The sequence below is a fragment of the Malus domestica genome, chromosome 14 (assembly GCF_042453785.1).
Source record: "Malus domestica chromosome 14, GDT2T_hap1".
Classification (NCBI taxonomy): Eukaryota; Viridiplantae; Streptophyta; class Magnoliopsida; order Rosales; family Rosaceae; genus Malus; species Malus domestica.
In genome coordinates, this window is record NC_091674.1 from 5,839,723 (window position 1) to 5,908,615 (window position 68,893).

Sequence of the window (68,893 nt, forward strand, 5' to 3'; positions counted from 1 at the left end):
AGAAGAAGGATTGATCAAGTCAAGCTTTCCTATTCCTATTATGCAAAGGTTTCAACTACAAAGAGTAGTCCTAAACACTTTAGGACACCTTAACCTTATTCTAGAAGGATGCCGCACCTATTTCAGCAAGGGAACCCTTTTCCTTGCATGACAAGACCTTCTAGATGCCTTATCCCTTCACACACATCCTTGCCGTGCCTATCCCTTCTAGAAGACCCTAGTTCCTTGCCTTGCAAGGTTTTCTAGAAGCCTTAGCATTCCAGCCGCACCTTGTAGACCTTTTCCCTTGTGGATTTTGATTTCTAAGCCTTTTTCCTTGTGGATTTGGATTCTACAAGTCCATATCTGATTACCCTAGGGTTTTAAGTGCCTATATATACTCTCATTCACCCCTTGGCCGAATGACCACCCCCTATATTCACAATTCACATCAGAAAACTCATCCCATCCTTTGCCGCAGCCATCACTCATCATCCACCATAATTCCTGAACCTCAAACACCTTTGCCGCACCTTCCATTCCCCCTAAACACTAATATACCATCTCCTACCCATTCATCCATACAAATAACCCCTAGAACCTGACCTTAGACCTTGTGCCGCAGTAAAGATGAGGAGGAGAAGCTTGGACGTGCATGCCATTCAATTGTGGAGTGCTGGACGTTTTAGGTGTTGTCTTTCCTTTGATTTCAATGTTTAAATTTATTTGTCTTTGCTTTGTGCGTATGAGGAACTAAACCCCCCTTGGCTGGGGGGGGATTCGAAACCATGTTTATGCTTGCTATATGATTTGATTACTTCTAATTGCGTTTCATAAGTTGTGAATTCGATTTACTTATCTATATGAATTAAAACTAATTTGTGTGTGTGGGTTGAGAGTGCACTCTTAATTTTCATGCATAAGTTTGATGCTAGGATATAAGAGAGTTTCACCTAATCGTTATGAACTTATATTCGAAAGTAGTAAAGGTTGTTGATCACAATCGTGTTAAGTAAATTCTTGGCATAAGTTTCATGCAATTCATAGTAACAAGTGCCTCGCCAATGCTTATGATTTTCATAGAACTTAATGATCTTTGCTTGTATCTTTGTTATGCAATTCATGCAGGGAACTTGTGAGGAATGCTTTGGGTTGTCGTATGCAATTCATCCAATTCAATAACTTTAGGAAAATCTGAGGGTTAATTAGTGCAATTCACGGTTAATCTGGGGCATTGGGAATTCATGGTTTATTGAGAAGCAATTGGAAATCATTTCGTATGCAAGTGTGACATGTGTAGAGAAGAACCCCTTAGCTAGCTTTCCATCCATTCACTTTAATCAAATTCGTTTTAGAATCTATTCAATTTACAAAGTTTTGTTTTTGTTTTCAATTTTCGTCAAAACCAATTCCCCATTTATTTTGAAGTGTTAGATTAGCTAGAAATCAATTTAGTTTGTGTTTTTAAGTGCCTTGAGTCAAGTTATAACCTATTTTCGTCCATATTGTGTTTTGTGTTCAAAACTGCACAGAAAGTGTTTTTAAGGCAGTTTTGAGTGTTTCTGGGCTGTTTTGAGTCTTTTGGTTTGTTTTAGTGTTTTAGAGTTTAGTTTTGCATTCTTTGAGTCTAGTTTAGTGTTTTAAACTTTGTTTTTACGTTTTGAGTCAGTTTTCAAGTGATTTAGCAATCCCTTCTAATCCCCGGCCTAGAACGATCCCTACTTACATACTTTGCTACAATTGATAACAAAATGGTTTAATTTGTGTGCTTATATATTTCGCATCAATCATACAGCCATGAACCCCCCCCCCCCCGGTTGGATCACAGTCATCTCTTACTTCGTGTTAAATCCAAATGCGAAGCTATTGTTGTCCAAATCCATGATAAATACATTCGCTTTGGGTTTCCACAAGCTTCGCATTTGACGCTTGAAGTTTTCCTTGTTAAAGGGCTTTTGTGTTAACACCTTCCCCACCAAGAAAACTTTCGAAGATCTCAACGTCGACCCCTCATTCGCATCAACCACAAGTATCTATTGTTCATCTTATGTGATAGCAAATTGCCCAGAAAATTTGGAGACCATGTCTTCCATAGTACTCAGTCCCCTTGTTACCCACATGCAAGTCCACAAACAGCTCTTGAACACCTTCTCAACTAGTTGCGGTACTATCTGTCACACCATTCGTCTTCTGCTTCACCGCCTCTAAAGTTAGAGCGACCTGAGTTCATCGGCCAAAAACAGCCAACAAACTGATGCCAGCGCTCTCCTAGGGTTTCATCCTAGAAAGGCCCTTCAAGGCGTACATGATGAATTTTTGACGTGTAGATAACTAACAAAACGACAATATTATGTGAGTTAAACACACAACTATATATAATTTCCTTTTGATTACAAGATCCGAGATGATTCTGAATATTGAAATTACTTTTAAAATGACTTAAAACGATTTTGATAAAAAAAAATTTTAAAACCAATCATTAGTAAAATGTAAATAAATCTAGAAAAGCACTTATAATGTTTTTGAAACTTTTATTTTCTAAAGACATTTTCGATCATTTTAAGAACACCTTCAAACTACCCTAATTTGGTAATATGATGTCATGAATGTCATGAACCAAGTTTCGTCTTTTTTCAGGGACCATCAAATACCCGCCAAAATCCAGCAAACATAAACATCCTGCGAGACGAAATGAAGAAACCTCGGGCATTTAAACGAGTCGCCGCCAAACCCAAGAGGCCAATTCCATCCAACCGTCTCACTAATGAAGAAGACAAAACTCGGCCGATTCAATGTTCGGAATCGTTGACCGTCGCAGCGGTCAAACCCAAAAAACCCCAATCTCAACCTCAAACCAAATCCGACTCATCACTCCCAATCCCAGACTTTCCTCCCGAGAAAATGACCATCTTGCCCTTCTCATTCTTCCAAATCGACGCCCTAGAGCTCGCCCCACGTTTGCTGGGCAAGTTTCTGAGGCGAGAGGATGTTGTTCTTCAGATTACTGAGGTAATTTACCCATCAATTTTGTACTGTTATGTCCTTTTCCGTTTGAAATTAGTTTGTCAACTTTCTGTTTGTTTCCCGAGAAAATGAAGGAAATCGCAGTTGTGTGACTGAGCTGAAGAGCTTCCAAGTCCGAAAACGAGTTCACGTTGTGTCTCAAATGCTGAAATTTCCTGTCGTTTTCGAATAAAATGCATAAATCAAAATGGTTGACATAATGATTTGTAATCATGACGAGAGTTTAATTGATTTTGCATTGGTGACAGGTAGAAGCTTATAGGCCAAATGATTCGGTTTGTCATGGTCGATTTGGCATAACTGCAAGAACAGCCCCCGTTGTGAGACGCTGCTCCCTTTATCGGTTTTGTTCTGTTTTTCTTCGCGTTTTGTGATCTCAAAATGTAGATAAATATCGAAAAACATGAGCTCAAATTAATGTATTGTGGTTTGGATACAGTTTGGACCTGGAGGGCATGCGTATGTTTATCTTTGCTACGGCCTCCATACAATGCTGAATGTTGTTGCTGACAAGGAGGGGGTTGGGGCTGCTGTCCTAATACGTTCTTGCGCTCCAGTTAGTGGTAAATTTTCATAGAGATAGCCGTAATACCCTAACGATCACTTACTAGAGTTATCCTTATGTTTACCCTTTCATTGCATGTAATTTGTGCCGTTCTGTGAATTGAAAGCGAAGGTCTTATCCTGCTAACCAACCATCGTTATGATTATATGAAACCGATACCAGATTTTTTTAAATGGATCTAGTTTTTTTTTATTTTTTTCTAGTTTTAAAACTAGTGTTCAAGTTTTGGAGTATGTTGGGAATATGGGAGGTCAGTTGAGCAATATAATTTTGAGAAAAGAAACCGAAATAACGGGGGTGGGGAAACCATATGAGTGAGGTGAGCATTTTGGAGTGGTAACAAAAGTTCTTTTAATGCAGTCATGTGTGCTTCTTTGCTTTGGAAGAGAAATAACTTTAGGCGGTGTTAGGTGAAAGAATTGGACTTGAACTGCAAGTGAAGAGCTAGTAGCTTCCAAAGACTGCTGATTACTGTTTGAGATGGTATGGATTAGCATAGTTTTCCAAATGTTTACTGATAAGGGAGAGAACAATGTGCTGACCATCTTTCTTATATAGATGTCAGCTCTTCAACAACCTTCATTCCAACCCGAAACTTTTTAGAGGGACAAAAAAGGAGCGAGCTCTAGCATACTGCAAACTTCTTTTACTGGCAATGTGTATGACAAAGTTGTTTACGAAGGTAGTGAAAAGAATATGGGATAAGAGAGAGAAAAGATTTTTAGTTTCTCTGATTCACGTTTTTATTTCAAATTCTCTCTACTTTCTGGTGGGGAAAAAATGGCTCTTTTGTTTGTCGTCGTTTTTCTCTACATTTAACTATCTCATAACCAAGTGAAAAGAGATTCATCTCTCCCTCTTTCTTCTCTTTATCCATTTCTCTCGATGAATGCTATTCACAGAAATAATGAAAGTCATTACAGGATTGGAGACCATTCAGCAGCGTCGAGGTCAGAAAACTGATAAACCCGTGCTCCTTAATGGACCTGGAAAGGTCAGCATCGTTTTCCTTAAAATCTGTGTTAAGTTCCAATGCAATCTTCTGTTGGCACAAATTTTGTATTAGTGGTCGATGGTATACTTTGTTTTTGGATGGTTAGTGTAGGTGCTGTTGATTTTACCAAAACAGAAACCTATAAATTTTAACAACCTGCCTCATATGCAAATGTGCGACTATCTTTGTATCAAAATAGGCTGATGAGCATAAATATATTTCAATATAAATTAAAACATTTATAGTTGTTCTTACTCTCGGAGAAACTGATACACTTCTCTGAATTCCGTGTGCCATTCTTTGTGTTAGCGGTTTTTGAATTGTTAAGGTCTATATTTTTGTGTTCAGATTGGTCAAGCGCTGGGACTTTCTACCGAGTGGTCAAGCCATCCCCTTTATACTCCAGGTACGTATGGTTGGCTCTCACTCCTTCATCTATAAATCTAAACAAACTTGTTTAATTCTGAGATAAATGAATGGGTCTGGCTAGATGGTCTGGAGATCTTAGATGGTCCGGAGCCCGAAAAGATGCTGGTTGGTCCGCGTGTGGGAATTGATTACGCTTCACCTGAGCATGTCAATGCATTGTGGAGATTTGCAGTTGCAGGTACCTCTTGGATTAGTGCTCCTAAAAACACCCTCAGGCCACCTGAATCTTAACTTATGTTTCATGAAACTGTACAAAATGTCGATACGTAAACTTATCCCTGATCATGCATATGGCCGCTTTGGTAATCCGGTGTCCCTTTCAGATATGTGAACCTGAAATTTTTTTTGTAAACAACACAACCCTCGCCAAGTGAGTGCCTGGTTGGCTTGGGTCGTCCTTTTAATGTTTGTTGGAAAGGTCTATTAGCCATGATTGTTCGTAATAGTGTTTGCATTATGTTTACAGTTTAACTGACTGACGTCTAACCTACACGGGAACTCAGTATATTGATTCATTGCAAGGATTCTGTACCATATTGCTTGTTTTTTTTTTTTTTTTTTTTTTTTTTTTTGGCAAATATTGCTTGTTTATAATCTAAGAGAGAATTTACAAACCAACGAGAAATGAACGAGTGAGATTTAAAAAAATAGATTCATATGTCTCTCTCATTAATGTTCCTATTTACATAAGTTACGGATTTGCCCTAATAAAATTCTTCTCTACTTTTACAGCTTATACCATTGAAACGTGTATTGTCATGTCGTGTGGTAGCAACAACTTATAAACGAGACCTATTTTGGTATGCAATATTTTAATTTCTCGATAGTTATTTAAGTTAAATTAGTTAAAAAATCTATTACAAAACAGTAGATAGAGAGATTTGAAATATCATACATGATTGTTACAAAGAAATAAATATAAGATTTACAAGTAACAACATTTTAAGTAGTTATTTACGAACGTGACAAATATTCATTAAAACGATAAAAACTAAGAGAAATAAATATTAATAGCAGGAGAGAATTTCTCCAAGAATATAGGGTATGAAGTGAAATGAACAAGGGATTTTCTTTTTTGTTTCACAAACCAGTTCTTTTTTGAACTGACAGCTCACCCGGTTCAACAACGGAAATTGCAAAAAATAAATGCAGCCCAAACAGTTGTTCCAGATCCTTCTATTCCCCAACTTTATTGGGCCTCCCCTCAAAATTCTAGACCCTTCCATTCTCCTCAGTCCTCCCCATAAGAAATCCTCCAGACCAGACTCCTTCCCCCCGCCCCGTATTTCTCTCTCCTCTTCCATCCCAAACCCTCTCTCTCTCTCTCTCCTCTCTCTCTTTCTCTCTAGAGCTTTGAGTGTGATTCGTGATTCGATTCAATGGCGAAGTACGGCGAGGGCGACAAGCGGTGGATCGTGGAGGACAGGCCCGACGGAGCCAACGTCCACAACTGGCACTGGGCCGAGACCGACTGCCTCGGCTGGTCACGTGACCTCCTCAACAAGCTCCTCAACAACCTCACCGTCCTCGACGGCGAAGGCAACCTACACCTCAGGACCAAGACCGTCGACAAGGTCGACGGCGAAGCCTACGTCAACGTCCGGAAAGGGAAGATCATCCCGGGATACGAAATCAGCCTCAGTCTGTCGTGGGAGGGCGAGGCGAAGGACGGCGACGGGAAGTCCCTGCTGAAGGTTGACGGAGCTGTGGAGATTCCGTATATTTCGGATGAGAACGCCGACGAGGACCCGGAGGTTAAGGTTTCGGTGAAGGATGAGGGGCCAATTGGGAGGAGGATTAAGGAGGCGATGGTGGCGAAGGGGAAGCCGTTGATTTTGGAGAAGGTTAGGGTTTATGTGGAGAGTATGGCGAAGGGCGGGCCGGCGAAGGAGGAAGTCGAGGCTAAGAAGATTGCGCCGAAGAGTAATTCGACGGCCGCGGTGACTGCGGCAACGGCGACAAAGGAGGTGGTTGTGGAGAAGGAGGTGAAGAAGAAGGAGAGCAAGAAAGGGTTCAAGACGATTAATTTGACTGAGAAGTTCAGTTGCAGGGCGAAAGATATGTTTGAGATTTTGATGGATGAGAACAGATGGAAGGGTTTTACGCAGAGCAATGCGAAGATAAGCAAGGAGGTAGGAGGGCCGATTAGTATTTTTGATGGGTCGGTGACCGGTACGAATTTGGAGTTGCAGAGTGGGAGTTTGATTGTGCAGAAATGGAGATTTGGGAGCTGGCCTGACGGGATTGATTCGACGGTATGTGGCATTTGAAATTCGGGTGTTCGTGTTTGAATGTGTTGTCTTAATTGGTTTTGTTATTTGTTGATTGAGTGTTTGATGTTTGAATTTTGCAGGTGAGGCTTACACTTGAAGAACCTGAACCTGGGCTCACTGTTGTTAAACTAACACATACGGACATTCCTGATGAAGACAGGTTGGTTTTGTTTAAGCTTTCGATTAATGGGTTTTTCTTGAAAACAAATTTAGTGTTGATTGGATGGAGCTTAAATTCTAGGTTGATTTGGAGCTTGTGAGTTGAATTGGTTTTTTTTGATGGAAAGTTGATTGCCTTGATTTTATGTGTTTGGTAATGCAGATATGGGAACGCGACTGTGGTGGAGAATACGGAGAGAGGATGGCGGGATCTTATCTTCCAGCGGATAAGGGCAGTTTTTGGTTTTGGCATTTAAGATATTCAAGTTGGGTTTCTCTTGCAATTGTGGAATTTGTTGATTTTGGAAAGCATGAATTAAATGTTGGATTAATTTACAATGCTACCTATCAAAATCATTTTCTGAGTCTAATGTTACAATGTCTTGCACTGTCATTGATGAGCAGATTTTCGTCGTAATCTATTTTTTAGTCCTCTCAAGATTTCAATAACTAAAATTCTTTTGGCATTTAGTGTGAATTTTGTAGGATTTGTCTCATTGCAATGGATTGATTTCTTGTACTTGTACCATGCCCTTCAATTTTTGCTTTTTAATCCCAACTGTTTTCGCTTTTCATCACCGCGAGTAAAATAGGTTTGTTCCTTGATGCCTTGCAGAGAAGAGCTGTGGTTTTGAGATCTCTGTGGCGAATAACGTCACTAATGGTGTGTTTGTTACTTGTTTCAGTCTTAGAAAACGTTCATGCGAAAGTGCGAAGATTGGATTTAAGTTTTCACTCTCCTTTTAATACTACGTTGTCTAATCATGTGTTATTATATGGCAGTATGTTTCTTACTGGATGATTATATTGTTAGAAATGAACATATGCTATTGTTATGTTGTAGCTTCTTAACTTTATATTCGCAACTGATACAACAACAACAACAACAACAACAAAGCCTTTTCCCACTAAGTGGGGTCGGCTATATGAATCCTAGAACGCCATTGCGCTCGGTTTTGTGTCATGCCCTCCGTTAGATCCAAGTACTCTAAGTCTTTTCTTAGAGTCTCTTCCAAAGTTTTCCTAGGTCTTCCTCTACCCCTTCGGCCCTGAACCTCTGTCCTGTAGTCACATCTTCGAACCGGAGCGTCAGTCGGCCTTCTTTGCACATGTCCAAATCACCAGAGCCGATTTTCTCTCATCTTTCCTACAATTTCGGCTACTCCTACTTTACCTCGGATATCCTCATTCCCAATCTTATCCTTTCTCGTGTGCCCACACATCCCACGAAGCATCCTCATCTCCGCTACACCCATTTTGTGTACGTGTTGATGCTTCACCACCCAACATTCTCTGCCATACAACATCGCTGGCCTTATTGCCGTCCTATAAAATTTTCCCTTGAGCTTCAGTGGCCTACGACGGTCACACAACACGCCGGATGCACTCTTTCCATCCAGCTCGTATTCTATGGTTGAGATCTCCATCTAATTCTCCGTTCTCTTGCAAGATAGATCCTAGGTAACGAAAACGGTCGCTTTTTGTGATCTTCGCTAGATTGCTCCGGTCATTAGTGTGGATAAGTATATAAATGGATAGAGATAGGAAAGCAAACACAAGATGTACGTGGTTCACCCAGATTGGCTACGCCCACGGAATAGAAGAGTTCTCATTAATTGTGAAGGGTTTACACAAGTACATAGGTTCAAGCTCTCCTTTAGTGAGTACGAGTGAATGATTTAGTACAAATGACATTAGGAAATATTGTGGGATAATGATCTCGTAATCACGAAACTTCTAAGTATCGGAGTGTGGTGTCGTCTTGACTTGCCTTATCTGTCTCATAGGTAGATGTGGCATCTTCTCTGGAAGTACTCTTCCTCCATCCAGGGGTGGTATCTTTAACTGGTGGAGATGCACAAGGTAATGTATCAATTTCACTTGAAGCTTACTTGTAGTTTCAGGCTTGGTCAAGCGCGATACAAACCATGTAGTAGGAGTCCCCCAAGTCGCCGAGCTAGGGGGTCTGCTGAAAGAGGTGACAGACAAGGTAAGCAATCAGAGCTCCGACTGATTGTTCACCTTCTCCCCATCTTGCAGCAGCATGAAGGATAAAGAGAAGAAAAATGAGAAGAGATAATATGAGATACTTTTGCTTTTGAAGAAGTAACTTTCCACAGGCTTATTCTTGAACTGAGCTGGAGGGTTTTCTGGTTTCCTCCAGAGTATAAGGCCGACTGAAGAATTTGAGGGTCAAAACAAGTCCATCAAATCTAGAGTACGTTCCACCCTGCTGATATGGGATACTTTTGCTTTTGACAGAGTAATGGATGTATCGGCACGTGTGCTGTTACGCTTGTCTCCACATGCTTCCTTGTATCCTTCGCACTTGCCCTATTTGTTCCTCAAGCAGATGCGGAATCTTTCCTGGAAACATAAGATGATGAAGATGAGTACTCGAGAGCAATGCCAGGTAAGTAATCAGGTAAGGGGTTCCAGGCAGTCAGTTCCTGGCTGGAAGCTTGATTCCAAGTACTGACTGATTGCTCTCTTTCTCCTTGTCTTGCAGGTAAAAACAAGGCCAAAAGAAAAAACAGGGAAAAAGCATGATATGGGATACTCTTGCTTTTAACCCTGATGATATGAGATATTCTTGCTCTAGTATAGCTTGTTTGCAGAGGTATTATCGGGGGGAAAGAAAGCTGAATATTTCGAAAGGCTTTGTTGGGAGTGCCCTCTCAGATATGATGAAGGGTTGAGCATTTTTGCAGGTCTGCCTGTCCGTTGGGGATGGAGGTCGACATATATAGGAGTCTCCCTAACAACAAGTAGTAATGCTATTCCTTTACCCTGCTTGGTCATAGCACGGTAGTGGGAGCTGCCTGTTTCACATGTTTTAACTCTGTCAGAGCACTTTGAAAAAGTGGTCTGTGGTATCTGGCTCTCGAGATTCGGAGAACGATGCCTCTTCGATTTTTGAGAAAGCAATCATGCTGGGGGTCTGACTCTCGAGATTCGGAGAGCAGTGTCTCTTCGATTTTTGAGGAAGTAATCATGTTGGGAGTCTGGCTCTCGAGATTCGGAAGGCGGTGCCTCTTCGATTTTGGAGCAAGCAATCTTGTTGGGAGTGTTGTCTCGAATGTGAGTAAAGGTTGGACATGTTTGCTAGTCTACCTTGCCACGAAGCACAAAGGTTGACACACAGGGACTTTCCAATTATCCAGCAATGGTACTGTTCTTTTACCCTCTCTTCGATTTTGAGAAAGTAGTCATGTTGGGAGTCTGGCTCTCGAGATTCGGAGGACGGTGCCTCTTCGATTTTGGAGCAAGCAATCTTGTTGGGACTGTTTTCTCGAATGTGAGTAAAGGTTGGGCATGTTTGCTAGTCTACCTTGCCACGAAGCACAGAGGTTGACACACAGGGACTTTCCAATTATCCAGCAGTGGTACTGTTCCTTTACCCTTGTGGGTAATAATATGGTAGCTAGACCTTCAAAATTTATGTGTCTAAACTTTGTTAGTGCTGTTTCTTTGCTATTCTTTTACCTTTCTTGGTCAGAGCGATGTAGTGGGAGCTGCAAGCTTCACGTGCTCAACTTTGGCAGAGAACTTTGGCAAAGTGATCTGTGGTACCCATGAGTTATTGTTGCGTGTGGGAAGTGGGTGATTGAACAGTAAGATTCATGTGCTTTCTACTTCACCAGAAGTCTTCGACAAAATGCCCATAATTTCTGCAAAGCTGAGTGTGCGTGTGACAGGTGCTGACAAGGCTAGAAAAGTAGGTGCCTCTTCGATTTCTGAGATCGGCCCTCGTGGTCTCTGAGCAGCCCAGCTTTTGAGAAAGCGAGCGCCTCTTCGATTGATTCGGAGAACGGTGCCTCACCGATTTTTGAGAAAGCAATCATGCTGGGGGTCTGGCTCTCGAGATTCGGGGAGCAGTGTCTCTTCGATTTTTGAGAAAGTAATCATGTTGGGAGAGTGGCTCTCGAGATTCGGAGGGCGGTGCCTCTTCGATTTTGGAGCAAGCAATCTTGTTGGGAGTGTTTTCTCGAATGTGAGTAAAGGTTGGGCATGTTTGCTAGTCTACCTTGCCACGAAGCACAGAGGTTGACACACAGGGACTTTCCAATTATCCAGCAATGGTACTGTTCCTTTACCCTCTCTTCGATTTTTAAGAAAGCAGTCATGTTGGGAGTCTGGCTCTTTAGATTCGGAGGACGGTGCCTCTTCGATTTTGGAGCAAGCAATCTTATTGGGAGTGTTTTCTCGAATGTGAGTAAAGGTTGGGCATGTTTGCTAGTCTACCTTGCCACGAAGCACAGAGGTTGACATACATGGACTTTCCAATTATCCAGCAGTGGTACTGTTCCTTTACCCTTGTGGGTAATAATATGGTAGCTAGACCTTCAAAATTTATGGGTCTAAACTTTGTTAGTGCTGTTTCTTTGCTATTCTTTTACCCTTCTTGGTCAGAGCGATGTAGTGGGAGCTGCAAGCTTCACGTGCTCAACTTTGGCAGAGAACTTTGGCAAAGTTATCTGTGGTACCCATGAGCTATTGTTGCGTGTGGGAAGTGGGTGATTGAACAGTAAGATTCATGTGTTTTCTACTTCCCCAGAAGTCTTTTGACAGAATGCCCATAATTTCCGCAAAGCTGAGTGTGCGTGTGACAGGTGCTGACAAGGCTGGAAAAGTAGGTGCCTCTTCGATTTCTGAGATCGGCCCTCGTGGTCTCTAGGGAGCCCAGCTTTTGAGAAAGCGAGCGCCTCTTCGATTTCTGAGATCGGCCTTCGTGGTCTTTGAGCAGCCCAACTTTTGAGAAAGCAAACGGCTCTTCGATTTCTGAGATCAACCCTCGTGATCTCTAAGCAGCCCAACTTTTGAGAAAGCAAACGCCTCTTCGATTTCTGAGCAGGCGCCTCTTTGATTTCTGAAGCTCCGTCGAGTGCAGATTTTTATAGAGGCTGGCATTAAGTTCCAAAGCACACTTGAATCTCCACCAGTAGAAGCTTTATTCTTGCACTTCTAAGATCTTGATTTGTCCGACCTCTTCTCTCTTCAACACCTTTGAAAATGTCTGGCCCCTCCGACCGTCGTTTTGACTTGAACCTTGTTGAAGAGGCAGCCCTGCCTTCTCCAGACAACATATGGCGCCCATCCTTCGTCTCCCCAACTGGTCCTCTTACCGTTGGGGATTCCGTGATGAAGAATGATATGACCGCTGCGGTGGTGGCCAGGAACCTTCTCACTCCCAAAGATAACAGACTACTTTCCAAACGGTCTGATGAGTTAGCTGTTAAGGATTCGCTGGCTCTCAGTGTTCAGTGTGCAGGTTCTGTGTCTAATATGGCCCAACGCCTATTTGCTCGAACCCGCCAAGTTGAATCATTGGCGGCTGAAGTGATGAGTCTCAAACAGGAGATTAGAGGGCTCAAGCATGAGAATAAACAGTTGCACCGGCTCGCACATGACTATGCTACAAACATGAAGAGGAAGCTTGACCAGATGAAGGAAACTGATGGTCAGGTTTTACTTGATCATCAGAGATTTGTGGGTTTGTTCCAAAGGCATTTATTGCCTTCGTCTTCTGGGGCTGTACCGCGTAATGAAGCTCCAAATGATCAACCTCTGATGCCTCCTCCTCCTAGGGTTCTGTCCAGTACTGAGGCTCCAAATGATCCCCCTCCGGTGCCTTCTCTTTCTGGGGCTCTACCGACTGCTGAGACTTCTCCTAAGCAACCTTTGTGAAGGCTCCCTCTTGTGTGTTTATTTTGACTCATGTATATGTACATATTTGTAGCTTATCGGGGATATCAATAAATAAGTTTTCCTTCATTTCAACGTATTGTGTTAAATACACCAAAGCCTTCTTCGCTAAGTTCTTTGAATTTTCTTTTGTTGAAGCTTGTATGTTGAAGCTTTCTGAGTGGAGCATGTAGGTTGGGGTAGTGTTCCCTTAATTTCCCGAGTGAGGAAAACTTCTTGGTTGGAGACTTGGAAAATCCAAGTCACTGAGTGGGATCGGCTATATGAATCTTAGAACGCCATTGTGCTCGATCCTGTGTCATGTCCTTCGTTAGATCCAAGTACTCTAAGTCTTTTCTTAGAGTCTCTTCCAAAGTTTTCCTAGGTCTTCCTCTACCCCTTCGGCCCTGAACCTCTGTCCCATAGTCGCATCTTCTAATCGGAGCGTCAGTAGGCCTTCTTTGCACATGTCCAAACCACCGTAACCGATTTTCTCTCATCTTTCTTTCAATTTCGGCTACTCCTACTTTACCCCGGATATCCTCATTCCTAATCTTATCCTTTCTCGTGTGCCCACACATCCAACGAAGCATCCTCATCTCCGCTACACCCATTTTGTGTACGTGTTGATGTTTCACCGCCCAACATTCTGTGCCATACAGCATCGCCGGCCTTATTGCCGTCCTATAAAATTTTCCCATGAGCTTCAGTGGCATACGGCGGTCACACAACACGCCGGATGCACTCTTCCACTTCATCCATCCAGCTTGTATTCTATGGTTGAGATCTCCATCTAATTCTCCGTTCTTTTGCAAGATAGATCCTAGGTAACGAAAACGGTCGCTCTTTGGTATTTCTTGATCTCCGATCCTCACCCCTAACTCGTTTTGGCCTCCATTTGCACTAAACTTGCACTCCATATATTCTGTCTTTGATCGGCTTAGGCGAAGACCTTTAGATTCCAACACTTCTCTCCAAAGGTTAAGCTTTGCATTTACCCCTTCCTGAGTTTCATCTATCAACACTATATCGTCTGCGAAAAGCATACACCAAGGAATATCATCTTGAATATGTCCTGTTAACTCATCCATTACCAACGCAAAAAGGTAAGGACTTAAGGATGAGCCTTGATGTAATCCTACAGTTATGGGAAAGCTTTCGGTTTGTCCTTCATGAGTTCTTACGGCAGTCTTTGCTCCTTCATACATATCCTTTATAGCTTGGATATATGCTACTCGTACTCCTTTCTTCTCTAAAATCCTCCAAAGAATGTCTCTTGGGACCCTATCATACGCTTTTTCCAAATCTATAAAGACCATGTGTAAATCCTTTTTCCCATCTCTATATCTTTCCATCAATCTTCGTAAGAGATAGATTGCCTCCATGGTTGAGCGCCCTGGCATGAACCCGAATTGGTTGTCCGAAACCCGTGTCTCTTGCCTCAATCTATGCTCAATGACTCTCTCCCAGAGCTTCATTGTATGACTCATTAGCTTAATACCCCTATAGTTCATGCAATTTTGTACGTCGCCCTTATTCTTGTAGATAGGCACCAAAGTGCTCGTTCGCCACTCATTTGGCATCTTCTTCGTTTTCAAAATCCTATTGAAAAGGTCAGTGAGCCATGTTATACCTGTCTCTCCCAAAACTTTCCACACTTCGATTGGTATATCGTCTGGGCCTATTGCTTTTCTATGCTTCATCTTCTTCAAAGCTACAACCACTTCTTCCTTCCGGATTCGACGATAAAAGGAGTAATTTCTACACTCTTCTGAGTTACTCAACTCCCCTAAAGAAGCACTCATTTCATGTCCTTCATTGAAAAGATTATGAAAATAACCTCTCCATCTGTCTTTAACCGCGTTCTCTGTAGCAAGAACATTTCCATCCTCATCCTTGATGCACCTCACTTGGTTTAGGTCCCTTGTCTTCTTTTCCCTTGCTCTAGCTAGTTTATAGATATCCAACTCTCCTTCTTTGGTATCTAGTCGTTTATACATATCGTCGTAAGCCGCTAACTTAGCTTCTCTGACAGCTTTCTTCGCCTCTTGCTTCGCTTTTCTATACCTTTCACCATTTTCATCGGTCCTCTCCTTGTATAAGGCTTTACAACATTCCTTCTTAGCCTTCACCTTTGTTTGTACCTCCTCATTCCACCACCAAGATTCCTTTTGGTGTGGGGCAAAGCCCTTGGACTCTCCTAATACCTCTTTTGCTACTTTTCGGATACAACTAGCCATGGAATCCCACATTTGGCTAGCTTCCCCCTCTCTATCCCACACACATTGGGTGATTACCTTCTCTTTGAAAATGGCTTGTTTTTCTTCTTTTAGATTCCACCATCTAGTTCTTGGGCACTTCCAAGTCTTGTTCTTTTGTCTTACTCTTTTGATATGTACATCCATCACCAACAAGCGATGTTGATTAGCCACGCTCTCTCCTGGTATAACTTTGCAATCCTTACAAGTTATACGATCCCCTTTCCTCATTAGAAGAAAATCTATTTGTGTTTTTGACGACCCACTCTTGTAGGTGATCACATGTTCTTCTCTCTTCTTAAAGAAGGTGTTGGCTAAGAAGAGATCATATGCCATTGCAAAATCCAAGATAGCTTCCCCATCCTCGTTTCTCTCCCCAAAACCATGGCCACCATGAAAACCTCCATAGTTGCCTGTCTCCCTGCCCACGTGTCCATTTAAATCTCCTCCTATAAATAACTTCTCCGTCTGAGCAATTCCTTGCACCAAGTCTCCAAGATCTTCCCAAAATTTCTCCTTCGAACTCGTATCCAACCCTACTTGAGGTGCGTACGCACTAATCACATTGATAAGTTCTTGTCCTATTACAATCTTGATTGCCATGATTCTATCTCCTACCCTCTTGATATCTACAACATCTTGTACCAAGGTCTTGTCCACGATGATGCCAACACCGTTTCTCGTTCTATTTGTGCCCGAATACCAAAGTTTAAACCCTGAGTTTTCTAGATCCTTTGCCTTACTACCAACCCACTTAGTTTCTTGTAGGCACATAATATTTATCCTTCTCCTCACCATAACTTCCACTACTTCCATAGATTTTCCCGTTAAGGTTCCTATATTCCACGTTCCTAAACGCATTTTGCTCTCTTGAACTCTACCCTTCTGTCCTAGCTTCTTCACCCTCCCCCGTCTAATAGGATCAAAGTACTTCTTTTGTGTGTCCCGGGTAAAGTTGATAGGAGCATATGCTCCCAAACAACTTTGAGTGGAGTCGTTCGAAAAGAAGTTTCTATGGCCCCCTTGCTCATTTAACACTGCATCCGGGTGCAATGGAGATACAGCGACCCTTGCTCACTTATCACTGTGCTCGGGCCACACAGCGCGCCACTTACAGGTGACGCCCTAGCTTTAGCGCGATTTTGTTCTGGATTCATTTTCATAAGGATTCGACGTGCAGGTTTTGATAAATGCAGCAGGTCTTGACTGTAGATAATATCTAAAGATCTGTCTGTATCAGTTTTAGGACGTTCGGGTGACGGTCGTGAGTATTTAGAACTACCCACTTGAGGGCGTTGTTGCGAGTTTTTAGGTGTAGTTAAGAGTGTTCAGGTTGCTCCACAGGAGAGACTGGTTATTGTGTAGGATGAAAGTGATGAAATGTGAGTGAAGATTCAATGACAATAGGGTTACAGAGTTTTGAGTTGAGCTTGCATTGGACCCCCGGTGGCGGCAGTCGGATGAGGGAAAACCCATAGTGATTTCCGGCTCGTTTGGCGGGCAGGATAGGATAGGTGGTTGTATTTAGGATTGGTTAGGCTCGGGTTCGAAGAGAGAGGTTTGTCTATTGTTTGGTGTAAACAACTCAGTTTAGGCACATCAACCACTCGCGATAGAACCAGCCGCGACCCTGGGTACTAGCTAGAACCCATGACTCCCGCTGATGTCCCGTGAAGAGCCCACGATGCCGTCCCGACAACTGAGAAACTAAAATGATTGATAGTGGACAAACTCCGATGTCACTTATATTGATTTCAAATCCCATAGACCAAAGTGATGAGTCATGTAAATCTCAGGGAATATTTTGGTTAAAAAGTCATTTTGAATTTACAACTTATCATATCTTGTCTATATATTATATTTGCACAACAAACAACGGAGTGGGATGTAACCATGTCATCCAAACGAGCCTTGTCTTACAAATCCTAGCTGAGCATTTGTTGGACGGAATGGGATGGCGTATGTATGTTTGAAGAACTCACGATGATATTTTTCTCCTACTAATTCCATAGTTTTGCAAAGTAATTGTTTCCTCATTAATTTCTTTCACCAATTTGGCCATTCTTAGAAAACAACCTCATTGTATGATTCAACCGAGATTAGTTTCTGCTACATTCCACCTCGAATGCAAGATCTTTCGGTCCTTGTATGCACCAAGAACCGGAGAAACGAGCTAGCTCAAAGCTGGAGTTCATCCTTACAAACATTTTAAGAAACAAGAGGGAGAGCAAATCAGTAATATGGTAAATAATGCAAGGTCACGTGAACGATGGGGCACCTCTTGGTACGTGACAGTGATATTCCAAACGAATAACGTGTTATAATCGCGTGCCTTAATGTTCTCACGTGACTTTGTATTATTGATTTGAAATGTCACAGTGACGTATTAGGGGTGTAAGAAAGTCTCTTTCAAAATGTAGGTAGACATATAGATATGTTTACGCACTTTACTAGAGCTTGAGGTACTTTGTTGACATCAACATAGTAGAATTTGATCCTGTTGCGTTTGTCTGCGTAGAAATGCCGTTGCAGTTGGTTCCAATTTAGGCTCAAATAGATGCATTTGCGGCAACAAGATGCCATCCTGTCACAAAGCGGAAGAGGGAAAACTATGTTTAAATTACCAAAATAATAATAATAATAATAATTTGCTTAAATTTTCAGTTTACTAAAGCTACTACTAACTCGTGACAAACTCGTGCTCGAATCTCCTTTCTCATTGACAAACTAAACGAAGAATGCGGTTCAAGCCTGCTCAAAGGTGAGTACCTTGCCATGATAAAGATGAAATGTTACAAATGTAAGCAAGTGGCACTTTGACTAGCATCCCTAGATTCTTAACGGTTTATTCACAAGTAATAGTGGGGAAGAATTTTAGAGGGATGGATAGTGATCAAGGTATAAAATATCGATGATATCGGAAATATTGGTAGTTTAAAAACACGGAAATTTCGATGGAAATATCATGATATTATCGATATCGATAAAAATTGAATAAAAATCACGGAAATTGTAAGAAAAACTTGGAAATTTTTATTGAAACTTTGCAAAATGTTTATTTAGTCAATTATCCATTAGTTTATCACAAAAAAATTGGAAGGAAATGCATTACATGATGGATTTAACTTATTTAAGTTGATTATATATCAAGCTTGTTTGTACCATACTTGACCAATCCCGAAACTACCAAGCACCGGCCAACGCTATACTGTCAAGGACCCAGAAGAGTTCCCCTCCGACCAGGAGGCCAATCACTACTCGACACGTGTCAAGATTAGAAGCCAATCAAAGCGCAGCACGTGTCGACATCAAGAACCAATCATAACATGACACATGTCAATGTGACAAAGCTACAAGTTTTTCTATAAATAGGGGTCATTCCCCCACAATATGGCCTAATGCCATTTTGTGTTAAATCATTCACAAGAACTCACTAAATTGAGAGCTTGATCCTTTGTACTTGTGTAAGCCCTTCACTACTAATAAGAACTCCTCTACTCCGTGGACGTAGCCAATCTGGGTGAACCACGTACATCCTGTGTTTGCTTCTCTGTCTCTATTCATTTACGTACTTATCCTCACTAGTGACCGAAGCAACCAAGCGAAGGTCACAAAACCTGACACTTTCTGTTGTACCAAAGTCTTCGCTGATTTTGTGCATCAACATTTGGCGCCGTCTGTGGGAAACGACACTTATTCCTACTCTCTTCAGCTGTGTCAAGCTGGTTTCTATCATTCGTACACTTTCTTTTGATCAGGCATCCCTCTCCAACATGGGAAGCGAAGGAAGCCACAGCACACAGAATGACACCCCCCTTGCACATAGTGCGAAACAACGAAAGAAGGAAGGAAAACGAGTTCTTCTTCAAGCTAAAGTCGATGAGTTGGAAGCTCAGAACAACAAGATAGCAATGAGGAATGAGGTCCTCCAGGAGCAATATGAGAAGCTCTTCGAGACACTCCACGAAGCTAGGCAAGCTCAGACACGCGAGCTTGTTGCCCCCGTGGAAGTCAACCATCAACTGGGTGCCCTCCAACATGGAGGGTCACATGCATTCGACATAGATATCCCTGATAGGGAACAGATTACCCCTCGACTTGATAATCAACATGAGGCTTCTCTTAACCCAGTTGCTTCGACCCGAACCATGAGAAGTGGAGGGAGACACCTCTTTGCTGAAGGGGCAGAAGGATCGAAAGCCGTCTTTCGCGATTGTCGGGATTTCCTGTAGCAACGTCGAGAGAATTCCATCCATATAAGCTCAAAGATTAATGACCCAAGGATTTCTGAGAGACTCGGTCCCCTGCCACGGCCCAAGCCGGCCACCAATTTGGGGAAGGGGCAACAAGTCCTAGAGAGACATGAGGGTACAGGGGACTCAGAGGTGTTCCGACAGACATACCCTGGAAGCCAGTACAGCGAGTCCAGGGAAAAATCACATGCCCTTGATCAAACCTTCCTAATTTCAATAGGAGATGGAGATTTACGAAAGAAAGCTCCAGTGACACATAACTCCGCCAGGACCCCCTTGTCCTACAACTTCTTGAGGAAGTAAACAAGTTGAAGGCTGAACGTCAGGCTGAAATACCTGACTGGAACCAACCCAGGCCTGGCCCTCTTACAAGGAGGATCCTCAACACCCCCCTTCAAGCAAAGACAAAGCAAAAGCTTGGCTTGCAACTTTATACTGGAAAAGAGGACCCGATTGAGCACCTTAACCTCTTTGAGTCCACCATGGCATACCGGATGCACACCGACGAAGAACGATGTCTTCTCTTCCCCTCCACCCTGTCTAGTGGAGCTCTAAATTGGTATTGTCGTCTTACACCTGAGACGGTAGACTCATTTGAGGAATTGAGGAAACTATTTGTTTCCCAACACATTTTCCAAACCGATCGCTTGCACTCTGCAGATGACTTGTACACTATCCGCCAGAAGCCAGACGAGTCATTACGTATGTATGCTGGCCGCTTCAGCCATGAATACTCCCGGTGTGCCGAGGCAGACGACAAGACTGCCCTCAAAGCCTTCACGGCAGGCCTACGTGATTGTTTCTTTAAATACATGATCAATGCCAATACTTGGAAGACTTACTCTGAGGTGATGGCGCAGGCTTATAACCATGCCTCCGCCGAGGCAAAGACATATCAGGAGAAACCCCCTACAACCATCCTTTATCAACAAGTGGGAGGTGGAAGCCAGACTCACCTAAATGAGAATACCTCGACTTTCCAAACAGCAGTGGCACCTCCCCATGCCTTGCATAATGCTTCACCGAATCAACAGACATATCAATTTCAAGGCAAGAGGAAGGATTTCCATCCTCACCACTCTCCTTTCAGTAAAAAGAGTAAGGGACACTATCCCGATAACCAAGGGTATCGCCACAATAACGCTCGCCCCCAGGCAGTCAATGCAGTGGGTCAAACCCGCGTCAAGATACCCCCTACCCCAAGGTATGAGACATACACGCCCTTGAATGCCACATGCGCGGCCATTTACCTCAGCATAACTCACCTGATACCAAAGCCAAAGCCGAGGCACCCAGATTACACGCCCCCGAATAACGCGGGCATGTTTTGTTGCTACCATGAGCATAACGGCCATGATAGCGAGAAATGTATCATCCTCCGTGATCGTATTGAAGCTTTGGCACGAGAAGGAAAAATTGATCAATTCCTTCTTCACCCTCAAAGGGATAACCGTAACCAACGCCAGGTGAATGTCATATATTCCATAAGCGGCGGCACACCCATATCTGAATCTTCCAATAGGGCCATGAAAAACAGTGAACGAAGTCTGAGGCCTGGTCACCAAGTGTTTCACGTGGAAGACATCAGGGGAGGGAAGTATCAAAAACCTAACTGGGATCCGATATGTTTCTACCCTGAGGAAGAAAGAGGCATCATCTACCCTCATAACGACCCATTGATCGTGGAGGCTCACATAGCCAACTTTGATGTTCGACGAATCCTCGTAGACACAGGGGCTTCGGTCAATATCATGTTTGCCGAAGCTTTCAGGGCACTCAGTGTAGCTGAACACTTGCTCGATCGCTCGATTTCTCCTCTGATAAGCTTCTCCGGTGATATCGTGCAACCCTTAGGGAGCATACATTTACCCTTTACTATTGGTACAGGCCCTTACACGGCTACCATTACCACTAACTTCCTAGTGGTTGACTGCCCAACGGCATACAATGTCATCTTTGGGCGCACAGGCATCAATGATCTCAAGGCTATGGTATCCACGCATATGCTGTTGATGAAATTTCCAACCCCCCATGGCAATGGCTACATCAGAGGAGATCAGCTTAGTGCACGATCATGTTACAACACTTCAGTTAAGCAACAACACTTGCCCGGACCCAAGGAAACCCTGTCTGTACATGACCAAGTCACAAAGACCAGCCTAGATGAAGCGAACTTGGATCTTCCTGATAGCAACAATCAACCCGATGATCCTCGAGATGACTCTTTCACCCAGCAAGCCCAACCTGCTGAAGAGTTGGAGAAGGTACCTATCTCAAGAGATTATCCAGATCGCATGGTGAAGATTGGCACCACATTGTCACCACCCCTTCGGTTAGCATTGATATCTTTTTTGAAAGAGAACACTGAAGTCTTCGCCTGGTCATACAAGGACATGCCAGGCATCTCTCCCGATGTCATCTGTCATCGTTTGAGTATTGACCCCAAGATCAAGCCGGTGAGACAGAAGCGAAGATCTTATGACGCTGAACGATACGAGGCAATGAAAGCAGAAGTTGAAAAACTCAAAGGCATAGGCTTTGTCCGCGAAGTCAATTACCCGACATGGGTAGCAAATGTGGTCCTTGTTAAGAAAAATCCGACCAAAGAAAGTCTTTTGCTTCAAAAGGTCTTGTGGAGAATGTGTGTTGACTACACCGACCTAAACAAAGGGTGTCCGAAAGATAGCTTCCCTCTTCCTCTTATTGACAGACTTATAGACTCTACGGCCGGGTGTGAACTCCTGAGCTTCATGGATGCTTACTCAGGATACAACCAAATCCTCATGAACCCTTCGGATCAAGAACACACAGCCTTCACTACCGACAGAGGACTATACTGCTATAAAGTCATGCCTTTCGGCCTAAAGAATGCAGGAGCGACTTATCAGAGACTAGTCAACTCAATGTTCGCCGAGCAGATTGGGAAGAGCATGGAAGTTTACGTTGATGATATGTTAGTCAAGAGCAAACATGCTGACCAACACATCACCAACCTATCTGAAACTTTCACTATTTTGAAGAGGTATCGAATGAGGTTAAACCCCAACAAATGTGCCTTCGGCGTAGGCTCTGGCAAATTCTTAGGTTTCATGATTAGCCAACGAGGCATTGAAGCTAATCCCGAGAAGATCAAAGCAATCCTCGACATGAAGGAACCGGTAACTTCAAAGGACATCCAGAGCCTTACTGGCAAGGTGGCAGCCTTAACCAGGTTCATTTCTAAGGCCACAGACAAATGTGCTCCCTTTTTTAAAGCACTTAAGGGAAGTAGGAAGTACATTACATGGACTGATGAATGTGCCGAGGCATTCAAAAACCTCAAGGAGTACATGAGTAAAGCCCCTCTACTCTCCAAGCCCGAGGTAGGAGACATTCTCATTATCTACCTATCGGTATCAGCTTCAGCCGTAAGTTCCGTTCTCATTCGAAAGGATGGGAATATTGAGCGACCTGTCTACTACGCTAGCAAAGCCTTACAAGATGCGGAGACACGGTACTCTAACATTGAGAAATTGGCTCTGGCATTGGTCATGTCTGCTCGAAAACTCAGCCCTTACTTCCAAGCGCACTCCATCATCGTGCTTACAAATTATCCTCTTCGACAGATACTCCAAAGTCCTGACACTTCAGGGCGAATGATCAAATGGGCAATAGCGTTGGGTGAGTTTGACATCTCCTACCAACCAAAGCCAGCTGAGAAGGGCCAAGCAGTGGCAGACTTCATTGCCGACTTCACATATCCGGTTGACATTGCTTCTACACCTGAAGCAGTGGCTTCATTACCCTCGGAAGCTCAGAAAGTAGAATCAACGACCTCAGCATGGAGTCTGTATGTTGATGGCTCATCCAACCAACAGGGCTGTGGAGCGGGACTAGTCTTGACTACGCCCGACAAAGTAGCAATGGAGTATGCTCTTCGTTTCAAATTCAAGGCATCAAACAATGAGGCCGAGTATGAAGCCCTTCTAGCAGGATTACGTTTGGCCAAACACCTCGGGGTTAAACAAATTGATATTTTCAGTGACTCCCAATTAGTGGTCAACCAGGTTACCAACAACTTTGATGCTAAGGACAGCTCCATGGCAGCATATCTTGCGCAAACACAACTTTTGCTCAAGCACTTCCACTACCAGATCACCCAAGTTCCTCGAGCGGCAAACAGTCATGCAGACGCCCTGGCTCGCCTCGCCTCAGCTGTGGAAGACAAGATTGGAAGAAAAATTCATGTCGAACTGTTGGCAACACCAAGCACCATGGCCGCAGAAGTATGCAACTTACAACAGGGGGATAGTTGGATCACCCCGATCTATAATTTCCTTGCTCATGGCACCCTCCCAAATGATAAAGTCCAGGCTAAGCAAATTCGATACAAGTCTACCCGCTACCTGATCATCAATGATCAACTCTATAAGCGAGGTTTTAGCTTGCCATACTTAAGGTGTCTTACGCCTGCCGAGGCGGAAATCGTCCTTCGGGAAATACATGAGGGAGTCTGTGGAGATCATGCTGGATCTCGATCCCTAGCACACAAGACTTTTCGCCAAGGATATTACTGGCCAACACTCCACCAGGATGCCATCAAAGTATCCCGCTCATGTGACAAATGTCAACGATATGCGATTATTCCTCATTCCCCTCCAGAGCCTCTTACTCCTATGATCAGCCCTTGGCCCTTCGCCCAGTGGGGACTTGATTTGATCGGCCCAATGCCGGCAGGGAAGGGCAAAGTCTGTTACGCAGTCGTTGCAGTGGACTACTTCACAAAGTGGGCCGAAGTAGAACCCTTGGCAACCATTACTGAGGCAAAGATAGAAGACTTCGTGTGGAAGAACATCCTTTGTAGATTCGGCATTCCCAATGCGATAGTCACTGACAATGGGCGACAGTTCGACAACAAGAAGTTCAGGTTGTTCTGCTCTAAGTTCAACATCAACTTATGCTTTGCCTCTCCAGCTCATCCCCAGTCTAATGGACAAGTTGAGGCCATCAACAAAATAATCAAGCGCACTTTGAAAACCAGCTTGGACAAAGCTAAAGGCTGTTGGCCAGAATTTGTACCCCAAGTTCTTTGGTCATATCGCACTTCATATCAGACTTCAACAGGAGAAACTCCATTCTCACTTGCCTTTGGCACAGAGGCAGTTGTCCCTGTTGAGCTCGAGCAAGCAACATTCCGAGTCCAGAACTACATTCAAAGTGAAAATGACAAACAACTCACCCTCAACTTGGATTTAGTCGAGGAACACAGAAACCAAGCTCACTTGAGGAATATCGCATACAAGCAGCGCATCTCCAACTATTATGACTCTAGGGTCAAGCCTCGTTCTTTCAAAATAGGAGACTGGGTCTTAAAGAAAAGATTACTCTGCGACAGAGTCCCGAGTGAAGGCACACTTAGTCCAAACTGGGATGGACCGTATGAAGTCATTGGCATCAGTCGCCCTGGCTCTTACACACTTAGAAGCTCCGATGGCAAGACCCTTGGCCATCCATGGAACGCTGATCACTTGAAGTACTACTACAAATAGACTCACGATGTACAAGTGTTGAGCTATAGCCATTCGGCATCCTATGTAATGAAGGCCATTTGGCAATGAATTCAATAAAGAGGTAATTTAGCCAACTCAGCCCTCACTCTTTTACATTCATAGCAAGCGATGCCGGAACCCTTCTCAATCAGAAAGCAATCCGTCTTCCACAGTCACTACAAAACAAGCAAATGAAGACCGTGTCAAGCGCCAAAAAAAAAAAAAAAAAAAAAAAAAAACAGCTTCATCCAAAAAGCTTCACCCGAAAAGCTTCACCTCCAAAGCTTCACCCACAAAGCTTCACCTAAAAAGCTTCACCCAAAAAGCTTCACCCGAAAAGCTTCACCTCCAAAGCTTCACCCACAAAGCTTCACCTAAAAAGCTTCACCCACAAAGCTTCACCCAAAAAAAAAACTTCACCCGAAAAGCTTCACTTAAAAAAGCTTCACCTACAAAGCTTCACCTAAAAAAGCTTCACCTAGAAAGCTCCCTCTACATACTTTCACCATCAAAGCTTCACCATCAAAGCTTCACCTAGAAAGCTTCATCTACAAAGCTTCATCTACAAAGCTTCACCATCAAAGCTTCACCTAGAAAGCTTCAACACTAAAGCTTCACCTACAAAGCTTCAACACAAAACCTTGCTCCAAATAAACAAATTTTGTTCACAAAACCCAAGATGCCCTTGAACTTGTACAAAAACACTTGGGTAAACATAAACATTTTTTGTTTTACACCCACAAGGGCCCAAAATTTTCCTTCTTATTTATTCACTTATATATGTTCCCAAACATATTATAATAGATCCAACAACAAGCCAAAGTCCCAAGTTTCATAATGGACAAAAGTACAAGCAATTCATCAATAATGAAGGTGCTACAAAAATTGGAATCTGCCCCAAAATAGAAATCCAACCCAAGAGACTTTTTCTCTCTCTTCCTCTTCCGCCTCCTTTCATCTATCAAATTTCTGCAACCTCTGCTCTTCTCCAATGGAGCTGAATTTTAGACACCCTATAGTTCTTGAGCATATGAACAACTTTCAAGAAGGAACCATTTCTGTTTGAGCGACGGAAATTACAGTGTTGAAGCTCCAAACATGATAGTCGGCTTCTTGCAGATTTCGAAGCTGTTGTGATGTTTCGAAGATCTGGAAATATTTAACCGTTAGTTCATCCTGAATTTTTGATATGTTATGAAAGAGTTGATGAGGAACAACTTCAATGAAGAAAGCATACTGATCTGAACAAGAGAAAATGGAGTTTCGAAGCTCACAACAAATCTGACGGGTTGACAGAAAAATAATAACCAGTCATTCATCATACCTGGATTTCTGGAGTTATACTGCTCCGAGGGATCTCAAATTTGGATATGTTGTAGTTCACGAGCTGAGGAACAACTTCAATGAAGAAAGCATACTGATCTGAACAAGAGAAAATGGAGTTTCGAAGCTCACAACAAATCTGACGGGTTGACAGAAAAATAATAACCAGTCATTCATCATACCTGGATTTCTGGAGTTATACTGCTCCGAGGGATCTCAAATTTGGATATGTTGTAGTTCACAAGCTGAGGAACAACTTCAATGAAGAAAGCATGCTGATCTGAGCAAGAGAAAATAGAGTTTCAAAGCTCACAACAAATCTGACGGGTTGACAGACAAATGATAAACAGTCACTCATCATACCTGGATTTCTGGAGTTATACTGCTCTGAGGGACCTCAAATTTGGATATGTTGTAGTTCACAAGTTAAGGAACAACTTCGATGAAGAAAGTATGTTGATCTGAACAAGAGAAAATGGAGTTTCGAAGCTCACAACAAGTCTGACGGATTAACAGAACATTGATGAACAGTTACTCATCATACTTGAATTTCTGAAGTTGTACTACTCCGATGGATCTCAAATTTGGATATGTTGTAGTTCACAAGATAAGGAAAAACTTTCATGAAGACCACTTTGCAATCTGAGCTATAGAGAAAGGTGTTATCTTGCATCCACTCAGGCTGATTAGTGGAAACGAAAAGCAATTCCACCAAAGAAAAGATGAAAAAGAGAGAAAAGCTACTAATTGCACTTGATCTTGTCTAGTCAATAGCATGCAGCATCAAACACACAAAAGTTGGAAATATTTTTAGATAAAGCATATACGAATGTGTGACATCGAAACAAGGATTCGTTACTTTGACAAATTAGTAACACGCGAGACACCTCATTCGGCAACTCTCTTCGCCTGAAGACTTGGGGGACTCCCACCATATGCTACTGCACCTTGATACTCGGCAGTCTCACAACCACTCAGTGACTTGGATTTTTCAAGTCTCCAACTGAGAAGTTTTCCTCACTCGGGAAATTAAGGGAACACTACCTCAAACTACATGCTTCACTCACAAAGCTTCAACAATACAGGTTTCAACAAAAGCAAAAATTCAAAGAACTTTATGAAGAAGGCTTTGGTGTATTTAACACAATATGTTGAAATGAGTCAAATCTTATTTATTAATATTTTCGATAAGCCACAAATATGTACATATACATGAGTCAAAATAAACAAACAAAAGGGAGCCTTCACAAAGGTTGCTTAGGGGAAGTCTCAGCAGTCGGTAGAGCCCCAGAAAGAGAAAGCACCGGAGGGTGGTTATCCGGAGCCTCAGTACTTGACAAAACCCCAGAAGGATGAGGCATTGGAGGTTCATCATTTGAAGCTTCATTACCAGGTACAGCCCCAGAGGACGAAGGCAATAAATGCCTTTGGAACAAACCCACAAACCGCTGATGATCAAGTAAAACCTTACCATCAGATTCCTTCATCTGGTCAAGCTTCCTCTTCATGTTTGTAGCATAGTCATGGGCGAGCCGGTGCAACTGCTTATTCTCATGCTTGAGCCCTCTAATCTCCTGTTTGAGACTCATCACTTCAGCAGCCAATGATTCAACTTGGCGGGTTCTAGCAAATAGGCGTTGGGCCATATTAGACACAGAACCTGCACACTGAACACTAAGAGCCAGAGAGTCCTTAACAGCCAACTCATCAGACCGTTTGGAAAGTAGTCTATTATCTTTGGGAGTGAGAAGGTTCCTGGCCACCACTGCAGCGGTCATATCATTCTTCATCACAGAATCCCCAACGGTAAGAGGACCAGTAGGGGATATGAAGGATGGGCGCCATATGTTGTCTGGAGAAGGCGTGGCTGTCTCTTCTCCAAGGTTCAAGTCAAAACGACAGTCGGAGGGTCCAGACATTTTCAAATGTGTTGAAGAAGGAAGAGGTCAAACAAATCAAGATCTTAGAAGTGCAAGAAATGAGCTTCTACTGGTAGAGATTCAAGTGTGCTGTGGAACTTAATGTCAGCCTCTATAAAAATCTGCACTCGACGGAGCTTCAGAAATCGAAGAGGCGTTTGCTTTCTCAAAAGCTGGGCTGCTCAAAGACCACGAGGGCCGATCTCAGAAATCGAAGAGGCGTTTGCTTTCTCAAAAGCTGGGCTGCTCAGAGACCACGAGGGCCGATCTCAGAAATCGAAGAAGCACCTGCTTTTTCAACCTCGTCAGCACCTGTCACATGCACAATCAGCTTTGCGGAAATTACGGGCACTCTGTCGAAGATTTCTGGTGAAGTAGAAAGCACGTGAATCTTACTGTTCAATCACCGCTCTCCATATGCACCATCAACTCCTCGGGTACCACATATAACTTTGTCAAAGATCTCTGACAAAGTTTAGGCACGAGAATTTCGAAGTTCCAGCTACCCTACTATTACCCATAAGGGTAAAGGAACAGCACCACTGCTTAACAACTGGAAAGTCCCTATGTGTGTCGACCTCCGTGTTTTGCGGCAAGACAGGTTGGCAAGAACGTCCAACCTTTACTCACATTCGAGAAAAGACTCCCAACATAATTACTTTCTCAAAAACCGGAGTAGCACCGCTTTCCGAATCTCGAGAGTCAGATCCTCGACGGGATTGCTTGTTCGAAAACCGAAGAGGCACAACTCTCAGAACTTCGAGAGCCAGATTTCCTTAGATAAAGCTTGTCTGTAATCTTCACACGTAATATCAGCTTTCCAGATACCACATACCACTTTTTCAAAGTGCTCTGACAAAATTAAAACACGTGAAGCTGGCAGCTCCCACTACATTGCTGTGACCAAGAAGGGTAAAGGAATAGCATTACTACTTGTTATTGGGAAATCCCTATATACATTGACCTCCCTCCTCAACGGACAGGCAAACCTGCAAAAATGCTCAACCCTTTCTCGCGTTCGAAAATGCACCCTCAACATAACCTCTCGAAATACTCAGCTTTATTTCCCCCCGATAATACCTCAGCAAATAAGCCACACCAAGAACAAGAGTATCTCATATCATCAGGGTCGAAAGCAAGAGTATCCCATATCATGCTTTCTCCCTGTCTTTGTCTTTGTCCTTGTCCACACCTGCAGGACAAGGAGAAAGAGAGCAGTCAGTCGGAACCTGAAATCAAACCTCCACTTTGGAACTGACTGCCTGGAGCCTTTGCCTGGTTGCTTACTTAGCATTGCTCTCGAGTACTCATCCTCAACTGCTGTCAAGGTCACGAATTCCACCGGCAAATACCTCATGACAGTTGATCAGATATTGGCTCTTTACACTGAAGCTGCCAAGCGTGGATGAGTCACTATGAAGGAATGTTCTGAAGGACCATTTAAATGCAAAGGTTGCACACCACTTCTGCCATGCAAAAGATTGAAGCAGAAGGTTCAACGGTGAGCTGAAACAGATCACTACAGCACGACACCTTTCCATACCACATTCATTATTCCGTCAACAGCAAAAGTATCCCATATCATCAAGGTCGAACGTACTCTAGATTTGATGGACTTGTTTTGACCCTCAAATTTTTGAATCGGCCTTATACTCTGAAGGGCACCAGAAAACCCTCCAGCACAGTTCAAGAATAAGCCTGTGGAAAGTTACTTCTTCAAAAGCAAAAGTATCTCATATCATCTCTTATCCATTTGCTTCTCCTTATCCTGGCAGTTGAATGAGAGACAAGGAGAAGGAGAACAATCAACCGGAAGCCGAAGTCAAACCTCTGATCCTGGGTTGCTTACTTGGAAGTTTGACTGCTTACCTTGTCTGTCACCTCTTTCGGCAGATCTCCTAGCTCGGCGACTTGGGGGACTCCTACTATAGGGTTTGTATCACACTTGACTAAGCCCGAAACTACAACTAAGCTTCAAGTGAAATTGATACATTACCTTGTGCGTCAACATCAGCTAAATACACCATTCCCGGATGGAGGAAAGGTACTTCCAGAGAAGGGCAGATGAAGATCAGACCACACTTCGGTACTTAGAAGTTTCGTGATTACTCAAGGGATTGGATCTTGCAAGTCCCCAACCGAGGAGTTTCCCTCACTCGGGAACTTAGGGGAGCACTGTTTGTACCATACTTGACCAATCCCGAAACTACCGAGCACCGGCCAACGCTATACTGTCAAGGACCCAGAAGAGTTCCCCTCCGACCAGGAGGCCAATCACTACTCGACACGTGTCAAGATTAGAAGCCAATCAAAGCGCAGCACGTGTCGACATCAAGAACCAATCATAACATGACACATGTCAATGTGACAAAGCTACAAGTTTTTCTATAAATAGGGGTCATTCCCCCACAATATGGCCTAATGCCATTTTGTGTTAAATCATTCACAAGAACTCACTAAATTGAGAGCTTGATCCTTTGTACTTGTGTAAGCCCTTCACTACTAATAAGAACTCCTCTACTCCGTGGACGTAGCCAATCTGGGTGAACCACGTACATCCTGTGTTTGCTTCTCTGTCTCTATTCATTTACGTACTTATCCTCACTAGTGACCGAAGCAACCAAGCGAAGGTCACAAAACCTGACACTTTCTGTTGTACCAAAGTCTTCGCTGATTTTGTGCATCAACAAAGCTGACAAACATTGTGAGTGTAGAAAATATGTAGTAATTAATAAAAGAAGTTTAAACACACCATAATCATTTATATATAATGAATTAGTACAATATTTTACACTTTATACATTGAATGGTAAGATACATGAGTGACTTATTACCCTTTATTTTTTTTATTTAAGAATTATATGGTTGTGGGGGTTTTATTTAAAATTTATATTGAAGATGCTCTTAAATTATGTAAAATTGTGATCGAAAACAATAATTTATAATTTATATAAGATATATATATACACACACAATATATATATATTCCACTTTATAAACCGTCCACCTCACCTTGCTCTTTTCCATCACCCATCCACCTTGTGTGGTTTTCATGAAAAAACGACGGACTTGAATGCAATATTATTCGTTCCTTCAAAGGCACCAAGGAACGAAAAATTGAGCTCAAAACTGGAATTCATCCTTACAAACATCTGAAGAAACAAGAAGGAAAGCAAATTTGACTGCACAGATTCTTCTTTCATAATATATTGTGATGAAAACATATTACAGGTAAAAGGGTTAATAAAGGAAACAGAACGATCAAAAGATAAACTTTCACACAAAGTTTTTGAGCATTTCTCTCACTTCTTCAAGCACAAGCCATGCTTTATGTCCCCCAATCACTTCTGCTTTGTACTCTCCATCTTTCCATACCTGCAATTACATTTAACAAACCATTTACAACAGTTTAGCTATGTCGTTTAACACTATCACAAAACTTTTACTGCACAGTAGAAAATCTCACCTGAATTGTAGGCATTTTCTGAGAAAACGGAAACACGAAAAAAAAAAATCAATAATATGGTGAATAATGCAAGGATAGAAGTTCATGAGGACGGGCTTACACCTCGTAGTACGTGACAGTGATATCTCAAATAAATAATGTGATAGTAGTGTGTTTTAATGTTCTCACGTGACATTGTATTATTAGTCTGAGATGTCACAGTGGCGTATTAAGGGTGTAAGAAAGTCTCTTTCGAAATGCAAATAGACATACAGAGATATTTCCACGCTTTACTAGAGCTTGAGGTACTTTGTTGACATCAACATAGTAGAATTTGATCCTGTTGTGTTGTGTACATAGAAATGCCGTTACAGTATGGTTCATAATATTGAAGAGTTTTATTTTTGCAAAGAGAGAGAGAGAAAGAGTTACTTGGTGTCATATTCAGCAGCGAATTTCTCCAATTTAGGCTTCAAATAGATGCATTTGCGGCACCAAGATGCCATCCTGTCACAGAAATGGAAGAGGGAAAACTATGTTCAGGTCACCAAAGTTTGTAATAAAAAAAGTTAGTTTGCTTAAATTTTCAGTTTACAAGCTACCAACTAACTCGTGCTCGAATCTCCTTTCTCAATGACAACTAAACGATAAATTCTGTTTAGACTCGCTCAGAAGTGAGTAACTTGCCATGATAAAGATGAAATATTACAAATGTATGCAAGTAGCTTTTGTGACTAGCATCCAACTAAACCTCATTGGCTTCTATAGATAAGAGAGGGAATGTGAAAAGTAAGTGGCCAACCATGCATCCAATCATCTAAGACAAAACGAGAGAGAGAGAAAGAGAGAGAGAGAGAGAGAGAGAGAGAGACCAATCAATGACAACTGGCAGAGAGCTCTCCTGTGCATGGCTAAGAATCTGATCAAGCTGATGACAGTCATTGATTGCTTCCAACTCCACAACCGTGGGACTCGAGGTATCCGTATCCCAAAAGGCCTCAACTTTCAAGTCCCTCTTCAACGTTTTGTTGCCATCTCTGTTTCTGTCCATAAACCCTAATCCAGAAGCTTTTGGCAACAACAGCAAACCGCCGCCATTGCTCCAGAACTGTGGCTGTTGGTCTCTGTGACTGTGACGGACTTGTCTGCTACACAGAACGTGAGAATTGGCTGCCAAAACAGACATCTTACTCCTATTTGCTCTGCTATAATAATCAACACTTACAAAGAAGAAGAAGAAAACGTAAGACTTGATTCGGAGGAAGTGAGATTTTCAGGATGCTGGGTCAGAAAATGGTGGGTTTTATGTTGGCTAGCTAGCTACTTGGGTATTTGGAGCTAAAGTTTGCTTTTTATTTTCATTTTTTGGGGGTTTGTCTTGATTCGATACGGGGAAGAAAGGGTTGACGTTTTTGGAACGCTTATCGACATGTGTGTGCCCCTCAAAATATCTATAGGTGGAGTTGGGTTTGCTGAACCCAATGCAATGCAGGCCTATTTGATTCTTATTGGGCTTGGACTCATCAAAATTATACAAAACGATTCAAATATATTTGTGCCAACATAGGCAAAGAAATGTTAAAGAGAGTCTCTCAAAAGTCGGACTCTTTATTAACTATTTGTTGCTTCATAGTTTAATTTTAACCCTCTTACTAATATTATAAAATATTGTGTTAAAAATATAAGATGACAGAAAGTTCATGCAAAGTCTCACTTTTGAACGAGTTTCCTTAACATTTCTCATATAAGCAATAAGAAATGTATGATTGTGATGCCCGATGTATACGGATAAATTTTGGAGAAACAATAATACTTACATATGAAAATTAGAAATTTTAAAATTCGAAACAATTTTTTTTGGTGAGGCCTCATGAAAATGTCTACTTTTTCAATATAATAAGTTACATACATAAATAATTCTTTGTGTGTGTGTTATGACATTTCTTTTGATTTCACTCAACATTGCCAAAATCTCAGAACAAGTCCTGCTAATATATACATACATACATACATACATATATATTAGATCGTACCTCTAGATTAGAGATGCAGTACCTCAGGTGTTGGTCATTATTTGATTAATGTTCACAAAGCTTCAACAACAAACTTTAAAAAGATTTTTCTCTCCATGAGTGAGAGATCTTCTCTCTGAGTTTGAGAGCCTTTTATCTCCATGAGTGAGAGCAGTAGCAACACTAAATATTTTTCCTCTTGCCGCCGGCCCTAATTCCGAGTAGGATCGGTGGCTGCCCTTCCTTCTTCCTCTCCGCTTCCTTTTTTTTCTTTTTCTGGTGTTTTTCGCTGCTTTCCTTCCTATTTTGCTTTCCCTTTACACCCCAATTTTCACAGGTATATCTTGTTGCCCTCAGATCAAATCATCCATCCATCCATATACATGTTCTTATTTTGGCTTCTACCAACTCCATCTCTGTTCCGATCTGCAATCAATTTTAACCATGAAGTGATGCGGTCTTCAACTGAAAAGGTGCGTAGAGTTCTGGCATTCACACCGGCTCGAGTGGCAACACCACCTCATTCTCTGTGTCTGGCATTTCTGGCAGTGTTGCTCGTGGCGATCCCACGGGCTTCTTTGATTTCTCTTAATCTATGGCTATAATCGGTGAGATGTTATCTGTTAGAAGGCGAAATTCATCTTCTTTCCATCTCTAAGGTGTGGGTTCCTGGCAAAAGTTGGTGGTGGAGGCTCATGACCGTAGTGGAGTGCAGTTCCAGTGCTTTCGATGGTGTCTTTGGAAGGAAGCAGTTCGGTTTAGTTTCTGTGCTTTTTTGTTTTGGGCCCAAAACTTTGTTTTGCGCATTTGGGTGACTATTGAGGTCCATTCTTTTGCTTATGTGGTTATTGTATTTGGGCCTTAATTTGTGTAAATAGTTGTGTTGTGTTAATAAAGTAACCTTTAACAACAAAAAAAACTTAAAAAGGAGAAAATGGGTACGCGCATCATGAACCATAAGAAGTAGAAATAAAGCTTGCTGCCACTTAGTACTACGGTCTAGTGATGTTTCTCTTCATTTGTAAGTGAGAGGTCTTATGTACGATTCTCGACAAATGTGAATTTGAATTACATTATTACTAGTACATTTTGAGGCTAAACCCACCTCTCTCCCCTTAGGCCATCTCCAATGGAGATGGCTACAAGGCTATAGGCCAAGTTTTAGCTCGAAATGTCAAAACCCAACTCCATTGGAGGGCTGGGCCAAAAACAATTGGGACCCACCAGGCCAAGGGATAGCCAAAAGGCTATCAAGCCAAGCAGCCCCTTCGATAAAAAATTAAAAAAAAAATTTAGACAAGTGTACCCTTTTGGTAAAATTAACGGCTAGATAATATCGTTTATAGGGGTGGGTTTGGTTTAAATCAGTTCGGTTCATTTTTTTTTCAGTTTTTTTCGATTCGGTTTTTTCCTGTTCGGTTTCGGTTTTTTGTTTTTTATTTTTTCAAAAAATGAAAAACATTGAAATTTTAAATTTTAACATATCCAACACAATCATAACATAAGCATTCTATCATCAATCAAGTCTTCCAAAGTCCAAACTAACAACCTCACAACATAAAAATCGTACAAATGACTTAGAAAAGTTAAATTGTATGATGTTGTTCAAAGATCAAGGTTGTTTGCTTGTAACTGCATGTTGACAACTTGATTAGTAAAAGTAATGCGTGTGTGGATTTATTTAGTGTGTGTTGGATTCTTTTCCATCACGAATTACCCAAGTAATCTACCCAAAATAAATGTTTATGGATTCTGTTACATGTTATATGAGAGTAGATTTGGAAAAGAAAGTTGGGGCAGAAGTAGACAGTACTATGGAGATGGATGTAGATACTTCAAGATGAGGTTTGGTTCCGAAACCTTATATGGGGGAGAAATAATAGGTTAGGGTTTAGAGTTTTTATAGGCATTTTTTTAATATTTTGAGCTTAAAGTTTGGCAACACATTGGGTTTAGCACATTTTAACTTACAAATTGGGTTTAGAAAATAATACCCAAAACAAATAATTAAATAAAAAAATTAATTTAATTAATTCGGTTCGGTTCGGTTCGGTTTTTTCAATTCGGTTCGGTTTTTTCGTTCGGTTCGGTTTTTTCGGTTTCGGTTTGGTTTGGTTTTTGGTTTTCGGTTTTTTGAACCCACCCCTAATCGTTTATTAAAAAAAATGACTAAACATTGTTGAACTCAGATAATTTTTTACAAATAATCTTTAAATGATAATTGAAAAATATATAAACGATTCTGATTGTTGAAATACATAACGGAATAGTGTTTGAAATGATATTTTAACTCAACTATCTTAAGTTAGGATTATTTTGAGCAAAGTAAATTAGACTAATAAAACAAAATTATTTAGTCTTGCCTGGGGATTTTGTACTTTTAATTTTATTGATGTCAAGAGTGAAGATAGACGTTATCTTTGTAAGACTAGTGGGACCATTATCAAGGGCATAAGAGCATTATCCTTGAAGATAGCCGTTAATTTTAAGAATTATCTACGTTCATTCCTCTTCACTCATAAAGTATTCACCTTTGGTGAGGATTGAATGTAAAACCTCTCACTTACGAGTGAAAAGTAATACCACTAGATTGTAATACCAAGTGATTTACGTAGATAATTCTTAAAAGAGAATGCAGATACTAAATAATTTAGAACATTGAACGACACGAAAAAAAAAGTGATGTACTTAATAAAGTCAATAATTTAGAAAAATGTAGCCATATCTTATATAACCTTATTTTAATAAGGTAATGTTATTCAATTAACCAATAAGTTAAAGAATAAATTTTAGAAAAATATTAAATTATTGAGGGGCTAAAACATAGTTCATTTCAATTAGAGATGATATATAAATATAGTCTATGACACACCCTAACCCGAAGACTAGGACGTGCTGGCCGTCACGTGAGCGTGACGTAACCATAACGCAAGCGGAAACGATTTAATAATAAAATACGAGTCAACGAAAACCACTAAATGCAGTTATTTACAACCTAGCATTCTATGTGCATGAGAGTGTACTAAACACGCATAAACAGAGCATAAGCGTCTAGGTGCAGTCAAGTAGGACCATAACTATTTTACAACACCCTCGGGTGAATCCTACATTTATTTAGTCTGTCAGAACGCCGAAGTAGTCCTCGTAGGCCACCAACGCCTCAACTATCAACTAGAACCTGGAGGGGCGAAAAACAGAAAACGTGAGTGGGCGAAAATAAAGCTTTTCCAAATCATTTCATAAATCCACAATTATAACCCCTTTTTGGAAAACCTGTATACTTTCCCAGAAAAATAGTATATAGCATATATATCTCAACTGTCTCGATCATCAATCTTATAACAGATTCAATAAAGAATGTACCATGCCAATTTCAACAGTTTAGTATGAATGCATTGACATAATATAAATCAGGTAAAAGAAATAATCAATCGGAGGCCCTCTAATAGCCCTGAACGATTGAACCTAGAGCTCAACATCTATCAATCTCACTCTGCCGGAGTCACTCCGCGTGACCTGTCCGGCCTTCTGCACATAAGTCGGAACCACCTAATGTAGTCTGAACGACTCATGGTAATATTCGCTCTAGTGCTTCTCTCATCAATCATCTGTATACAATAACCTAAGGTCACCCACCAGTCATAATCTCACTAACACTCTACGACTGGCCCGTCGTACCCACTCCGCGTGGACTGTACGACCAGCATCTACTTGGATCCAAGGCGAGCGTGCGATGCGGTGAATACTATAAGCACTAAACCATGGTGCAGGATATGAGCTCAATATATCATCATTATCAACATAACAGTAATTAAATACTTACCTGTGCGTCCACAGCACCACCTTACATATATGCATCATACGACAGTTCATAATATTCATAACATTCTATGCATGGCAATCAAATCATATTTCATTTCATTTCACTATACTTTTCATTTAAATTTGATTTCTGGGGAAATCGAGTATATAGGTATATATATAAAAACAAATGCCCACTCACTGGTATGTCGCCGAGTCGTAACCCCCTTGACTCCCCTGGATGTGCTCGTCCTCGTTATAGGTCCCACCTAGAAGTGAAATATCTAAAAAACGTCATTTAACACACAATTAACGTACCTAAACCAAACTAGGTAATAAATTCTTCATACGATGCTCAAATTGGGTATATGAATATACCACAGTGACCTACACAACCTCAGGATCATCCCCATATTTTTAAAATAATTTTTGGAGGTCTCACGCGCCCCCACGCGCCTGACGTGGCACGGACCTACGCGCGGCCCACGCGCAGCCACGTGCCAGGCACACTGACGGCTACAGTGAACGGCGTTAGGAAATATTCCGTCAAATCCTAGTATATTCCGTTAAAACATAACCGTTCCGTTAACGGCGTCAGGAATATTCCGTTAGAAATAACGGAATATTCCTGCTTCTTCTCCGATGGACTCTCGCCGGACTCCGGTCACCGGAAAACTGGGAAAATTTTCTAATTAACTATTCTCACTCGTTTTTCGTCCATTTTCTTCGAATTTTATACCAAAATGAAGCATTTAACATGTACTATCACGTTGGAAGGGTTTTAGGGCCTAAAAACAACTAGATCATACCTTCCAAAATTTCTCAAATTCGGCCAAACTCGAACCCAACGATCCCGACGTCCATTTTGTTCAAACGAGGCACTCCGAGCCTCCTTGGAACTTCCTAAGACTCGTGGTGATCTTGGTTTGGCCTAAAACACAACCAAATCAAAGTTCGTGAACAGTACAAAATCACGGGGCTTTAAAAACTAGGGTTTCTCGAAGTGAAACTCACCTGAAACTTATACCCCCGTGCTCGTGAAGTTCCCAAGATCACAATGGTGATCTTAGATTGGACGTTGGTGTAGAATTGTGGTTGTTCTTGGTGTTTGCCGTGAGTTCGAGTGAGTTCGAGAGTAAGAGAGAGAATGAGAGAGTCTGAAATGAAGAAAGAGAGAGAGAGTGACTAGGGAGATGAGAGAGACAACAAAAACGGGTTTTGGGGAAGGAATTCAGGAGGTAGGACCCTACCTAAAGTCCAAATACAAAATAACACAGTTTAGAAATTTTTTAGGTAAAACAAACACCAAAATTACGCACCTTAATCCCGTTTAAGGGCGTTTTTGTAATTTCACGTCCTCGGAATTTATAATTCCGGGACGGGCTGTGACAGTCTAGCATTGTTCATTTAAAAGTAATATTTTGCAGAGCTATAATTTTAGATGGTGCTATATTTAACCATTTCAATTGAAGATGATCATAACATAAATAATATCGTTTGTTCAAAACAAAAACAAATAAACAAACAAACAAACAAAAAAACTTGCTTCTATTCAACTTTTGTGCTCAGATATATTCACATGGGCCAGCTAGATAGCAGCAGAGAGACCCATGCATGGCAAAAGTTGCCGCAATATAGTACATATGATGTGTAGAACCCTAGATTAATCTTGTGGGTAAACAAACACTAATGCATGTTAACTTTGTACGAAATACATACATTAAACATAGCATGCGAAAAGGTTGTGTTAATCATTGTGGTTATTACAAAAATAAAAAAAATATAAAATAAAATAAAAATCATATCTTTTACGACAATGTATCCATATATAATTACTTGAAGGAGTAATTAGGTTTTCATCCTTATTTTTACTACTCTATTGATTAAAACCTTATTACTTTTCAATTTTTGATCAAGGTCCTTTGTATTAATAATATCATTAATTATTTCAATAATAAAATATTTTTTATTTCTAAATATATTCATTTAATATTAAAAATGTTACAATTAGTATATTTATATTTATGGCTAAATTTTTTATCATATATTTTTATTTTTAGTTTGTACCCATTTTTAATTTGCAACCCATTTTTAATTTGTACCAATTTTCCTTTCAGTTTTAATTTGTACCCATATATTAATTTCTTTTTGTGCCCATATTTTTTAAAGTTTTATTTGTATTGTACCCATATTTTTTTATTTATTTGTACCCATTTTTATTTTTGCTAAATGTACCCATTTTGAAGAATGTACCCATGTTTTGATACAATAATTTTTTGGTTATTTTTATGAATGTAGCCATGTTTACACACACACACACAATAGTATATTTATATTTTAATATTTTTAATCCCACAAATTATGGTTTTTTATTTAAAATCTCATTACTATAAACAACTATAAATTTTAATTTTTAATTTAAAAAATATAGTAACGTACATAGAAATAAATTATCAATTAATTTCAGGGACTTGGATCAAAAATTGAAAACCAATAAGGTTTCAGTCAAAGACTGTTCATAACTAGGGACCGCATCCAAAGTCTCCCTTACTTGAAATACCACGATATCAAGGCGACCATTGGTTTGTTTCAGTTGTAAATTGAGGTCCAATATTTTTATCGAGAACAAAATGATTGTAAATTCTTCTCTTCGTTTTTTTGTTTTCTCCTTTTTTTTAATCAGGTTTATATACATATATATATATATATATATATGTATATAAGGATGTACTATTCACACACTTCTTATTAATTTATGCCATTTGATGTTCTTTAATCTAATCAATCCGACAACCATAAATTAAGAATGTGTATATAGAGTAAAAAATGGACGTGTGGATATCACACCCTTGCATATTTTCCATCTTCAATATAGGTGAAAGTGCAAAAACACGATGAATTGAGATAATGTTTGAATCACATTGAACTTGGAACTCTAATATCTCCATTTAAAATTAATAAAGTAAACAAATAATTAAAATATAAAATCTTATCATCACTCTTGGAAGTATTCTTATCTAGCTACCAAAGTTGTGCTAGCTCATGAAGTCAAGATAGCTAAATTTGAGCAAAATCTAATGACGTAGCTTGTCTATTTCTTTGATCATTAAACTGTGAGCGGTAGGGTGGCCAGTCCGTGGTGAAGAAGTTGTTGGCATGACAATGTTATGTCACGTCATCAATTAACTGAGTAAAATTGACGGAAATTTTAGTATAAAGTATGAAGATGGCACAAAAATTAGACTTTAAGTATGAAAGTGGAACGAAAACAACTTTAGGTATGAAAATTGGAAATTTCACGATCCTTTAGAGTAATAAAGTGAGAATTACCTTTATTTGTATGTTATTTTGATTTATACGTGTAGTACTTTTACTTAACTAGATAAGAAATTAAGGATATGTAAAATTTGAAGTTTGGTGGAATTATGAAGTTACTGATATTCGAGTTGCAACTATGTTATTAGTTCAATGAACTTTGAAATTTAATAACATTGTTTATTTTTTAGATGGTTTAATGTGTTAGAAAATGAAAAATATGCACCAAGTTATGACTGTCATTTCTTGTGTAATTGGACAAACAAATTTTAGAAAATGCAAAAGAGAAAAAGATTACGCCCAAGTTGTTTGGTTTGGTTAATATGAACTGGTTAATGATTTTTGTTGAAACTGATTGGAACTAAATTGATGCATCGTAAATTGATTTGGGTATGATTTGTTGTAAAACTGATCCAATCTAAATCGTGCCGTCTCCTATAATGTTTTATTTGCCTTATATTAATTGTAAAAGCAATACTATATATATATATATCAACTTCTTTCTTAAGGCATTGGATTTCTTCTAAACCCTCAAAATAAGGAAAATGACTTGATAACTTTGAGTTTTAACGATAAGGACAAAATAAAAGGTATAGTAAATACTAGTACCAGGTTTGACTTTTTAGTGTAAAAATGTGGTTTTTGGTTAAAATGAACAGTACTTCGGACTTTTCGTTAAAACTCCGTTTAAATATGTAAATAAAAAAGGATTAAGTACCTAACGCGTCAGCGTTTTTGTGTCATTCCAAATTCGTCCCAACCTTTTTAAACATTTCAAACAAGTACTCAACCTATTGAAAATGTTTCTATTAAGCCCCAGTAAAACGTTTGTTAAATTTACCAAGACTTACTTTGTCTCCTAGATCAATAGAAGGACATGAAAGCATACTATCCACCAACTAACAGTCACCATCACTCCATGAGCCCATCAACTACCAATGCATAACCACCAACTCCAGTCTACAACTCAAGTTGCTAACATCGATAAGAAGGTCATTGAGGTTGCTGAAATGGTATGAACTTCCATAATACGACCACCACCATCTTCATTGTCCACAAAGAAGATCTGCAAGCTTACGAGCCGAGAATCGGCGAATGAGGAAATCACATGAGCAGAAATAAGCTCCTTGAGGCCCTATCCGAATTCTTAATCTTTTTCTTTTTTAGAATATTGTCGTCCTGAGGTAATTTCAATTTGGGTCCAAATTTGTTTATTTTATTTTTCGTTCATCCTCATGTCTTTTTTGAAGTTATTTTTATCATTATTTTAGCGTCCAAGTAAGCTAAAAAGTGAGACAAATTGCTGCCGAATGTACATTTAACAGAAAAATTAACTAGAACTTAACAGATGTGACATTTTCAATAAGTTGGGTATTTATTTGAAATGTTTAAAAAGATTGATCTCAATTTAAAATAATACTAAAATGCTGAGAGATTTTAAGTATTTAATCCAATAATTAAAAATCCATTTACACATATTGTAAACTTTTTTTTATCCCAAAAAACAATTTTGTTTGTCAAAGTCATGTAACAGTGTTGATCCAGATAAAGATGAAAGTTGCGATTTCCCAACTCCCATTTATTGCAAGCTTATTATTGTGAGGCTTATATCACTTTCTCACACTTTTAATGTTAGTAATATGGTTTGTTAAAAAAAAAATCACATTTAGACTCATTAATCGATATCTCAACAACACACTGATAAAAATAAATAAATAAATAAACATGTTATTTTTCTAAATTGTGCATTCAATTTTTTTTTGTAAATTTCCCAACTTGGTTCATGGCTCTTTTTATAACCAAAACCAAATTGCACTTTTATATTTGAAGACTAGCTACTGCCCTCCAAGAATCAACGATACTCTGCGATCCACGGGAACCCATTGCGCACAGATACAAAACCAAAAGTCTTCCCCAAAACCAAAAGCCTTTAAAAATGTAGATTAGTTGTGGAACTCACACCACATCGAACTTCAACCATTCGAACTTCAACCATCCAAACCGTTTATTTTTTAAGTTGCACCTTGTTGCATAAATTAGATAACAAAAATTAAACTCATTAAGTCTCAAGTTTTAGTGTTCTCAAATATACGAATCGGATGATTGTATAGCATATAAGCACAGATATTGTCCCACAAAAATCGAATTGATTCTAAAAGTCTTACTAACTAAATTGAAACAAATAGTAATTGAGAAGCTTTAACGAAAAAGATAGGAGATTTTGAATTAAACTGAAATAAAATAAAGCTTGAATTAAAATGCATGTAAATAATAAAATGAAAACATAAGAAAAGAAGACCTATGGCATCCGAATTCACCATAACAAATTCTACTTAATTCCCTTAATATGTTATGCTCAAGTAAATCCCCGATATTGATGATCGATTTTCCCTAAATTATTCAATGGTCCAAACATCTGGTTGCATCAAAAGTATCCTTACTTGTTAACTCTCTATGACATCTAGATGAATTTAAACAAGTAAGAATCCATTAAGCTCTATGGAAATCGTTGAAATATCACACAAACCCTAATTGCATGGCATCTACAAATAGGTGTTTATGGTATCAAATGCAAGAAGCTAAACCCAAGTTAAGTATGGCATCTACTCTAACTTGCATCAAATCAACCTAATTTAATCCTAGATGGTGATCAAACATCTAAATAAAAATTAAGCGCATTACGAATAGCAAAAGATACTCAATAAAGATGAAAAACTTGATAATAATTAGGTATTCATGATCAGGCTACATCGTAGCCCTAGAAAAGAAAAAAGCTCTTCCCACTTCCCTTCCTTGCCGCAACCCCTATCTAAAATATGATTTTTGGTTCTGTTTTTGGTGGCTCTCTAACTTAATCAGGAGAAGTAACCTCCTTATATAAAACCCACGGCAAGAAGGTGTTCAAGAAAGAAAAATAACAATTAAAACCCCACTAAAATCCTATCACTAATGGACTTTAAGTCCTTATTAAAGAAAAGGAAAAATAAACAGAAATAATAAAAACTAGAAATTAAGTTCTCTCCTAAAGTCCATTGAATAGCATTCCCATGTCTATTTGATTCTAAAACTACTCGGTTTCATCTTCTTGTTGTAATGCACATGTCTTCGCGCAGCTAGTTAGCCTCGTGCTCCACTAGAAAACTCATTTTTCACTTCATTTATGCATAACTTCAGTATTGAATGCCTATAAATTAAAACAATATAAATTAGTGCATTTAACTCATTCATATATACAAATTTCAAATGAAGTATATGATAAAAATATATGAAAATATGCACACATCACACCTCGTAAATCATCTATATAAAATATTAATCAAATCGTAAATATTTAAGACATCTTTTTTTAGTTTAAAGAAATTGACAAACACTTTATTTTCTAAGAAACAATAAAATTTCATCATAATAATTAAAGGCAAATGATTTCGGTTGAATTTATGAATCGAGATTTACAAAATAAACGGTTCAAACTATTGAAATTCGATATGAATTAAACTTCCCTCCTCTCAAACCAAATGGATAAAATAAGACTTTCGCGAGACTGAAGTGAAGGTATATTTTGTCTGCAAGGCCGTAGTTTATTAATTAAATTTGGCATGGCGAGTCCTACCAAACAAATAAAATATAGAACAATACACGGCAACTACAATATTTGTAATATTAGTAAATACGAATTTATAATTTAGGAAAACCATGCATATGCATGTCATCTTATACAAGTAATATCACGTTTTCTTAATTTTCACTTTAATTTTAGGGTATGATAGAGAGACCAGTTGTTTAAATCAAATTTTATGAATCATATAACATAATTATTGATGATTAAATTATTACTTAAATATTAATTAATGTGATTATTTTTCTGTTACAGAATATCACAAACACCTCCTACTTAATTACTAATGGAGTTTTGGCATGCCGGCCCTTTGTTTAGAAAATCAAAAGCCTTCCATTTTGCTTTTGCTCTTTATCACTTTCTCCGAGTTTTTTGAATTCCTATTTAGACGTAAATGAGCAATCCAATTTGTAGGGGATTTTTTTTATATAAATTAAATGCCTAACATACCCTTTTTCGATGAAACTAATAGCGGTTGCTTTAGAATTTTAAGAAATGATATTTTATTTGAGCTTCAAATCAAGAGGGTATTAATTCTAAGATATTATTGAGAATAAATCTCACGTTTATAGGAGATAAACCTTATATGTGCTTACAGGTATTTGTGATACTCTTCATATTACCAATTAAAATCTCAACTTCTTTAAATATCTTCAAACTAAAAAGACGCTTGAATAAAAAATAACCAACCTAACCAATTTAATAGCCACCGCATTGGTTGATGTGTCAAAAGCACGACAAGCATCAAACGAACACAACCAGCACTCAAAAGCTAAAAGAACTTTAGTCATGGCAACTCAAAATTCAATCGTTTCATAATCCGTCACATGGGCTGCAGGTTGTTTGGATAGTGCGAGCTTGGCAAGAAATGATGCTTAATTTTTGTGATGTTAGTTTTTTTATTGTTAGTGCAGCTTTTATCGTTGTTATATGAATCATACACACTTACTATTCAATTATAAACAAATACAGCCTCTATTAGAGATGTACATATGTAATATATAAATATATAGGAAGCCCTTTAAGGAAAAAGATCGCTATTTTTTATTTTATAAAAAAATAGAAACTGGTTGTGGAGCCTACACTACATCGTACTGTAACGATCCGAACCGTCTATTTTTAAACTATGCACGTCATCTTATACAAGTAATATCACGTTTTCTTAATTTTCACTTTAATTTGAGGGTGTAATAGAGAGACCAACTATTTAAATCAAATTATGTAAATCATATAACGTGATTGTTGATGATTAAATTATTACTTAAATATTAATTAACGTGATTATTTTTTGTTACAGTATATAACAAACACCTCCTATTAAATTACTAATGGAGTTTTAGCATGCCGGCCCTTTGTTTAGAAAGTCAAAAGCCTTCCATTTTGCTTTTGCTCTTTATCACTTTCTCCGAGTTTTTTGAATTCCTAGCTAGACGTAAATGAGCAATTCAATTTGTAGGGGATTTTTTTTTTATCATAAATTAAATGCCAAACATACCCTTTTTTCGATGAAACAGTAGCGGTTGCATTAGAATTTTAAGAAATGATATGTTATTTGAGCTTCAAATCAAGAGGGTATTAATTTTAATATATTATTGAGAATAAATCTCACGTTTATAGGAGATAGACCTTATATATGCTTACAAGTATTTGTCATAATCTTCATATTACCAATTAAAACCTCAACTTCGTCAAATATCCTCAAACTAAAAAGACTCTTGAATAAAAAATAAGCAACCTGACCAATTTAATAGCCAGCGCATTGGTTGATGTATCAAAGCATGACCCTAAACTCGAAATTCAATCGTTTCATAAACCGTCACATGGGCTGCAGGTTGTTAGGATAGTGCAAGCTTGGCAAGAAATGATGCTTAATTTTTGTGATGTGAGTTTTTTAATTGTTAGTGCAACTTTTGTCGTTGTTAGGATAGTGCGAGCTTGGCAAGAAATGATGCTTACTATTCAATTATAAACAAATACAACCTATATTAGAGATGTACATATGTAACATATAAATATATAGAAAGCCCTTTAAGGGAATAGATCTCTATTTTTTATTTTTATAAAAATGGAAACTAGTTGTAGAGCCCATACCACATCGTATTTAACAATCCGAACCGTCTATTTTTCAAGTTGTACATCATTGATCATTTTTGCAAAATATTAGGCAAATTGGAAATATTTGAGACATCTAATTGAGTTTAAAGAAATTGACGAACACTTTATTCTATAAGAAACAATAAAATTTTATCGTGATAATTAAATAAGCAAATGGTTTAGAATTAAATTGAATTTTTGCAAAGATGATCTTTGAATTGAGACTTACAAAATAGACGATTCAGATATTTGAAATTCAATGTGGGGTGGACTCTACAACTAATCTTCATTTTACCCAAAAATAGGAATCCATTAGATAAAAGGCCTATATACATAGGGAATTGTTATTAGCGCTCCAAAAATGTCATTCTACATTCCAAATTTTTTATATTAAGAAAGAAAAATACACTTATGAGGAGTGTATAATGAGATTTTTGAAGTACTAATAATAACATTTTCCTATATATATGTATGTATGTGTATGTAGACTATGTGGTCCAAATAATTCCATTGTTTGCATAAAGATTTTTAAATAACCACTTGCAAATTATTTGCGTCGAATGTCGATCCAACATACCCTGCAAGTCCGCAACAACATTGTGTATAACATATGATTCTTGCTAATATAATAATAAATATATGACAAATTATAAAAAAAAAAATTTTAAAATTTTAAAAAATCATTACCGACGTAATGGACACAGATCTTTGGGGCCGGAGTTGACGCGTCTGTCGATAAGTCTAGCCAAGTCCACCTCCAAGTGTACGGATTCCCCGCATCTTAATCTTATTACTTCAATAATTAACACATTGACGTGTAAATCACTGTCTTAAACAGTATAATACATTAATAATAAACCATTTAATTACAACAAAATCTGCGACCAACGCATGTTGTTGTTAAATAATTTACATTATGTCCCGTTTGCTAGGCTGAATGCGATTAGGTCAGAGCCAGCTCTGAGAGTGTGCAACAGGTGCCACTGCATAGGCTTCCGATTCGAAAGGGCCCCTAAATTTTCATTACATGTATACAAATGCATATAAAATAGATTAGATGCAAAAGATAATCTTATATGTGGTTCTAGTGCAAGCAGTTTAGCTCTTCTTTCTTATAGTCCATGTGTTGGGTTCGAATCCCAGTGATATTGTTATGTTATATTTTAAGCTTTTGCAAATTTGTAAACATGAGATAACAAAAAGGCATCCAACGTATATCGAACTCAAGACCTTTGAAGGTAAGGAAAAACACCTAGCTGATCAAACAACTTGTTTTTGTTGCAATAACTTGTAATATTTTAGTTTTCTAGATGAAAAACATTGAAAAAAAAATAATAAAGAAATATAACATCAAAAAAAATGAAGGCCTCCATCTAAGTTTTGCACTGGCCCGTCCCTGGATTAGGTCTTGTGGATAGAATTGGATTGGCAAGTACTTACAAAACATGACTTATAACTCATGTATAACAGTACATTTGATAACCTACTCTAGTGGATTCAAAACTTATATTGTTAGTTTTGTCTATCTCAAATTTTAACACAACAACAATGAATTAGACCCAAGTTCATTTTAATTTATCAAAACATATATTATCTAGCCCACCAAACGGGTGTTTGACAGTGAGAAAAAGTCCATGGTTTTGCATGGGCGAAGAAATTGCGAATGCAAATAAACTTAGGTCCAATCCAATATATGAATTAAAATTGTTGGAATTTGACTCCTTCAAATATGAGACCTTCCTGTGTATGATTCAGAAGAAAACTGCATATAGAGAGCCTTGTCCCTTGACATGGTTTGAGACCTTCATCACAATCCCTCTCCCAAGATGATAGAACATGATGAATCCGTTAAAATGACAATTATGGTTTTTGTTTTAGTGTTTATCAAGTTTAATGGTAGCGTAAATAATCAAGAATGATATTGTAATGTTCAATATCCCACTCATAATGAACTATACTTGGTGAATGAGATTCTAAGCATACATCATTCGATTTTATTTTATATAAAGAGAAAATTGTAGCATTGGTCCATCAACTTCAATTCAGTTTGAGCAATGATCACTCAACTAAAAATTCATAACCATTAGTCATTTAACTCATCAAAACGTGCAGATATGGTCATTTTTGTCAACTGTCAGAATTCCGTCAAAATGACTCATGTTGGAAGGACCATCACTGCAATTGAGTTAAAGCTGAGCAATTATTGCTCCAATTGGGCTACAATTTTTTATTTTTTTTCATTTGGTTTTTCATATTTGTCCCTTGATTCAGCCTCATGTGAGTGACATGTGACTATTTTGACAGAAATTCTAACGGAGTTGACAAAAATGACCATAGTTGTATGTTTTGATGAGTTAAGGAACTTATGGTCATAAATTTTTAGTTGAAAGAATATTGCTCCAAATAGGTTAAAATTGACGGACCATTACTACAATTTCCTCTTATATAAATGTTATAGTACATCAGAGCAACTTATATAATTTTTATACACATTTTAATATTATTAGCACCTAACGCAGAAGTAATAAAACATGCATATCGTTTAATTCATTCTACTTGTTCATATATTAGTTGCTATTTTTTGTTTTGGATTAAAGTAACAACAGAAAAAATCACACAACGTCGTTTAAGAACATTTTAATTCCAAACAAGGGCACAAATCCATTTACTAGATTCCTAAATTTCTATAACTCATCAAACAGCCAACATTTGGCGTTGGTGACCCCAAATTCTCAAAACCCTAAAATGTGACCGTGATTCCAATCTAAAATCCAAGCCCTACGTTGTGTCCGCTCTGTCACCGTCGCTTATGGACCGTCCAATCCAAACGCGTAACGTCCTGGCCTCCACACAATGAGGAAGGAAACTGACCTTTGACTCACCGTCCAGTCAGGTTAGTAAAATTTTGGGGGTCCCACGCGGCAGTGATTAACGTTTAAATTAGGGAAATGGATATACTTTCCTTCTAATCCATCAACTTTGGGGATCTGGTTGTTGAAATTTGATTCAACAGTTAAGTTATTATAACTTTTAAAGTAAGCTCCTATTTGTAGCCGTTGAATCAAATTTCAACCGTCCAATTCCCTGAACTTAATGAATTAGGAGGAAGAGATTCGGAAAACCATTTAAAAGTTGTAAACCGCATGCAGAGGGACTCCACTTTCAAACCTAAGGGTATCAAATTTAGTAAACATTATCAATATTACAGTTTCTGCCACCGCTCTGGATGTTTATTTAATTATTTTTAGGGTTAAGAAACCTTTCGATCATTGTATCTTTAATTTAGTCAATTTCGGTAACTTCAAGTTAAAAATGTACGAAATTATTTATTTACTAAGAAAAAATTAATAATATTATATATTATATATTTTTTTATCAAAAAATAAATTTGTTAAATTAGAAGTTATCTTAGAGAGCTGACAAAATTCGAACATACACCGGAATGCAACAACAACATTTATTTCCACCATTTTGATAGAGATTCATTTGCTATATTAAAGATATTTATTCAAAAATTGCATTTCAACAAAAAAATAAAAAATTGAACCCCAAGCCGTGGCCGTTCCTCCTCTTCTCCTCCCGCCATTCCCTCCACGAGCCCCCCATTGCCTCCGTGTCGGCGAATTGCAGTTGCAACATACAATTTGACAAATATCCATTTCGTAAATCTAAATCAACTTATAATTTCAATTAGATAAGTTTCCAGCAATTAGAAGGTGGGGGAGTTTGCCAAAAAAAAAAAGGTGGGGAAGGTAGGCCCGAGGTTTTTCATCGTATTTTCTTTTCTTAATTTTATTGTTAAACTAATTTTTTAATATTACATGAATATTTTAATACATTTTAACATAAAGTTAAATGAAGTTAAATAATTTATGTGTTTTATTTCGAATGAGGATCCTTTTTGTGGGGATCCCGGAAATCTTCAATCGTGTCCGTTCATTGTATATCGTGCTATCAATTTTTGTCAAGTACTATTTATATTCAATTTTAAATAAAAAAATTTACAATGATTTCTGACCATATAATATACGATGAACGAATACGATTAGAGGATTTCCGAAATCTTTACAAAGAGTATCCGAAAAGAATCCTCATTCTTTTATTTCTCTCCCACTTGATCAAGGACCCCTATTCGATGGTCCTGTGTGTCCCCCGTGTTCCTACAAAACAATGGAGGAAAAGAAAAGTATGAGTCACCTAATGCTTATTCAAAGAAGAAAATTCAAATATTGGGGACTTATCTATATATATTAATATTATATGCTTATTCAATCAGAGATTTCTGTTATTCCAGAGCAAATTGAATTTTCTAATTCAAAAAGTATATAATATTCTGAAAAAACAAGAGCCTAATACAATATTGATTATTTGAAAAAACAAGAATTGGGATTTATTTAGATATTCGTTGTAGTTACTAATCATGAGTCGTGATGTAGGATGCTTAACAAACAAGTTTATGACGCAATTGATAAGCGTAAATTGAAGTGTAATCAGTTTTGAGAAATATAAAGTTATGTATTAGTTTGCTTGAGTCATGTTTTTCAGTAAGCTATGATCAATGCTTATGTACTGCTTGGCTATTTTGATGAGATTTTAATGTTTTAGTGAGATTTTAGTATGTGATTATTTCCTCTTATTTTTCTTTTGGGGTAGATTTTCTAGGAGTATTTTAAACAAATTTTGGAGTTGTATTAGACCGTCTTATTCCAATTATCAAATAGACTATAAGATTTCCTCACATTCTTGTTCTAGGGTTTTATTGTCGAATAATTGCTACTATAATTTTATTTTCGCCGCCTTAAGTTGACATGTGTTGTTTATCGTAAATTAAGTGTTCTTTAAAGTTACCTTACTTATTGTAACATATATAATATACTAGCATTGACACATACAAGTTATTTGGTGAGTTAATTCGGTAGACAAATCTAACACAAACATGAATGGTCAACAAGTTACTTAGGTTTGGTTTGAGATTGTGGTGTTTTAAAAAAAAAAAGTAGCTTATTAAAAAAATCTAGAACATTAAATGTGTTTGATAAAACAAAAAAAAAAGTTTTTTTTTTATACTGCTGTCAATAAAAGTAGAAAATAATAGAAAAGTAGAAAATAATAGAAAAGTAGAATTAATGGGGGAAGGGGTGGGTGATGGGGGATGGGAGAAGGGGGTGGGCTTGGGTAGGCCTGGCAATTCCTGACACGACCCGATAACCCGACACTATACGACACGAAATTAACAGGTGTTCGGGTCGACACGATAACGAAACGGGTCGTTATCGGGTAACCCGATAAGCACCTGTTAAGATAACGGGTTTGTTCGGGTATACACGTGGGTAACACGATACACGATAAGCAGAATATTAATTTAATAATTTATAACCCTAAGAAAATACTATAATAATTATATATATATTAATTTAACAATTTTATACCCCTAAAAACTATAATAATTATATATATATATATATATATATTAAATTAACTATAATAATAATAATAATTATACCCAAAATATTAACTATAATAATTAAATATATATATATATATTAAATTTTATACCCCTAAAAACTTTAATAATTATACATACAAAACAAATAGATTTAAATCTACTTAATAAATAAATATATATATACACACGCACACCATTGAACTTCATGGGATACGAATTATACGAAACTAATTTCAACGATCCAACCGTCAAACATGTTTGAATATACTTCGAGATCGCATACACCAAAAATTGCAAAAAACAAACATTCAGAGAGCAAGTAACGGAACAAAACTTTTTGACGGTTATAAACGAAAAATCACGATTTAACGGTCATTTTAACTCTGATTTTGATGATTTTTTACAACCACACTCCTTGGCCCTATATGAATACAATGATTGAATTCGATCTTCAATTTAAAATATTTACACTAGTGGATACCACAAAATCTTATGTTATACTTAATAAAAGTATGAATAAACTCTTAAGTATTAGTGAATCTATTGTTTTGATGGGATACTCATTCTACAAAACTAGTTTCAATGATCCAACCGTCAAACATGTTTGTATATATTTCGGGATCGCATACCCCAAAAATTGTAAAAAACAAACATTCAGAGATTAAGTAATCGGACAAAAGTTTTCGACGGTTATAAACGAAAAATCACGATTTAACGGTTATTTTAACTTCGATTTTGATGATTTTTTACAAATACACTCCTTGACCTTATATGAATAGAATGATTGAATTCGATCTTCAATTTAAAATATTTACACTAGTGGATACCACAAAATCTTATGTTATACTTAATAAAAGTATGAATAAACTCTTAAGTATTAGTGAATCTATTGTTTTAATGGGATACTCATTCTACGAAACTAGTTTCAATAATCCAACCGTCAAACATGTTTGTATATATTTCGAGATCTCATACGCCAAAAATTTAAAAAAAAAAACAATCAGAGAGCAAGTAACGGGACAAAACTTTTCGACGGTTATAAACAAAAAATCACGATTTAACGGTTATTTTAACTCCGATTTTGATGATTTTTTACAACTACACTCCTTGACCTTATATGAATAGAATGATTGAATTCGATCTTCAATTTAAAATATTTACACTAGTGGATACCACAAAACCTTATGTTATACTTAATAAAAGTATGAATAAACTATTAAGTATTAGTGAATCTATTGTTTTGATGGGATACTCATTCTACGAAACTAGTTTCAATGATCCAACCGTCAAACATGTTTGTATATACTTCGAGATCGCATACGTCAAAAATTACAAAAAACAAACATTTCGAGATCAATTAACGGGACAAAACTTTTTGACGGTTGTAAAAAGAAAAATCACGATTTAACAGTCATTTTAACTCTGATTTTGATGATTTTTTGCAGCTACACTCATTCACCTTATATGAAATCAATGATTGAATTCGATCTTCAATTTAAAATATTTACACTAGTGGAAACCACAAAATCTTATATTATACTTAATAAAATTATGAATAAACTATTACGTATTAGTGAATCTATTGTTTTGATGGGATACTCATTCTACGAAACTAGTTTCAAAGATCCAACCGTCAAACATGTTTTTATATACTTCAAGATCGCATACGTCAAAAATTGAAAAAAACAAACATTCAGAGATCATGTAACGGGACAAAAACTTTTCGACGGTTATAATTGAAAAATCACGATTTAACGGTCATTTTAACTCCGATTTTGATGTTTTTTTACAACCACAATCCTTGACCCTATATGAATACAATGATTGAATTCGATCTTCAATTTAAAATATTTACACTAGTGGATACCACAAAATCTTATACTATACTTAATAAAAGTATGAATAAACTATTAAGTATTAGTGAATCTATTGTTTTGATGGGATACTCATTCTACGAAACTAGTTTCAATGATCCAACCGTCAAACATGTTTATATATACTTCGAGATTGCATACGCCAAAATTGCTAAAAACAAACATTCAGAGATCAAGTAACGGGATAAAACTTATCGACGGTTATAAACGAAAAATCACGATTTAACGGTCATTTTAACTCCGATTTTGATGATTTTTTACAAATACACTCCTTGACCCTATATGAATACAATGATTGAATTCGATCTTCAATTTAAAATATTTACACTAGTGGATACCACAAAATCTTATGTTATACTTAATAAAAGTATGAATAAACTCTTAGGTATTAGTGAATCTATTGTTTTGATGGGATACTCATTCTACAAAACTAGTTTCAATGATCCAACCGTCAAACATGTTTGTATATACTTCGGGATCGCATACCCCAAAAACTGCAAAAAACAAACATTCAGAGATTAAGTAATGAGACAAAAGTTTTCGACGGTTATAAACGAAAAATCACGATTTAACGGTTATTTTAACTCCGATTTTGATGATTTTTTACAACCACACTCCTTGACCTTATATGAATACAACGATTGAATTCGATCTTCAATTTAAAATATTTACACTAGTGGATACCACAAAATCTTATGTTATACTTAATAAAAGTATGAATAAACTCTTAAGTATTAGTGAATCTATTGTTTTAATGGGATACTCATTCTACGAAACTAGTTTCAATGATCCAACCGTCAAACATGTTTGTATATATTTCGAGATCTCATACGCCAAAAATTGCAAAAAAAAAACATTCAGAGAGCAAGTAACGGGACAAAACTTTTCGACGGTTATAAACGAAAAATCACGATTTAACAATTATTTTAACTCCGATTTTGATGATTTTTTACAACTACACTCCTTGACCTTATATGAATAGAATGATTGAATTCGATCTTCAATTTAAAATATTTACACTAGTGGATACCACAAAATCTTATGTTATACTTAATAAAAGTATGAATAAACTATTAAGTATTAGTGAATATATTGTTTTGATGGGATACTCATTCTACGAAACTAGTTTCAAAGATCCAACCGTCAAACATGTTTGTATATACTTCGAGATCGCATACGTCAAAAATTACAAAAAACAAACATTTCGAGATCAATTAACGGGACAAAACTTTTTTACGGTTGTAAAAAGAAAAATCACGATTTAACAGTTATTTTAACTCTGATTTTGATGATTTTTTGCAGCTACACTCATTGACCTTATATGAATACAATGATTGAATTCGATCTTCAATTTAAAATATTTACACTAGTGGAAACCAAAAAATCTTATAATATACTTAATAAAATTATGAATAAACTATTACGTATTAGTGAATCTATTGTTTTGATGGGATACTCATTCTACGAAACTAGTTTCAAAGATCCAACCGTCAAACATGTTTTTATATACTTCAAGATCGCATACGTCAAAAATTAAAAAAAACAAACATTCAGAGATCATGTAACGGGACAAAAACTTTTCGACGGTTATAAATGAAAAATCACGATTTAACGGTCATTTTAACTCCGATTTTGATGATTTTTTAGAACCACACTCCTTGGTCCTATATGAATACAACTATGGAATTCGATCTTCAATTTAAAATATTTACACTAGTGGATACCACAAAATCTTATGTTATACTTAATAAAAGTATGAATAAACTCTTAAGTATTAGTGAATCTATTGTTTTGATGGGATACTCATTCTACAAAACTAGTTTCAATGATCCAACCGTCAAACATGTTTGTATATACTTCGGGATCGCATACCCCAAAAATTACAAAAAACAAACATTCAGAGATTAAGTACTGGGACAAAAGTTTTCGACGGTTATAAACGAAAAATCACGATATAACGATTATTTTAACTCCGATTTTGATGATTTTTTACAACCACACTCCTTGACCTTATATGAATACAATGATTGAATTCGATCTTCAATTTAAAATATTTACACTAGTGGATACCACAAAATCTTATGTTATACTTAATAAAAGTATGAATAAACTCTTAAGTATTAGTGAATCTATTGTTTTAATGGGATACTCATTCTACGAAACTAGTTTCAATGATCCAACCGTCAAACATGTTTGTATATATTTCGAGATCTCATACGCCAAAAATTGCAAAAAAAAAACATTCAGAGAGGAAGTAACGGGACAAAACTATTCGACGGTTATAAACGAAAAATCACGATTTAACGGTTATTTTAACTCCGATTTTGATGATTTTTTACAACTACACTCCTTGACCTTATATGAATAGAATGATTGAATTCGATCTTCAATTTAAAATATTTACACTAGTGGATACCACAAAATCTTATGTTATACTTAATAAAAGTATGAATAAACTATTAAGTATTAGTGAATCTATTGTTTTGATGGGATACTCATTCTACGAAACTAGTTTCAAAGATCCAACCGTCAAACATGTTTGTATATACTTCGAGATCGCATACGTCAAAAATTACAAAAAACAAACATTTCGAGATCAATTAACGGGACAAAACTTTTTGACGGTTGTAAAAAGAAAAATCACGATTTAACAGTCATTTTAACTCTGATTTTGATGATTTTTTGCAGCTACACTCATTGACCTTATATGAATACAATGATTGAATTTGATCTTCAATTTAAAATATTTACACTAGTGGAAACCACAAAATCTTATATTATACTTAATAAAATTATGAATAAACTATTACGTATTAGTGAATCTATTGTTTTGATGGGATACTCATTCTACGAAACTAGTTTCAAAGATCCAACCGTCAAACATGTTTTTATATACTTCAAGATCGCATACGTCAAAAATTAAAAAAAACAAACATTCAGAGATCATGTAACGGGACAAAAACTTTTCGACGGTTATAAATGAAAAATCACGATTTGACGGTCATTTTAACTCCGATTTTGATGTTTTTTTACAACCACACTCCTTGACCCTATATGAATACAATGATTGAATTCGATCTTCAATTTAAAATATTTACACTAGTGGATACCACAAAATCTTATACTATACTTAATAAAAGTATGAATAAACTATTAAGTATTAGTGAATCTATTGTTTTGATGGGATACTCATTATACGAAACTAGTTTCAATGATCCAACCGTCAAACATGTTTATATATACTTCGAGATTGCATACGCCAAAAATTGATAAAAACAAACATTCAAAGATCAAGTAACGGGATAAAACTTTTCGACGGTTATAAACGAAAAATCACGATTTAACGGTCATTTTAACTCCGATTTTGATGATTTTTTACAAATACACTCCTTGACCCTATATGAATACAATGATTGAATTCGATCTTCAATTTAAAATATTTACACTAGTGGATACCACAAAATCTTATGTTATACTTAATAAAAGTATGAATAAACTCTTTAAGTATTAGTGAATCTATTGTTTTGATGGGATACTCATTCTACGAAACTAGTTTCAATGATCCAACCGTCAAACATGTTTGTATATATTTCAAGATCGCATACGCGAAAAATTGTAACAAACAAACATTCAGAGAGCACGTAACGGGACAAAACTTTTCGACGGTTATAAACGAAAAATCACGTTTTAACGGTTAATTTAACTCCGATTTTGATGATTTTTTATAACTACACTCCTTGACCTTATATGAATACAATGATTGAATTCGATCTTCAATTTAAAATATTTACACTAGTGGATACCACAAAATCTTATGTTGATACTTAATAAAAGTATGGTATAGTACTATTGTTTTATTTTTTTTCATAATTATTTTGGTAAACTTCTCATAATTTGAATGATTTTTAATGTTTGGTTTTTCTATGCTTAGTTTATGCAGAAGATAGATATGACGTGGAAAACCTTACTGAAAACATCATCAACATAACTCTTGAAGGCAATAGATCAAGCCAAAGTTCCAATGCAATTTCATGATGATCGATGTAAATCGAGGATTTTGTAACTTGAGGTTTAAACTTTTGAGAAAGATTTCACAACCTTGAAAACAAAAACTGTTTCATTTTGCATATCCTTGCACATTTAAAATTTGTAATAGATTAGTAGTGTATGTATTATTTTTTTATTAGACTCTTATTTTCGAGTGTATATGTAGTACTTAAACGAAAAATGTGTTTTAATGTTTTGAAGTAATATTTATGTGGCAATGTGTGGTATGTGCAAATTTAAGAAAAAAAAAAAATTTCTTAACGGGTCATAACGGGTCGGGTCACTTTACCCGTTGGGTAAAGTGACACGACCTGTTAAGGACCCGTTAAGATAACGGGTGTGACATGACACGACCCGTTAAGATAACAGGTGTTACACGAAAACGACACGAACACGACTGACACGACCCGTTTGCCAGGCCTAGGCTTGGGTGGGGGAGACAAAGGGGATTTTTGGTTTTTTTTAAAAAACTTTTCTTTAATTAATTATTTTAACATTCTAAATTTTTTTATTAAGTGTTTAGCCACGTGGCACAAATGTGGCAGTCACGTCAGCACTAATGAGGACCCCATATTTATCATGTCATCGCTTAACGGTTAATTTAACAGACTATGTAACGGTTGTATGAAATTGAAATAAAATAATAGTAAATATATGAAATTGAAATGTTTTAAAGATGTTGTATGAGATTGCAATTGCACCGAAACCTGAGGGGGTAAAATGTAATTTACTCTTGAAATTTTAATTTTAGAGGAATAAAATGTGCTCCACTAGAAAACTCATTTTTCACTTCATTTATGCATAACTTCAGTATTGAATGCCTATAAATTAAAACAATATAAATTAGTGCATTTAACTCATTCATATATACAAATTTCAAAGGAAGTATATGATAAAAATATATGAAAATATGCACACATCACACCTCGTAGATCATCTTTATAAAATATTAGTCAAATCGGAAATATTTGAGACATCTTTTTTGAGTTTAAAGAAATTGACAAACACTTTATTCTCTAAGAAACAATAAAATTTCATCATAATTAAAGGCAAATGATTTCGGTTGAATTTATGAATCGAGATTTACAAAATAAACGGTTCGGACTATTGAAATTCGATATGAATTAAACTTCCCTCCTCTCAAACCAAATGGATAAAATAAGACTTTCGCCAGACTGAAGTGAAGGTATATTTTGTCTGCAAGGCCGTAGTTTATTAATTAAATCTGGCATGGCGAGTCCTACCAAACAAATAAAATATAGAACAATACACGGCAACTACAATATTTGTAATATTAGTAAATACGAATTTATAATTTAGGAAAACCATGCATATAACAATGCATGTCATCTTATACAAGTAATATAACGTTTTCTTAATTTTCACTTTAATTTGAGGGTATGATAGAGAGACCAGTTGTTTAAATCAAATTTTGTAAATCATATAACATAATTATTGATGATTAAATTATTACTTAAATATTAATTAATGTGATTATTTTTCTGTTACAGTATATCACGAACACCTCCTACTTAATTACTAATGGAGTTTTGGCATGCCGGCCCTTTGTTTAGAAAATCAAAAGCCTTCCATTTTGCTTTTGCTCTTTATCACTTTCTCCGAGTTTTTTGAATTCCTATTTAGACGTAAATGAGCAATCCAATTTGTAGGGGATTTTTTTTATATAAATTAAATGCCAAATGACACACCCCGACCCAGATGATCAAGACGTGCTGGCCGTCACGTGAGTGTGACGTAACCAAGAGTGCGACACGGAAGCGAAACAACAGCATACATAAGAAGGAATTCAAACCAACTCTAGCAGAACAACCTACTAGAATAACAGGACGAGTTAAGATAACCACATAAATTCAGAGCATAGGTTTAAGTGCAGTCAAGTAGGACAAAAATAAAAGTACGTCACCCTCAGGTGAGTCCTACATGTCAAGAGTCTGTCAGAAAGCCGGAATAAGACCTCGAGAGCCACCAACCACTAACTAGAACCTGGAGGGGCGCAAAACAAAATGAGTGGGTCAGTAAAACTAAAGATTTTCCAAAACATTTCGTTAAAAACATTTCTAACCCCTCACCGTAAAACCTGTATACTTTCCCAGAAAAATAGTATATAAACACACATATATATCATCAAGAGCTCAAAACACAATCCATCATAATAACATCTCAGAAATGATATGCCATGCCCAAAATATAATCAGAATGCATCAATGTCAATCAGGTGAAAATAATAAATCAACCGGAGACCCTACAATGGTCCTGTACGGCTGATTCTAAAGCTCAACATCCCACTCAGCCGGAGTCACCACAGTGACCTATACGGCCCTGCCGGAGCCACCAACTGTGACCTGTACGGCACTACACTGCACATCACTCGGAACTACGTATAGTAGTCTGTACGATGATAGGTGTATAAATACGCTCTAGTGCTTCTCTCAACAATCATCAGCGCGCATAACTAAGGTCACCCACTAGTCGGAATCACATCTAGTGATCTGTACGACTAGCATGTCGGAACCCTCACATGGTCTGTACGACATCCACCTACTTGGATCCAAGGCGAGCGTGCGGTGTGGTGAATAACAATATAAGCACTAACACCTAAGTGCAGGTTATGAGCTTTCAATGTAATTCATATAAAATAACTCATCTGAAAGATAATAAAACTCATCTGTGCGTCCACCGCGTCAATTCACATATATATGCATCAATTCTCAATTCAAATATCTCAACATTTGCATGCATGGCAATTTAAATCATAATTTTCATATAAACGCATTTTCTGGGAAAAACAGTTGTATATAGGTAATACAAAATCAAAACTGCCCACTCACTGATATGTCGATGGGTCGTAACCCCCGTGGCGTCCCTGGATGCGCTCGTCCTCGGGATACGTGTCACCTATATGCGAAACAACTATAAAAACGTTAATTTTAAACACATCACCAATATTTCGAAATAACTTCTCATACGATGCTCAATTTGGGTATATGAATATACCACATCGACCTACTCGACGTCACGGACGTCGCACAATTTTTAGAAAAAATTTTGGAGGTCCCACGCGCCGTGGGTGGCACGGGTCCACGCGCCCCCCGCGCACCTTCTTCCTCAGCCAGTCGCTGGACTGGTTTTTCCGGCGGCCGGTTTCCGGCGAGTTTTAAAACTTTTCGCTCTCCTTCGTTTTTCACCCATTTTCTTCGTATTTTATACCAAATTGAAGCCCCAAACATGTAGAATCACGATAGACTAGTTTAAGGATCTAAAAATCAAGAAATCTCACCGGGAAAATTCCAAGAAATTCTGCCAAACTTGAACCACGTGATCCCGACGTCCAAATCCTTCAAACGAAGTACTCCGAGCCTCCTTGGAACCTCACTAAGCTTACTACAAGCTTAGAATTCCCTGAAACACAACATTTTACGTTCGCATGAATAGTGACCAAAAATGGAGGTTCGGGTTTCACGTGATTCCGAAGGTTTCACTTCCTAAAACTAGTACCATTCAACTCAGAACGTCAAAAGGATGAAGATGCATACCTTGGATGCCTCGATCCGTCGAGTTTGGAAGGTGTTTGGGTGCGTCCGTACGTTTGGGTGTGAAGAGAGAGAGGGAGTCGGGACGAGGAGAGAGAGAGAGACACGGGGAAGGGAGGAATAACAGGGAGGTGTATGTGTGTGGTCTAAGATCAAATCCACACCATCCATTTACATCTTTAACCAAACAAACAATCCAACCTTTGAAAATTCTATCCAACTTAATTAATATATCCAATAGGTTAGGAAAAATATGAATATCTAAAACATAACACACACACACACCTTAGTAACGTCAAGGGTATTTCCGTCATTTCATACTCTCGATATGAAAATCTCGGGACGGGCTGTGACACCAAACATACCCTTTTTTCGATGAAACAATAGCGGTTGCATTAGAATTTTAAAGAAATGATATTTTATTTGAGCTTCAAATCAAGAGGGTATTAATTCTAAGATATTATTGAGAATAAATCTCACGTTTATAGGAGATAAACCTTATATGTGCTTACAAGTATTTGTGATACTCTTCATATTACCAATTAAAATCTCAACTTCTTTAAATATCTTCAAACTAAAAAGACGCTTGAATAAAAAATAAGCAACCTAACCAATTTAATAGCCACTGCATTGGTTGATGTGTCAAAAGCACGACAAGCATCAAACGAACACAACCAGCACTCAAAAGCTAAAAGAACTTTAGTCATGGCAACTCAAAATTCAATCGTTTCATAATCTGTCACATGGGCTGCAGGTTGTTTGGATAGTGCGAGCTTGGCAAGAAATGATGCTTAATTTTTGTGATGTGAGTTTTTTTATTGTTAGTGCAGCTTTTATCGTTGTTATATGAATCATACACACTTACTATTCAATTATAAACAAATACAACCTCTATTAGAGATGTACATATGTAATATATAAATATATAGGAAGCCCTTTAAGGAAAAAGATCACTATTTTTTTTTTTATAAAAAAATAGAAACTAGTTGTGGAGCCCACACCACATCGTACTGTAACGATTCGAACCGTCTATTTTTAAACTATGCACGTCATCTTATACAAGTAATATCACGTTTTCTTAATTTTCACTTTAATTTGAGGGTGTGATAGAGAGACCAACTATTTAAATCAAATTGTGTAAATCATATAACGTGATTGTTGATGATTAAATTATTACTTAAATATTAATTAACGTGATTATTTTCTGTTACAGTATATCACAAACACCTCCTATTAAATTACTAATGGAGTTTTAGCATGCCGGCCCTTTGTTTAGAAAGTCAAAAGCCTTCCATTTTGCTTTTGCTCTTTATCACTTTCTCCGAGTTTTTTGAATTCCTAGCTAGACGTAAATGAGCAATTCAATTTGTAGGGGATTTTTTTTAGGAAAACTAATGAAAATAGCTTGAAAACTTTGAGTTTTAATGATAAGGACAAAATAAAGGGTAAAGTGAATAGTACCAGGATTGACTTTTTAATGTAAAAATGTGGTTTTTCGTTAAAGTGAACAGTACTAGGTGTTTTTCGTTAAAGTTCCTTTTTTTTTATCATAAATTAAATGCCAAACATACCCTTTTTTCGATGAAACAGTAGCGGTTGCATTAGAATTTTAAGAAATAATATGTTATTTGAGCTTCAAATCAAGAGGGTATTAATTTTAATATATTATTGAGAATAAATCTCACGTTTATAGGAGATAGACCTTATATATGCTTACAAGTATTTGTCATATTCTTCATATTACCAATTAAAACCTCAACCTCGTCAAATATCCTCAAACTAAAAAGACTCTTGAATAAAAAAATAAGCAACTTGACCAATTTAATAGCCAGCGCATTGGTTGATGTATCAAAGCATGACCCTAAACTCGAAATTCAATCGTTTCATAAACCGTCATGTGGGCTGCAGGTTGTTAGGATAATGCGAGCTTGGCAAGAAATGATGCTTAATTTTTGTGATGTGAGTTTTTTAATTGTTAGTGCAGCTTTTGTCGTTGTTAGGATAGTGCGAGCTTGGCAAGAAATGATGCTTACTATTCAATTATAAACAAATACAACCTATATTAGAGATGTACATATGTAATATATAAATATATAGGAAGCCCTTTAAGGGAATAGATCTCTATTTTTTATTTTTATAAAAATGGAAACTAGTTGTAGAGCCCATACCACATCGTATTTAACAATCCGAACCGTCTATTTTTCAAGTTGCACCTCATCGATCATTTTTACAAAATATTAGGCAAATTGGAAAATTTTGAGACATCTAATTGAGTTTAAAGAAATTGACGAACATTTATACTATAAGAAACAATAAAATTTCATCGTGATAATTAAATAGGCAAATTATTTAGAATTAAATTGAATTTTTGCAAAGATGATCTTCGAATTGAGACTTACAAAATAAACAGTTCGGATACTTGAAATTCAACGTGGGTTGGACTCTACAACTAATCTTCATTTTACCCAAAAATAGGAATCTCTTAGATAAAAGGCCTATATATATAAGGAATTGTTATTAGCACTTCAAAATTTTCATTTTACACTCCAAATTTTTTATATTAGGAAAGAAAAATACACTTGTGAGGAGTGTACAATGAGATTTTTAAAGTGCTAATAACACTTCCCTATATATATATATGTATGTGTGTGTATGTATGTATACTATGTGGTCCAAATAATTCCATTGTTTGCATAAAGATTTTTAAATAACCACTTGCAAATTATTTGCGTCGAATGTCGATCCAACATACCCTGCAAGTCCGCAACAACATTGTGTATAACATATGATTCTTGCTAATATAATAATAAATATATGACAAATTATAAAAAAATTAAAAAAAATCAGTACCGACGTAATGGACACAGATCTTTGGGGCCGGAGTTGCCGCGTCTGTCGATAAGTCCAGCCAAGTCCACCTCCAAGTGTACGGATTCCCCGCATCTTAATCTGATTACTTCAATAATTAACACATTGACGTGTAAATCACTGTCTTAAACAGTATAATACATTAATAATAAACCATTTAATTACAACAAAATCTGCGACCAACGCATGTTTTTGTTAAATAATTTACATTATGTCCCGTTTGGTAGGTTGAATGCGATTAGGTCAGAGCCAGCCCTGAAAGTGTGCAACAGGTGTCACCGCACAGGCCCCCGATTCGAAAGGGCCCCTAAATTTTCATTACATGTATACAAATGCATATAAAATAGATTAGATGCAAAAGATAATCTTATATGTGGTTCTAGTGCAAGCGGTTTAGCTCTTCTTTCTTATAGCCCATGTGCTGGGTTCGAATCTCAGTGATATTGTTTTGTTATATTTTAAGATAACAAAAAGGCATCCAACGTGTATCGAACTCAAGACCTTTGAAGGTAAGAAAAAACACATGGCTGATTAAACAACTTATTTTTGTTGCAATAACTTGTAATATTTTAGTTTTATAGATAAAAAATTGAAAAAATAATAATAAAGAAATATAACATTAAAAAAAATGAAGGGCCTCCATCTAAGTTTTGCACAGGGCCCCTCAATACTCAGGGCCGGCCCTGGATTAGGTCTTGTGGATAGAATTGGATTGGCAAGTACTTACAAAACATGACTTATAACTCATGTATAACGGTACGTTTGATAACCTACTCTAGTGGATTCAAAACTCATATTGTCAGTCTTATCCATCTCAAATTTTAACACAACAACAATGAATTAGACCCAAGTTCATTTTAATTTATCAAAACATATATTATCTAGCCCACCAAACGGGTGTATGACAGTGAGTCCATGGTTTTGCATGGGCGAAGAAATTGTGAATGCAAATAAACTTAGGTCCAATCCAATATATGAATTAAAATTGTTGGAATTTGACTCCTTCAAATATGAGACCTTCCTGTGTATGATTCAGAAGAAAACTGCATATAGAGAGCTTTGTCCCTTGACATGGTTTGAGACCTTCATCACAATCCCCCTCCCAAGATGATAGAACATGATGAATCCGTTAAAATGACAATTATGGTTTTCGTTTTAGTGTCTATCAAGTTTAATGGTAGCGTAAATAATCAAGAATGATATTGTAATGTTCAATATCCCACTCATAATGAACTATACTTTGTAAATGAGATTCTAAGCATACATCATTCGATTTTATTTTATATAAAGAGAAAATTGTAGCATTGGTTTATCAACTTCAATTTAGTTTGAGCAATGATCACTCAACTAAAAATTCATAACCATTAGTCACTTAACTCATCAAAACGTGCAGATATGGTCATTTTTGTCAACTTCGTCAGAATTCCGTCAAAATGACTCATGTTGGAATGACCATCACTACAATTGAGTTAAAGTTGAGCAATTATTGCTCCAATTAGGTTAAAGTTGAAGGGTTATTGCTACAAATTTTTTTTTTCATTTGGTTTTTCATATTTGTCCCTTGATTCAGTCTCATGTGAGTGACATGTGACTATTTTGACAGGAGTTCTAACGGAGTTGACGAAAATGATCATAGCTGTATGTTTTGATGAGTTAAGGAACTTATGATCATGAATTTTTAGTTGAAAGAATATTGCTCCAAATAGGTTAAAATTGACGGACCATTACTACAATTTCCTCTTATATAAACGTTATGGTACATCAGAGCAACTTATATAATTTTTATACACATTTTTATATTATTAGCACCTAACGCAGAAGTAATAAAACATGCATATCGTTTAATTCATTCTACTTGTTCATATATTAGTTGCTATTTTTTGTTTTGGATTAAAGTAACAACAGAAAAATCACACAACATCGTTTAAGAACATTTTAATTCCAAACAAGGGCACAACTCCATTTACTAGATTCCTAAATTTCTATAACTCATCAAACAGCCAACATTTGGCGTTTGTGACCCCAAATTCTCAAAACCCTAAAATGTGACCGTGATTCCAATCTAAAATCCAAGCCCTACGTTGTGTCCGCTCTGTCACCGTCGCTTAGGGTGCGTTTGGTACGCAGACGGGACGGAACGGGACGAGACGGGACGGGACGGGACGGGACGGGACGGAACGAAGGTGTAATTTTTGAAAAAGACATGGGGTATATTTGTCTTAAAATGGTAAAACATTGTGTTCCACAGACGTGGAACAAACCCGTTCCAGGGGGAGGTGGGACGCAAAAACACCCAAAATCTGTCCTGTGGAACAGCCCGTTCCACCCATTTTTGGCACACCAAACGCGGGACGGAACGCCTCGTCCCGTTCCGTCCCGTCCCATCCCACGTACCAAACGCACCATATGGACCGTCCAATCCAAACGCGTAACGTCCTGGCCTCCACACAATGAAGAAGGAAACTGACCTTTGACTCACCGTCTCGTCAGGTTAGTGAAAATTTTGGGGGTCCCACGCGGCAAGTGATTAACGTTTAAATTAGGGAAATGGATACTCTCCGAATTTCTTCCTTCTAATCCATCAAGTTTGGGGATCTGGTCGTTGAAATTTGATTCAACGGTTAAAGTTATTATAACTTTTAAAGTGAGTTTCTATTTGTAGCCGTTTGATTAAATTTCAACCGTCCAAGTCCCTGAACTTGATGAATTAGGAGGAAATGATCCGGAAATGATCATCTACCTTAAATTAGGAGACCATTTAGAAGTTGTAAACCGCATGCACTGGGACTCCACTTTCAAAACCAAGGGTATCAAATTTAGTAAACATTCTCAATATTACAGTTTCTGCCACCTCTCTGGATGTTTATTTAATTATTTTTAGGGTTAAGAAACCTTTCGATCATTGTGTCTTTAATTTAGTCAATTTCGGTAACTTCAAGTTAAAAATGTACGAAATTATTTATTTACTAATAAAAAATTAATAAAATGAAATATTATATATTTTTTGTCAAAAAAATAGATTTGTTAAATTATAAGTTATATTAGAAAGCTGACGAAATTCGAACACACACCGGAATGCAACAACAACATTTATTTCCACCATTTTGATAGAGAGTCATTTGCTATATTAAAGATATTTATTCAAAAATTGCATTTCAACAAAAAAATAAAAAATTGAACCCCAAGCCGTGGCCGTTCCTCTTCTCCTTCCGCCATTCCCTCCACGAGCCCCGCATTGCCGCCGTGCCGGCGAATTGCAGTTGCAACATAGAAATTGACAAATATCCATTTCGTAAATCTAAATCAACTTATAATTTCAATTAGATAAGTTTCCAGCAATTAGAAGGTGGGGAGTTTGCCAAAAAAAAAAAAAAAAACAGGTGGGGAAGGTGGGCCCGAGGTTTTTCATCGTATTTTCTTTTCTTAATTTTATTGTTAAACTAATTTTTTAATATTACATGAATATTTTAATACATTTTAACATAAAGTTAAATGAAGTTAAATAATTTATATGTTTTATTTCAAATGAGGATTCTTTTTGTGGGGATCCTGGAAATATTCAATCGTGTCCGTTCATTGTATATCGTGCTGTCAATTTTGTCAAGTACTATTTATATTCAATTTTAAATAAAAAATTTACAATGATTTCTGACCACACAATATATGATGAACGAATACGATTAGAGGATTTCTAGAATCTTTACAAAGAAGATCCGAAAAAAATCCTCATTCTTTTATTTATCTCCCACTTGATCAAGGACCCCTATTCGATAGTCCTGTGTGTCCCCCCGTGTTCCTACAAAACAATGGAGGAAAAGAAAAGTATGAGTCACCTAATGCTTATTCAAAGAAGAAAATTCAAATATTGGGGACTTATCTAGATATATTATATGCTTATTCAATCAGAGATTTCTGTTATTCCAGAGAAAATTGAATTTTCTAAATCAAAAGGTATATAATATTCTGAAAAAATAAGAGCCTAATACAATATTGATTATTTGAAAAAACAATAATTGGGATTTATTTAGATATTCGATGTAGTTACTAATCATGAGTCGTGATGTAGGATGCTTAACAAACAAGTTTATTACGCAATTGACAAGCGTAAATTGAAGTGTAATGTAATCAGTTTTGAGAAATATAAAGTTATGTATTAGTTTGCTCGAGTCATGTTTTTCAGTAAGCTATGATCAATGCTTATGTACTGCTTGGCTATTTTGATGTGATTTTAATGTTTTAGAGAGATTTTAGTATGTGATTATTTCCTCTTATTTTTCTGTTGGGGTAGATTTTCTAGGAGTATTTTAAACAAATTTTGGAGTTGTATTAGACCGTCTTATTCCAATTATCAAATAGACTATAAGATTTCCTCACATTCTTGTTCTAGGGTTTTATTGTCGAATAATTGCAACTATAATTTTATTTTCGCCGCCTT

At 37.4% G+C, this 68,893-nt stretch overlaps 3 protein-coding genes and 1 long non-coding RNA gene across 7 annotated transcripts; 2 read left to right on the plus strand and 2 right to left on the minus strand.

The window, feature by feature from the left end:
- Positions 1-2,560: 2,560 nt before the first annotated feature.
- Positions 2,561-6,976, plus strand: LOC114820982 (DNA-3-methyladenine glycosylase). 3 transcript variants are annotated; one of them, XM_070812589.1, is made up of 8 exons: positions 2,563-2,988; positions 3,252-3,323; positions 3,443-3,566; positions 4,492-4,562; positions 4,911-4,968; positions 5,053-5,169; positions 5,724-5,791; positions 6,102-6,208. In XM_070812589.1, the coding sequence occupies exons 1-7, from the start codon at positions 2,671-2,673 to the stop codon at positions 5,774-5,776; spliced, it is 813 nt and encodes a 270-aa protein (XP_070668690.1). In that variant the 5' UTR covers positions 2,563-2,670; the 3' UTR covers positions 5,777-5,791; positions 6,102-6,208. The 3 variants fall into 3 exon arrangements, with proteins under 3 accessions (XP_070668689.1, XP_070668690.1, XP_028948300.2); XM_070812588.1 differs by lacking the exon at positions 5,724-5,791 and having other exon boundaries at positions 2,561-2,988; positions 6,102-6,976; XM_029092467.2 differs by lacking the exons at positions 5,724-5,791; positions 6,102-6,208 and having other exon boundaries at positions 2,569-2,988; positions 5,053-5,525.
- On the plus strand, positions 6,102-7,817 carry LOC114820981 (uncharacterized). The gene is made up of 3 exons (XM_029092465.2): positions 6,102-7,246; positions 7,345-7,424; positions 7,587-7,817. The coding sequence occupies exons 1-3, from the start codon at positions 6,371-6,373 to the stop codon at positions 7,678-7,680; spliced, it is 1,050 nt and encodes a 349-aa protein (XP_028948298.1). The 5' UTR covers positions 6,102-6,370; the 3' UTR covers positions 7,681-7,817.
- An 18,074-nt stretch (positions 7,818-25,891) lies between these two features.
- On the minus strand, positions 25,892-27,050 carry LOC139191616 (uncharacterized). The gene is made up of 4 exons (XR_011575723.1): positions 26,834-27,050; positions 26,653-26,750; positions 26,472-26,569; positions 25,892-26,296 (listed from the first exon to the last, which is right to left on the minus strand). It is a non-coding gene; the product is annotated as an uncharacterized lncRNA (long non-coding RNA).
- Positions 27,051-31,557: 4,507 nt separating this feature from the next.
- LOC103421258 (thioredoxin-like 3-1, chloroplastic) lies at positions 31,558-33,155 on the minus strand. 2 transcript variants are annotated; one of them, XM_008359282.4, is made up of 5 exons: positions 32,707-33,155; positions 32,267-32,341; positions 32,108-32,174; positions 31,856-31,873; positions 31,558-31,764 (listed from the first exon to the last, which is right to left on the minus strand). In XM_008359282.4, exons 1-5 carry the CDS (start codon positions 33,018-33,020, stop codon positions 31,666-31,668), a joined length of 573 nt encoding a protein of 190 aa, XP_008357504.1. In that variant the 5' UTR covers positions 33,021-33,155; the 3' UTR covers positions 31,558-31,665. The 2 variants fall into 2 exon arrangements, with proteins under 2 accessions (XP_008357504.1, XP_070668496.1); XM_070812395.1 differs by lacking the exon at positions 31,856-31,873.
- Positions 33,156-68,893: the final 35,738 nt, after the last annotated feature.

Excerpts from the sequence above, each read along its gene's own strand:
- LOC114820982 (XM_070812588.1), top strand. The coding sequence starts at position 2,671 with ATGAAGAAACCTCGGGCATTTAAACGAGTCGCCGCCAAACCCAAGAGG. Across the intron at positions 3,567-4,491 it reads TTCTTGCGCTCCAGTTAGTG|GATTGGAGACCATTCAGCAG; the intron begins GTAAATTTTCAT and ends AAGTCATTACAG. Across the intron at positions 5,170-6,101 it reads GTGGAGATTTGCAGTTGCAG|CTCACCCGGTTCAACAACGG; the intron begins GTACCTCTTGGA and ends TTGAACTGACAG.
- LOC114820981 (XM_029092465.2), top strand. The coding sequence starts at position 6,371 with ATGGCGAAGTACGGCGAGGGCGACAAGCGGTGGATCGTGGAGGACAGG. Across the intron at positions 7,247-7,344 it reads CTGACGGGATTGATTCGACG|GTGAGGCTTACACTTGAAGA; the intron begins GTATGTGGCATT and ends TGAATTTTGCAG. Across the intron at positions 7,425-7,586 it reads GACATTCCTGATGAAGACAG|ATATGGGAACGCGACTGTGG; the intron begins GTTGGTTTTGTT and ends TTGGTAATGCAG.
- LOC103421258 (XM_008359282.4), bottom strand. The coding sequence starts at position 33,020 with ATGTCTGTTTTGGCAGCCAATTCTCACGTTCTGTGTAGCAGACAAGTC. Across the intron at positions 32,342-32,706 it reads CTGCCAGTTGTCATTGATTG|GATGGCATCTTGGTGCCGCA; the intron begins GTCTCTCTCTCT and ends TTTCTGTGACAG. Across the intron at positions 32,175-32,266 it reads GCTGCTGAATATGACACCAA|GATCAAATTCTACTATGTTG; the intron begins GTAACTCTTTCT and ends ACAACACAACAG.